The sequence below is a fragment of the Rhineura floridana genome, chromosome 4 (genome assembly GCF_030035675.1).
Source record: "Rhineura floridana isolate rRhiFlo1 chromosome 4, rRhiFlo1.hap2, whole genome shotgun sequence".
Lineage (NCBI taxonomy): Eukaryota > Metazoa > Chordata > Lepidosauria > Squamata > Rhineuridae > Rhineura > Rhineura floridana.
In genome coordinates this window covers 39,566,995-39,623,768 of record NC_084483.1, presented here as the reverse complement: position 1 = coordinate 39,623,768, position 56,774 = coordinate 39,566,995, and the positions used below count along the sequence as shown (strand labels likewise).

The following is a 56,774-nucleotide window of genomic DNA, read 5'->3' as shown; positions in this document are numbered from 1 at the left end:
GCAGAGTTTGGGGTGGGCACCCCGAGTTACTCAATTTGTTCTGCATGTATTCGTCTATTTTGGTTGTGTATAGATGCACTTACTCGTGCCCTGCTCCCAACAGAAGCTATGGTCCAGGCGGGACGCACTGGCATCTCGTAGAGGACACCCTCCCCTTTTTCCTGGGGTGTATGATTTGTCCTGGCCCAGAGCATATTGTAGGGTGGGTACCCCGTTACTTATTTTTTTTCTGCCTGTTTTTGTCTATTTTGTTTGTGTGTAGATGCCCTCATGCCTGCCCTGCACCACAGCAGATTGTGGGATGGGCACCCCAGTTACCTATTTTTTTCTGCATGCTTTTTTCTATTTTGGCTTTGCGTAGATGCCGTTATTCATGCCCTGCCCTGCACCCAACAGAAACTGTGGGCCAGACGGGACACCCTCCCCTTTCCTGGAGCGTATGATTTGTCCTGGCCGAGAGCAGTTTGGGGTGGGCACCTCAGTTACTTGTTTTTTATGATTTTATGTCATCATTATACATATATAACCATTTCAGAAACCTGATGGTTTTGATTGAATTATTGTATTGTTATTCTTGACGGGGAGTCCCCCAATCACAGCGATATGTATCCCAAATCAAATGTATTCAGAGACAAGTTAACTTTGGCTTGATGTTGCTGTAGCTGTCAACTTTTCTTTTGTAGTGTTTCGAACTTTCAAGCAAATAAAGAACTGGGAACCAACTCCAGCGTCGTCATTGCTCACTATTTCGTTGGTCTTAAGAAAAAGTATGTTCCTGCTGCTTTTCAAACCCAACAACACCTAAAGCGCTGTTTTAAAACTAATTACACGCTTGCTTTTATCGAGTCAGAAAGCGCATTGCGAGAAATACGTGGGCTCAAATAAGCTACTCCGACCGGACGTAAATGCGTGCACGTTTGTTTCCTTAGCGGATGTACAGTTGCGTTGTGTTTTATTTCTGGCCCAACATTTGGAAGAAATCTAATAAAAGGATACTTGTATTTTTATAGTTAGTACAACTCTATACGCAAATATGATTTCAAGCTAAAGGTGGTCGCAGTCTTTCTGTTTTGTGCAAGCAAGAGGCAAACTCTTCTTGCATTCTCCTCATCGAGCTTTCACATTCTAAAGCGTTACTCTCTGCCAGGAGTTCACTCCCACTACAAAGCTTCAGTGGGGCGGAAGTATTCTTTCTTTAAGGCTTCCCGATGCGGCTTCAAAGCGATAACTGGGCGGAGTCCCGGCTGTTCCTGGTAGGGAATCTGTAGTGTTCTCGCGAGAACTCTTTCTCTTCCTTAGGCCGGCGCTGAAAGAGGTAGGTTTGAACAGCCTGGGCCTGCACGACTCTGTGGGGGTTTTTCTATGGGGGCTCCGGTGATATTGTGTCGAGTTGATGTAAAATTGAATATCTGGACAGAGTGCCTCGAGATGCGTCCGATTCGCCGTCCCTTAATGCTCGATGGGTGCCCAAGACGGGAAAGGAGCCGTATTGTGATGATGGGGACAGGGGATCCTATGAAGGGGCCGGGGGGCAGTGGAGGAGGGGGCAAAGAGCATTAAAATGTGTTATTTTCTTCCCGGGCAGCGGTGGAGTTTTCGTGATCCTGGCATGCGTGTTTGGTTATTGTGGAGTCTTGCACTCAGTGCCCTGCTTGGTCTTGCCTCCTTTTTGTGCTTCGTTCATGTTGAGGTTCTTACCTCCCGTTGGTCTATTAGCAGCAGTAACCAATAGAACTGCCTTCTTTACCTTAGTTTTCCTGGAGGACTTGGAGATCAGCTCTGTCTCCCTTTCCCGGTAAACTTCACAGAGTAGCAAATGGTTCCTTTCGCAACAGCGGTAGCACATGGTCAGTAAAGTTGCCAGCTTCAGTGTGCCTGTTCTAATAAGATGAATGTAAAACAGGAGGCCTTTGCTACAGGTCTTTGCGTTTGGTGTGGCGTCAATGGCTGCTCAGACTTAAACGTTCTGCAGTTGTCAAATATCCAATATACTGCGAAGGCACTTGTAAGATCCCTGGAGTTTGTTTAGTTCTATACTGCTTTCTGTTATTTGAGGCTCTATTATAGAGATGGGGAGCTTGGATTATAACTTCCTCGTTACTGACCTTTGGCCATATTGCCTAGGGCTGATGGGAGTTGAAGTCGCAACAGCATTTGGAGGGCCACAGATTCCCCCAATCCTTACTTCATATAGTAGCTTTACTTCTCAACCTTCTGTGACTCTTCATAAAGCTGTAATAAGATGTTAAGGCTGGGGTTCTCATGTATTGCTCTAGAGTCCTTTTGTAGATATTTTGTGAAATTGGAAATATGTATGTAACTGGTTGGCCTACTTGTGTCTATGGGCTGTTCTGGGTAATAGGAAGCCCTGTTGTGCTTGTGCTTCTAGTAAGATGTTGTATTTATCTAGCACCTTGTCTAAGTGCTTAATATCTTAGTAATTGTTAAAACAGTTTTGTAAACTTACTGTTACTGTCCCCATATTATAGGTATAGGGTCTGCCAGTAAGATTATTATTATTATTATTTATTTAGTTTGTATCCCACCCTTCCTCCCAGCAGGACATCCTGGCATAACAGAAACAGGAGCTTCATGTTGCTCCATACTATACATTCTTAACCACTTAACTCCTATTTATGGTACTTCTGTTAAGAGTATATAATCAATTTTTAATATATATTCAAGCTAAAGTTAGTAGGATTTTCTGTTATATGGCTTTGAACTAGTCTTTGGAATTGGCTTTTCTTCAGCAGCCATCAAGGTTTTTCCCTGTTTGTTTCCATTGTGATAGGTGCAAATAATTCTTTTAAATAGTACACTGAGATGTTGTTTCCTTTGAAATGCAGAAAGGCCATGTTCAGTTCGAGCGCAAAGATTGTGAAGCCCAATGGCGAAAAGCCAGATGAATTTGAATCTGGCATCTCCCAGGTATGTGCGCCTTTCAGTTGGTAATATTTACAATATTGCTTATAATTCATGTGAGGAATGAAGTCTTTACTCCAATTTAAAGTAACAGCCCTATATTTTATTATAGATGTTGTGCTATGCTAATTAACATTAAGCTAAAGTGATAACGTCAGTCAAAGTGTTTACTTATCTATATGTATTTAAAATGTAGTAGGGGTGGTAGTTCTAGATTCTGCTAGATCAGCCTGAATATGTAATCGTTTTAACAGAAGCGTACTGGGCAAAATAACATGGATTTTCAGTGACTTTCCCCTTAAAGCATTTTTATGGCAAAGAAAAATTACAGTTATTTGCTTTTAGAACTGGCCTGTTAAAAATACTTGTTAAATGTTTTCTTTAACTTTCTTTCCTCAAGGCTCTCCTGGAGTTGGAGATGAATTCCGACTTAAAGGCTCAGCTGAGAGAATTGAACATCACAGCAGCAAAGGTAGCTTAAAATGTGTTTCTCAGTGATGTAGGTTGCAGTTGCATTCATAGGATGGTTCATTGGCATTTTAAATTATTTATTGTACAGTATATGTTAAATTTTATAGAGGTTTTCCACTTTTTCTGTTCATTAGTTACATCAGCAGAGAGATGCATAAATTATTGTAATCTCAAACAGAGTCCAACATGGGCATTCATTGTGGTGGTTCTTGCATGGCTCTGTCCAAGTGGTGTATGGGAGCCTAGCTCCATAAGGGGCAATGACGTATAGTCCCATTCTATAATGTTGGACAGAAAGTCCCCCCTCCCCGACTGAAAAACCTGGTAGGGGAAGAGTCCTGTATATTCCTACAACTTCTCAGTATTTATAGTTGCTGAGAAGAGAAACCATGCAGGATACGTGATAAAATTGTCGCTGTACTCATGGTTGATTGTATTCCTGAATGTATTTGTTTTTTAAAGTTTCATGACATGGAAACCAGGAATGTTGGTATACATAAGATAATTGTAGTAGTTGTGCTCAAGGTTCTGAAGACATTAACAAAGCTTAAAGTGGTGTGTTGCTTACAGAAAACATAGGTATGGAAAATCATCAGGCCACTTTGCTCAGTGTTAGAAATTTGAAGTTCCTTACAGAAGCCTGATTGTGTGTGATATAAGTTTTATCAGCTGTCTCTCATCCAGTGAGGCATTTGAAATTCAGACTTCTTGTGAGTTGCAAATTCTGTTCTGTCTTCTGTGTATTGTTTTTCCATCCATTGGATGTATTGCACTGCACTATTTTCTTTCAGTGACATATACCCAAAATGCACACACGGCACAAAACAATCAGTTCTATTCCAGATTTGAAAATCATTGGAGCCTATATCTGAAAGCGAGCAATGGTTTTTTTAAAAGAGGTGACTGGCTGCAGTCCCATTTTGTTTACTAGGATGTAAATACCTTTGAATAAAAGTAAAGATGCATATGGTTGTGGTAAACTCTGTCTTAATGAACTCTGGAATAGGCTACTCTGGGTTCATACTTGCATGTCCTGTGGCTTCCTCTGACACTTGCCACTGTTAGTGACTACCAGGCTAAGTGGATGTTGGTTTTAACTTATTATTAGAGTTTGTAGTTCTTTGTTAAACACCTCAAATACTTAAAGGTTTTCAGGAGCATATACCCAGTTAAATAGTTTTTAAAATGTAATGTATTAAATAAGATATTAATACATTTAATATGAAATGATAAATTGCCTTTTCTCCACAAAACTAAGTTATGCTTGTTTCTGTTTGTCTGTCCCTAAGTCTACTATAAAAGGGTGATATTCAGAAGTACTGGATGTTTCCCTAAGAGCCTATTCACAAAATACAAGCTCATGTTTGGTATTCATTGCTTTAGCCAAGATGTGGAAAGTCCATAGATCAGTGGTAGAGCCCGTGCCTTGCATGAAGAAAATCCAAGGTTCAGTGGTCCAATGATCAGGTAGCAAGCACAGCTACCTGTGTGTTTCATGGCAATAGAAATAATACTGCAAACTCTAGATGACAACTAAAAAGTAAACAGTGTTGATTCCCAGTTCTGTTCTTGCTTAGGAAATTGAAGTGGGTGGTGGTAGAAAAGCAATCATCATATTCGTTCCAGTCCCTCAGCTGAAATCTTTTCAGAAGATTCAAGTGCGGCTAGTTCGTGAGTTGGAGAAAAAATTCAGTGGAAAGCATGTGGTGTTCATTGCTCAGGTAGGTGGCAACTTGTCATAAATTTCTGCAAAGCACTGGATTGTGGAAAAAATGATTTTGTGTTAATAGAGGTAGAATATTTATCTGTGAAAGCTGTGCTAAATTTATTCAAAAGGCTGTATAGCATTCATTCTTAGATGCAAGTCTTATTGAAATTGCTCCAATTTCCAGCTGTGTATCTGTTGCATAGCATCACACTGGAACTCTATTTTAGGATCACAAGAACCATATTTGTATGTTCTTCATGAGGATAATTCTATCCGTGGTTACTAGCCATGATGTCTTTGTACTACCACGGCTGTTGGAGGAGGTATTCTTCCAAATACCAGGTGCTGGAGAGAGTGTTATTGTGCTCGTGTTCTGCTTGTGGGCTTTCCACAGGCATCTGGTTGGCCACTGTAGGAACAGGATGCTGGACTACATGAGCCTTCGGTCTCATCCATCAGGGCTCTAATGTTCTTATGTTAAATGTATGTTAATTATAACAGTGTGACTCCATTCCTAAACATGAGATGGAAATGGACTGCCTTCAAGTCAGTTCTGACTTATGGTGACCTTATATATAGGGTTTTCATGGTAATGGGGTATTCAGAGCGGGAGTTGACCATCGCCTTCCTCTGAGGCTGAGAGGCAGTGACTGGCCCAAGGTCACCCAGTGAGCTTCATGGCTGTGTGGGGATTTGAACCCTAGTCTCCCAGGTCATAGTACTGATATGTCATGCTCTCTTCTTTTGACAGAGAAGAATTTTGCCAAAGCCAACGAGAAAAAGCCGCACAAAAAACAAGCAAAAGCGTCCCAGGAGGTAATTATTGAAATTTATATTTATCATTGATATGATACAAAAATGCTTAAATGTATGTGTTAAAATAATCTATTTATCCATTCCCTTCCATTGGCATGGACATGTATTGTAAAGCTTGAAGGCTCAAGGTAGAAGATTATGATAATCTGACCATTGGACTCTCCTAATATTGGTCAGGCATTGATCATGGATGGATCCATAGCTCAGTGGTAGAACACATGTTTTTTATGTGTAGGAATTCCCAGTTTGAATTTGCAACATCTCCTGTTTAAAGGACCTTGGATAGCCGTACCGGTACAGGCATCTGCGTGAGACTGTGGAAATCTGCTGAGAGTCAAAGTAAATACTACTAGACAAGATTGACCAGTGGTCAGCCTTACTATAAGGCAGCTCCATATTTGTTTATTTTATATACCCAAAACTACTAGATGCTATATCATTTTACCCCTGGGATCGGGAGAGAGTGGCAGAAACTATGGATGTTTATACCCTATAGGCTTTTTCTCCTTTTGATTTTTATATAGTACCTGTGGGTCTTATGTATACTGTGACATGCATGCCACAATATGAATGCCAGTAAGCAGTTCTGTCTATTGGGAATCATGAGCTGGTTAGCGGAACCCCTACTACCATTTCACCCTTAGGCCCTTTACCTGTGCTGGGCAGCAGTGCAAGGCTACAATCTGCTTTCACAGCAGTCAATTATGGGAAATTCCTTAAGCAGCTGTGTGTCCAAATGCAAGAGGGACACGCTAGGATTCCGGTCCTAGAGCTTAGCTTTGATTGCATGGTGGATGGGAGGACAGTATTTCTCGCATTCTTCAGGCGAGACTGGCTTACACTGCTATAGTTATTAAGGAGCAGTTAGCAGAAATAATATGTGATATTACTTCTAGCTGTAGCTGAATTGCCTGAATTTTATACTTGGCATATTTTGTTTTGTTACAGTAGTTCTGACTACCACAAATGAACAGCCAAAATTTCTGCTGAAATGTTATATGGTGGCTTAGATATACAAGTCACCTATGAATAGTTTTCTTCTGACTGTGTAACATGTCCTAAACAGCCTATGTTGACATCAGCAAATTGCCTAGTTTCGACTGTATGTCTGTCAGAATGGGTAGCACAGCATCAATACAGAAAGTTAGAGCTCAACCTGAAATTAGTTCCACATGTATCCAATCTTTCTACTCTTATTAGTCTAATGGTTCTCTTCAATAGAAAATGGGTAGAGTTGGCATTACAGGCATACCCCGCTTTAACGTTCACAATGGGACCGGAGAGTATACTTTAAGTGAAAATCTACTTTTAAGTGAAGCAATTGTCTTCACTTGTACTGCACGCAATCACCACTAGATGGCAGCGGCGTCATGCCAATAAAATGTACGTTATTGCGAAGCGTGCGAACGTTAAGTGGGGTATGGGGACGTATGGAGCATGTACGTTATAGTGAGGCAACGTTAAGTGAAGCAACGTTAAGCGGGATATGCCTGTACTAAAGTATTTCAATTGTATATAATGTTTCTGTTTAGCCGTACACTTACTGCAGTGCACGATGCCATTCTTGAAGATCTGGTTTTTCCAAGTGAAATAGTGGGCAAGAGAATCCGCGTAAAACTGGATGGCAGCCGGCTCATAAAGGTTCACTTAGACAAAGCGCAACAGAACAATGTTGAACATAAGGTAAGAAGTGGTGGGGGGGATTTACCCTTTATGCAGAGAAGCTATAGAGATGTGATCAGTTTAACAAAGGCTGCAATCACTTCACTGTGCAGGCAGAAATGAAACTGAATGGCTGAGATTAGTGCATACTGTCGGCTGAGGTGGATCTGTGTTGCAGCTGTTTGACAGTCATCTCCTTGGGGTGCTTGAAAGAGCCAGCTTTCCCACCAGCAGTAATCAACAAACAGGAAGCAGGACTTGGGAAAGTGTACAGGTTTTCTTGGGTTTTTGAAGCTATCATTGTTGTCTCTATGCTGACCCTGTAGTACATTTGGCATGGCAGCCATCAGTATGTGGATTACCAGTTTTAACAACTAGTAAGCTGATATATTCGTACTGCCTGATTGTTACTATAAGTATTAGTGTTGGTATGTGCTCTCTGGGTAGCACAAGATGGAGCCATTTACAGGTATTACTATGTATGCCGGAAGTCAAATAGTAAACTGAAACTGGTTAGTTCATTTATCAGCATTGACATTGTTCAGGGTTACTCATAATTCTGTCTGAATTTTTTACAGTATTGTAAAGGGACTTCATCTTAACCTCTAAAATATTATGATGCAGTGCCCTATATATTTGAATAGCTTCATAATTGCAGACATTTTCTAAGGAGTTAAGCCATGTAAAGCACAGTTCTGAAAGTCATTGTATATTTGTATAAGATGAACTATTTGTCTCTAGAAAATGATAGTTTTGAATTTACCAGTTTGCTGATTTCTTTTATTTCTCTTTGCAGGTAGAAACATTTTCTGGGGTCTACAAGAAACTCACAGGCAAAGATGTTGTCTTTGAGTTTCCAGAATTTCAGCTGTAAAAGTGCAAGAAATGACTGAATAAAACAGTTAATTGTTCATATATCTTAAAAGTAATGTCTTTTTATTAAAACGTTTTGAGAGAATGGAGTTCTCTGGTAGCGTTTGGTTATCGAAGGTAGAGGTCCCACATAACAAGGTTAGTGCTGCCCAAGATAGGTAAATGAAAAAGAGCTCTGATACAAGCCTTAACTTCCTTGACCCTGAAAATGAAACTCCTAGGTTTTTCTGTTGGAAAAGGGGAGAAGAAAGGCTTCAGGCTCAATATTCTGTAGAAGCTAGCACATTCATCGTGGCTTGGTCTAAAGCCATTGGGATTGGCTTGATAGTATTTATGAAAGAAATATAGCCACTAATACTTATTTACCAGAATTGCAATGTAGTCTTAAGTGTTTACTGGTGTTCAGTCATTTCAGCAAAGTTGCAGGAAGTGAACTGCTCAGTAGCACTAACAAGATTGCAGGATTGGTGGGTTGGATATATATATATATCTTTCTTCTGCAGTACATTTGACATACAATGTGCTTTAACGGCCAGAGTTCTTCAGAAATGATGCTATATGGTGAACTGCAAGAATGAGTGGGGAGTTGGGCTGTTTTCTCCCCATACCTTACTGGCAGCATCACTTTGGTGCCAATAAACTTTGATATTGAGCTAAGTAGCCACTTTTGCAGGCAAACTTTCCAAAAGAATGAGCAAAATTTCTATGGGTATTAAGTACTTTATGAGTACTTTATAAGTCATAAATGTTTACTAGTTTAAGGCTGCAGTCCTGTACCCATTTACCTGAGAAAAAGCCTTGTTAGACTCCTTAGTAAAATATATATAAGATTGTGCTCTAAGAGGCTTGAGGTTATTGTTCCCGTAGATGTCATGTAGAGAACTGTTTCTTACGGGGAAAAAATATTAAAATATGAAGCTTGTAGCTGATTCATATAGATATAGATATATATTGCATCTTATAAATGTGTAAAACAATAGCACAGATCTCATTTATGGCTAGCTCCACCTCTTCTGTAGTAGAATGGGAGGAGATCGGTGTGCTGCTGCTCTACGCAGTTTTTGAAATTGGCGGGTATCCAAAGAACTACTTAAGGTTGGTGCAAGGATATAAGCATACCAATGAGATTTTTTATTTTATTTTAGCATTTGACTGCTTTGTCATATCACAAACTGCTTTTGAAAGTTAACTTAGATTGAAAAGCTACTTTATATGTGGCATTGGGGGAGGGGGTAACTATTGAAGAAACACAAGCACAAAGAAAACTCTGGCACATAGAATTTTGGAGGCCACAATCCTGTTATGGCTAACTCCTCTGTGTTTGATGTATGTCTGAAGTTTTGGTTTATGTTAGCAGTCACCAGTCTCTTAAATCTTCAGACTTGCACAAAATTCATGTGGGACTGTGATTTCTGAAAATTGCCTCAATGTGTGGTCATCACTATTAACTGGTTTGTCCTTGGTGAGTGGGAAAGACTTTGGACACTCGGATTTGTGTGGGCTTGCCTTGCATCTGTCTCAGGAAAACTTGCATGCACAAGTTAATGGTAGTGTGCCTTCACCCTTTTTGTGTATAGGATCTTGCTGCAAACTGTCAGCACTAATTAACCTTAACACACTTTCTTCAGGCCTTTCCTAAGTGTTATCTTCGTCATGAATTTGGTTACAAGGAAACTACCATAGATCTATCCAAAATTGGCCAATCTACTGTTTTTGCTGTTCTGCTATATACTTTCTAGGAATGTTCTCTCTTTTAAGAATGTGAAAGGACCTTGAACTTTTACTTGGGTTCTGCTAATCATTATTATAGGGTATTTGGCCCTGTTTTTTCTCCTGATCTCTACAGTGGGTGAGCAAAGAACCTCATATTTTGGGTTTCTGAATTGGAAAAGAAAAGATGCATGCAAGATGAACTTGTCATCTTTCCCAGAATCGCTGCCAAAAGAAACTTTTCAAACCCAGCTGGCTGATGTGTATTTAGACTTCTTCAGTGGGAACAGGCAAGAGACATTTTTCAGTAAAAACAAAAACAAAAAAACCAAACGTTATAAAAGAATATCCCATGGACAGTGTCTCCTGCTGTAAAGCTGATTGTTTTGCAATACCTCTACTATAAAATGGGTTATCTTCCTAGTTGAATTGTTAGTGTTACCAGCCTAGAATATTCATAGTCTAAAATCCAACATGAAAAGTTCATAGTGGCATTTTGGGAAGTCTTATTAGAGTCTGCTGGGAATGCTACAGTTTGCAGAACTTTAGGGTAATAGGAACATGGAATGTGAGATAAGATATTCACTAGAAAAGACAATGCTGAGAAAAACAGAAGGCAGTAGAAAAAGAGGAAGGCCAGACGAGATGGATTGATTCAATAAAGGAAGCCACAGACCTGAACTTAAAAGAACTGAACAGGGTGGATTATAGCAAAGGGTGTTGGAGGTCGCTAATTCATAGGGTCGCCATAAGTCAGAAAATTGACTTGGAGGCACATAACAACAAGAGTATTTGCCCCTTGACCTTACCCTTCTTATATAATCTTTAGGCACAGAATCAATAATCGGCAGGAAGTAATTGGATTCTTGGCAAGTGGGTGGTTTGGGTAATTTTATAGTAACATTCATGGCTCTGTGGTCCATTCTGCATTTATAAATCTTCAGGGATTGTACTGTTCTGGTAGTATACATTATGAAGAGTTATTGAAGTATACAGGATTGTGAAACGCAGAACTGCCCCCAAATCCTGACTTATATCAGTATAGGTTCAACTGACTTGAATGCACCCTCCCTCCAGCTACCTCTGTTTTCACATGAAGGGCTACTATTCCCTTCTGATGATTTTTAAGGAGATAGTTGTGTCAAAAGGTGTAAAAGTAAAACATGTAAAAGTTTAATTTCAACTTGCTGAGCTTTAATCATGGAGGCATCAACTCTGTTCTGAACAACAAAAATTAGTCTGTCAGGAAAGAACTACCCCTCCAAACCGTGGGTGATACCCAGCAATTTTCATGAGTTTGACTTAGTTGGGTATCACCTAGTGATGCTCTTCTTAAGCTTTTTAAAAACTTTCCAAAAAATATATTTCAATAATATTTCAATAATATTTTTAATCCATTGAAGCTGTCTAATTTCCCACTTGCATTTATATCTCCAATATGTTTATTTGCCACCCCCATCTCTACATTTTTCTCTGAAGATTTTTCATTGTGGGTGGTGATACCATGCCCCAGGAGGGATTTAATACCGGGAACGATCTATCGTCCCCCTGATCAAAATGCTCAGGGAGACCTTGAGATGAGAGATGAAATTGTGAAAGCATCCAAACTAGGAAATGTGGTAGTAATGGGTGACTTCAACTATGCGGACATAGACTGGCCACATATGTGTTCCAGTCATGACAAAGAAGCAAAATTTCTAGCTATTCTAAATGACTATGCCCTAAACCAGTTGGTCATGGAACCGACCAGAGGGACAGCAACCCTGGACTTAATCCTCAGTGGGGACTGGGACCTGGTGCGAGATTTATTTATTTTATTTATTTTATTACACTTTTAAACCACCCTATAGCAACAGGCTCTCAGGGCGGTGTACAATAAGATGTAAGTGTTGTCGAACCAATTGGGAGCAGTGACCATTGTGCTATTAAACTAAACATACATGTAAATGGCCAATTGCAAAGAAAATCCAACACGGTCACATTTGACTTCAAAAGAGGAAACTTCACAAAAAGGAGGGGATTGGTAAAAAGAAAGCTGAAAAACAAAGTCTAGAGGGTCACATCACTCAAAAATGCTTGGAAGTTGTTTAAAAACACTATATTAGAAGCTCAACTGGAGTGCATACCACAGATCAGAAAAGGTACCTCTACTGCCAAGAAGATGCCAGCATGGTTAACGAGCAAAGTCAAGGAAGCTCTTAGAGGCAAAAAGTCTTCCTTCAGAAAATGGAAGTCTTGTCCGAATGAAGAAAATAGAAAAGAACACAAACTCTGGCAAAAGAAATGCAAGAAGACAATAAGGGATGCTAAAAAAGAATTTGAGGAGCACATTGCTAAGAACATAAAAACCAACCACAAAAAATTCTATAAATATATTCAAAGCAGGAGACCATCTAGGGAGGTGATTGGACCCTTGGATGATAAGGGAGTCAAAGGTGTACTAAAGAACGATAAGGAGATTGCAGAGAAGCTAAATGAATTTTTTGCATCTGTCTTCACAGTGGAAGTTATAGGGCAGATCCCTGAACCTGAACTAACATTTGCAGGAAGGGATTCTGAGGAACTGAGACAAATAGTGGTAATGAGAGAGGAAGTTCTAGGCTTAATGGACAATATAAAAACTGACAAATCACCGGGCCCGGATGGCATCCACCTGAGAGTTCTCAAAGAACTCAAATGTGAAATTGCTGATTTGCTAACTAAAATACGTAACTTGTCCCTCAGGTCCTTCTCTGTGCCTGAGGACTGGAAAGTGGCAAATGTAACGCCAATCTTCAAAAAGGGATCCAGAGGGGATCCTGGAAATTACAGACCAGTTAGCTTAACTTCTGTCCCTGGAAAACTGGTAGAAAGTATTATTAAAGCTAGATTAACTAAGCACATAGAAGAACAAGCCTTGCTGAAGCAGAGCCAGCATGGCTTCTGCAAGGGAAAGTCCTGTCTCAGTAACCTATTAGAATTCTTTGAGAGTGTCAACAAGCATATAGATAGAGGTGATCCAGTGGACATAGTGTACTTAGACTTTCAAAAAGCGTTTGACAAGGTACCTCACCAAAGACTTCTGAGGAAGCTTAGTCATGGAATAAGAGGAGAGATCCTCTTCTGGATAAGGAATTGGTTAAGAAGCAGAAAGCAGACAGTAGGAACAAATGGACAGTTCTCCCAATGGAGGGCTGTAGAAAGTGGAGTCCCTCAAGGATCGGTATTGGGACCTGTACTTTTCAACTTGTACATTAATGACCTAGAATTAGGAGTGAGCAGTGAAGTGGCCAAGTTTGCTGACGACACTAAATTGTTCAGGGTTGTTAAAACAAAAAGGGGTTGCAAAGAGCTCCAAAAAGACCTCTCTAAACAGTGAATGAGTGGGAAAATGGCAAATGTAATTCAGTATAAACAAGTGTAAAATTATGCATATTGGAGCAAAAAATCTTAATTTCATATATACGCTCATGGGGTCTGAACTGGCGGTGACCGACCAGGAGAGAGACCTCGGGGTTGTAGTGGACAGCACGATGAAAATGTCGACCCAGTGTGCGGCAGCTGTGAAAAAGGCAAATTTCATGCTAGGGATAATTAGGAAAGGTATTGAAAATAAAACAGCCGATATCATAATGCCGTTGTATAAATCTATGGTGTGGCCGCATTTGGAATACTGTGTACAGTTCTGGTCGCCTCATCTCAAAGGATATTATAGAGTTGGGAAAGGTTCAGAAGAGGGCAACCAGAATGATCAAGGGGATGGAGCGACTCCCTTACGAGGAAAGGTTGCAGCATTTGGGGCTTTTTAGTTTAGAGAAAAGGCGGGTCAGAGGAGACATGATAGAAGTGTATAAAATTATGCATGGCATTGAGAAAGTGGATAGAGAAAAGTTCTTCTCCCTCTCTCATAATACTAGAACTTGTGGACATTCAAAGAAGCTGAATGTTGGAAGATTCAGGACAGACAAAAGGAAGTACTTCTTTACTTAGCGCATAGTTAAACTATGGAATTTGCTCCCACAAGATGCAGTAATGGCCACCAGCTTGGACGGCTTTAAAAGAAGATTAGACAAATTCATGGAGGACAGGGCTATCAATGGCTACTAGCCGTGATGGCTGTGCTGTGCCACCCTACTCAGAGGCAGCATGCTTCTGAAAACCAGTTGCCGGAAGCCTCAGGAGGGGAGAGTGTTCTTGCACTCGGGTCCTGCTTGCGGGCTTCCCCCAGGCACCTGGTTGGCCACTGTGAGAACAGGATGCTGGCCTAGATGGGCCACTGGCCTGATCCAGCAGGCTCTTCTTATGTTCTTATGTCTCGCTGCTATGGTGGTGTGTTGTAACACAATCTTCAAAGGCAGGAGACTGCAATCTTGTCACATTCTGTAAGTCAAAATATGTTTGTTGGCCATTCCTGGTTCTGAATGTCTTATGATTGTCTATGAAATGCTTATACGTGTAAAGCAAAACTGTTGCTTTGCAGCTTGGCTGAGGGAGTTCCTGTGTACCTGAAACTTAGAGCAATGCCAGAAAATGCACGTCCTCCTGTGGATTCACAGTTAATACTTCCATTAAAATGATGCAAATGGTTCACAAGTGTGCACACAGTTTGACTCCTAACATGTGTTTGACCGCACTTGCAGCCACCAAACAAATAACGAAAGAGGTTTTGCATGCTTTTCTTTTAGAACCTTTCCCCATTTATTACATTAGCCTTTGTCTAATTCCACATAGCTCTTGTAGATATGATTCAATAGTGCATGTAATGGCCCCAGTATTATCTGCTCAGGTAGGTGTGAAGTTTTTTGGGCCAATGGACATGACCTGTTTCAAAGATTTCCTCGGGTAGTGAGAAGTAAGGTAAGAATACAGAGATGTATGCCTCTCTTCCATTCCCACTAGCAGCTCTCTTTTTGAAATTGCTCTGCACTGATTTATTTTATTACATTTATATCCCACATTTGCTCCAAAAAGCTCAATGTGGTATACAAACATGGTTCTCCTGATTTTATCAACCCTGTGAGGCAGGTTAGGCCGAGAGACAGTTGGCCAAGCTCCCCCAGTGAGCTTCATGGTTGAGCAGGGGCCCTGGTCTCCCAGGTCCCGGTACAGCACTCTAACCACTACACCACATTGGCTCTATGTCTTAAGTATGGTTCATTTCTCTTTGAGTCTGTGTCCTCAGATCAAAAGACACCTCATTTTTACTTTAGCAGTTCAAAGCCTATTACTATTAATCCACCTCTTTACCAGAGATGCCGGAAACCTTGTTCATACTCAAAATGTCTCAAGGCCCCTTTGCTTATATATGTCTCTAGTATGGGTCAGTTAAAGAATGCCATTCAGCACGAGGCTCCAAACAGCAGCTGCTAATAGGACAGTAGCGTTACAATTAATATCCTACTACAATTTGGCTGTACTCATTATAGTGGGATGCAATTATTAAGAGCTACTGTAATCAGTTGTTTCAGGGAGTTTCTTGATGTAGAAGGGAGTTTTTTTCTGTGCTCCTTCAAGATAAGGATGAAATAGTTGGAGCTGTATCTTAATGGAATGGTGTGGTAGTTGGTTGAACACACTGATCCATGGTTTTACTAATAGTGTAAGGTCAAACAGTGGTTTTCAACAAATATTTTGCCTTTATTTTTAGATGGCTGTAGCAAGAGCCTTAGGCTCCAACACGGAAATCTCAGAGCAGTTCATGCTAGAAATATTTAAATAAATTGGGAACTGTTGTAAAGGTTTTCTCCCAGCAACAGCTCTTGTAGTGGTACCTACATTTTCCCATGTGCAGAGTATAAAAAGAGGGTTAGTTACTTCAAAAAAACCCACGATGAGTCCTTGTGAAGACATGTGGCTCCTGCATTGCTTATAGATTTCCCATCCCATGCTAACTGCATTGAGGATCATGGATTATTACAGTATAGAAAGAAGGTGAACTTGTGCTAGAGTGGAAAAAAAATCTTGGGGCAGGCAGCTTGCTGAATAGATTTGGTTCAGGGTCTTAACGGATCACTTCCCACATACTAAGCATTTGGATTCTGCTGTCCAGTGACCATGTCAACTTTTTATCTCTGGCCTCTTTAAAATTGTTTGTATCTAGCATAACTAATACAATCCATTTGCTTTGGGTATGTAATGAAAATATAGTAATATATATTAGTTGCCCTATTATTTGTGTTTATTCTTTTTATTTAATAAGTACCCAAAACATGCCATCCCTGCACCTTGCCTTCACTGCCTGTAGTGACAGCATAGCCTCCATAGACATGGTCTTGAGGGCACATGATAGCTGCTTTGCTGAAGCTAAGCAAGACTGGGTGTGATTAATGCCTGAAGGAAGAGTGGCTGGGAACTCCGAGTACGCTACCTCTAGTACCATAATGGATGAAAAATGGGATTTAATGTACTTAAATGATTAGAACCTGTCCCCAATACATATGACTGGTAACATGTCAGTACTCTTCTCTCTTGGAGGAAGAGACTGATTGGGACAGAGGCTTTCGCCTTGAAATGGTGAAGACTAGCCTTGGGACGATGTTGCTATGCAAGGTGTTTGCATGTGATGCTCACAGAACTGATGCAAGATAATCCCACAGTATTTGCCTTCTCTTAGAAGCCACAACAAACTACACTGCTGATCAGTTCTTGCACTTGACTATCATTTATCTCTGATGCTGTCTGCCCGGGCTCTTCCTGGGAGATGGCAGCCTGGATACCATTTCAATGTGCTACAGACAAGCATGAGATATCAGGAGTGCCTTTTCTCTTTGGCCAGGTAGCAGTGGTGGTGGTATGGAGCAGTGGATGAAGGAGAGAGTACAACGCAGCACTCCCATTCAGTAATTTCTAATTTCTGTCAGGTGTCTTTTTTTTAATATAGGGGAGCAGAACACACCTATAGTCTGAAGTGGTACAGTCCAGAATTCTACCACCTCATAGTGTGCAATGTGTAGAATGTGACTTAGTCATGTGCCAGAATTAGATGAGAACTGGCCACAATGTATTTCTAAACATCCAAGCTGAAAACTAAAATGAGACAGCAGAACCTATGCTCTAGTGGGATTCTGTTTACATTACTGTAATAGGCCAGACCTAAACGGTTAACCGAGGATTTCTCTTCATGGGAAGGAGAGTTGTGAACAGAGAGGCATTCTACATTCCCAAAAAACTGCATTGCCAAAAGAAGCAGCTTACATCATGGGTTGCTGTAGCGTTCCCACACATTTTGCTCCTAATTACTGTCCTGCTGGACAGCTGAGCTGTTTCAAACAGGAAGCTGTTTATAGATAACGCTTGCAACTGTTAGGTCTGATTTGCTGAATGTCGAAGACCAGGAGACGATTTTGCTTCAAATTAAAAATGATCAGGCTTTTGTAAATAGTAGCAATGAGGTTCATCTCTACAGTGTCCCTCCAGACAGAGGCTGTGCTACCGTGCCTGTTTTCTCTGCAATCATAAGGTAGGCAAAGCGTCAACAGCCTGAGACCAGCAGATAGATAGTGGGATCTCAAGCACTTGCTCAGTGGAGGAATGAATGGCAACCTTTAGGCCTGATTAACAACTTTTTTTTAAATGGAAGCTAAATGGAAGAATATGTTCAATAGAGGACTGAGGATTTTGGTACTGCTGTCTGAAGCCATTGCAATCTAGCTCATTTAAAGTCGCCAAATACCAAAGAATGAATTCATATTTTAAATCTATGAACTGAAATGGATTTACAGATTTTGTTCTTCTAATGTAGCATTAGCCTATACTTCCTGGCTTTAGTTTTAACACTATTAAAATAGCATGCATGCTGCAGTTTGTTTTTACAGATGGTGCAATAGTAATTTGAATATTTACTGCTGTCTGTAGAGAATGTAAAGTGAGCACATAATGTGTGTGTGGGAGGGGGAGAGACCAAATGTGGGCTGTCATTCTTCATAGCAGCTACCTAATCAATCTAAGGGGAAAATTACATAGACATGGTAAGCGTACCATTCCCAGCTCGTAATACTTCGTTCTAACATTGCAAAGATGGCAGCTGCGTTCCCCACACTGCTGAGCCACACACAAAAAAACTCTGGATTGTGGGGGAGGGGGGAGACTAAGTAAGGCATATAGAATACGCTCAGCTTAATTTCTGTCGGCTATGCCTCTGTTAAAGACACCGAGTTTTGCCAGGAAAAAAAGGTGGCAATAATTAAATGGTATTGGCCAAGTTCTTGGAGGAAGGGGTGAAGTGATGTGTATGGGTGCAAAGACTTTGGAAAACGCTGGAATTTGTGGGATTTCCTAAGAGCCAGGTTGAAGACAGAGAGAGATGGAAAAGGTAGCAGTGAGAGGTAGAATGCTGTTCCCATTGGTATGTTCCTCTCCTGATCCTCCATGCACACAACTGCAGGCAGTACTTAATTAAGAAGTGGCAAGCCTCAAGCCTGCCTGTAAATTATAGCCTCTGACTGGGAAACTCTTCAAATAATGGTTGCTTGGTTATGAATATCTGGTACCGAGCAACAAACATTTTCTGACAGCTGCGTTTCTTGCTGCTGCCGCTGCTCATTTTCCAGAGTGGAGCCCAACCCTCAAAAGAGGTTCTAGAGTTGTGGTCCAAGAAGTCCTTATTCAAATTAAGCTCTACTTCTAATAAATCCTGTTGAAAGGGGGGGGGAGTGAAAGTCCCAAAAGTCCAAAATGCTAGATGCAAGAAATAAGGAGAAAATGGTGGGGACAGGTTGAGTCAAAGGCTGTGCACACATTGTACACTTAAAGCACATCCTGCCCCACCCTAAAGAATCAAGGGAACTGTAGTTCAACCCTCGCAGAGCTACAGTTCCCAGGCTTCTTTGGTGTATGTGGGGGAATGTGGTTTAACGGTATGGTGTATTTATGCAGCCAAAGAAAATAACAGGGGAGTTCTTGTGGAGAACTGAAAAGTGTGGAAGGAGAAGACAAGGGAGAGAATGATGTGAGGAAAGGATGGCAGATACGGAAAGGATGAAAATAGGAAAATTGAGTGGGAAAGCAGTGCAAACAAATTGTGAGATGAAGAAAAGAGAAGGGTGGATTTTTGAAGAACTTGTGTTGGGCCTTGGGAAGTATCTGGCTGTTTTCTTTTAAAAACAGTTACTACACTTGGAATCTCCCCCGCCCTCTGAGTTAAAAAAACATGTATGGCTAGCCCAGAAATACAGAAAAAAAATACTCCATATCTAAAATGTTTTTGGAAGGGAGAGATGGAAGGGAAGATGACACACTTAAATCAGAAACCATGGTTGTCATATTGGTACCAACCCCCCCAACCGTCACCATATTTAATGGTCTCTGGTGCACTGAGGTGCTTTTTAGATGTTTCTCCAACCATGAGAAGCAGGTATCTGTGAACAGCTCACATGTGGCTGTGAGAATCATTTAAACAACTCAGTAATGGGGGGTAGTTGTGCACTTTTATGGGAAAGCCTGTGACTAGGCCCCCTCCATGCGCTTGGGTCAATTAAATGATCTCCCAGTCCTGTAAGAGGTGCTCACCGAAAAGTTGCTACTATATAAGGTTGCCAGGTCAGAAGCATCCCAACCCCTGAAATATCAGGGGTGGGCCCTAGTGATGTCATGGGGCAGACCCTAATGATATCATGGGGTGGGCCTAATGATGTCATTAAGCATGACACATTAAGCATAACCAGTTACTTGGAACATACAATTCAAAGAAAAATATATCTGATTGGAAATTAAGACAGAACATAGCCAAGGTCACAGAAATCCCCATGCACCATAACCTGATCCAGGGGCTACTGTAAGTGCAGAATACTGTGGCACAATTGCTGACATGAGTGAGACCCTGTCAGCACGTAATAACTTTGCTCTGAAATCTGCATTGGTTGCCAATTTGCTACCAGGCCAAGTTCAAGGTGTGCTTTCCATGTTATTGGTACCATATAGTACTTGTTTTGCTCTTATAAGAAATTGATTGTTTAGTGTGGCAGCACCTACACTTTGGAACTCCCTGCCTATTGATATTAGACAGGAACCTTCATTGCATTCTTTTTGGAACCTGCTAAACACATTTTGTTTAGCCAAGCCTATCCAGGCATGCAGAAGCCATCTGTTTTTAACTAATGGTTGGTTTTATTATTTTGAATGTTTTTAAATACTTGTCTTCAAATGTTTTTGCCAATAATTTTATTGTTTTAATTCCTTCTGTAAACCGCTTTGAGGGTTTTTTTTTACAATAAAGCGGTATATAAATGTTGTAAATAAAATACATAAATAAAGTTTGGAATCATGGTGGTCCTTTGGTCTCTTTTCTCTTTTAGGAACAAAGGAATCTGCCTTATACCGACTCAGGCCACTTGGTACTATCTAGCTCAGAACTGATGACACGAATTAGCATTGGCTCTCCAAGATTCCAGGCAAAAGTCTTTTCCAGAGATTGAATTTTGGACCTTTGCATGCAAAGCATGTGCCCTATCACTGAGCTAGAGCCCTTCCCGTTTTTAAAAAAAACTTTTTAAATTGTTCTTTTCAATTCACTAATTGATTCCATAAAGGAAGCCACAGACCTGAACTTAAAAGATCTGAACAGGGTCATTCATGAGAAATGCTATTGGAGGTCACTGATTCATAGGGTTGCCATAAGTTGTAATCGACTTGAAGGCACATAACAAAAAAATCACTAATGAATGCACCGCATACCTAGGGCAGATCCACACCATTCATTTAAAGCACATTCAACACACATTTTAAGCACATGAACCATACCACAGAATCATTGGAACTAGTTTGTTAAGGATGGTGGGAACTATAACTGAGGGGAAAACTACACTTCCCAGGATTCTTTGCGGGATGTCATGTGCTTTAAATGTGAGTTGGATGTGATTTAAATGTATTGTGTTGATCTACTTAATAAAGTTTGCCTGCATGTAAATTGTTTTAATTATTTTTAAAAAATGGAAATGAGCTATAACGTTTACTGGGTGACCATGGGCTACTCACCATCTGAAAGTCTAATCTGCTCCTCAGGATGAAAACAACAGAGGGGAACCATTACTGCCTCAAGGAAGAAGAGCACACTTAAAATGTAGAGGAAATCATGTGCAACCATAGTGTGAAATTAGATACTTATTGGGACATAGTGTGAAGAAATATTTATAGAAGCATGACAGTCAAAGATGTTTATTATTTACACAACCTGTAAAGGTATTTATAGTGCAATCCTATGCATGTTTACTCAGAAGCAAGTTCCAATGTATTCAATGGGGCTTATTTAACAGGGAAGCGTGCACAGGACTGCAACCTCAAGTGATAAGGAACTTCACTTACCCAACCCAAAATTCAGAATCATGTCACTTTAAGCTGTTTTGCAATTGTATTATAATTGTTTTATGGGTATGGGATTTTAAGTGGATTTATTTCTTGTTGTGAGCCGCTTTGATTTCCAGTTGGCAACCCTACCTCACAGGGATATTGGAAAGACTCCATATATACACACACTGGAGATGTAAATACCTACACCCCATATAATAATTTATTGTCAAAACCAGTTGGTCATTGCAGAACATTTTTGTTTTAAAAAATTAGATTCCTACCCAATAAAAGCAGTGACACCTAAGTAAGCTCTGCCTAATTGCTAAAAAAATAGGATTGGAGGGAGAAAGATTTACAACACAAACACAAGAGAAAGACTTTTGCTGCTGCTGAAAGCTAACTCAGTTTATGAGATTTTTAGACAAGCAGGGGGGAAAACAGTTTTCTGGCCTTGCAATGGGTTCTAGCTATTGTCTGAAGGTCAACAAAGCCCTTGCCAATCACCACCCTGATTTCACTTATTGGCTACAAACCTGAAAAGGTGGGGTTAGAGCAGCTAGTTAGGAGCTCATTTAACAGAGGTTGCAGCGGGGTGACTGAAGTTTTGGTGTATATCTCTTGAACCAGACTACCTAGAAACTTGCTTCTTCTTCTTTTAAAGCTGAGAGTTTAGACTATTTCTATACTGCTTAATATATATAAAAATATCTAAGCAGTGTACAAGAAAAAAATAACACAACCAGTATTATAAAAAGTACACAATGAAGCCATAATACAAATAAACTCATACTTAATACAAATTATTAGCATATAAATATACTAACACAGCAAATTCCATCACACTTCCCCACTTATCCCCTGCCATGCTCTGTTCCAACAACTTGGAAGAGAGTCCTGTTGTAAACCATGATGCATTCAACGAGAGTGAGATGACTCACTTGGTGACCCAGGGCAGACCCCAAAAATCTGGAGTCCCCAGGCAAAATATTTAAGAGGAAACCAAATTACCTCAGGAGGGGAGAGTTCTGCACTCAGGTTCTGCTTGCGGGTTTCCCATGGGCAACTGGTTGGCCACTGTGAGGACAGCATGCTGAACTAGATGGGCCATTGGCCTGATCAAGCAGGCTATTCTAATGTTCTTACTAATCTCCCAGTTCTGGGCCATCTCTTGTAGCCGTTGTTGCTGGGAACTACCTGGACTAGGAGAGGTTATACAGAAAAGGAGGCAGGGTCTAGGTCTCTCCTGCTAGCCATTTCTCCCGCAGCTTGTGTTTGCAGAAAGCATAATAAGCCAAGTTCTGCTGGAGGTGCAATGGGGCCGAGGGAAATAACAAACCTGGGAAAGGAACGAAATAGAGATTAAGCTAGTTCTCTCTAGCCTGGTGGTCTCCAGATGTTTGCACTACAACTCCTACCAGTCCAATCAGCATATCGGTGCTAGCTGGGGCTGATGGGAGTTGTAGTCCAAACCATCTAGACAGCACCAGGCTGAGGAAAGATGGATTAAGTGGAGGCTGTGGCCTGCTCCTACAAATTGTAACACATATGGGGAAAAGAGGAAGTTGCTTCTTGTCCTTTTCAGCCATCCTGTTGCAAGGCCCAATAGTTTAGGCATTACTGGTTACTGGACATTTGGAGCCCTGCACCCAGGGTAATGAGTCAGTAGAGCTATTGTTCAACAGCCTGCTCAATCTGTATTGTTGTGGAAAGTCTAGTCAGCCTGGAAGGGAAGAAGCAGGACTCTGTGTACTGCTGCTCCGCATAATCTTTCAGTCTCATCCAAACAATATTTTAAACCAGTGCTCTTCAACCTTGGGTCCCCAGATGTTGTTGGACTGCAATTCTCATCGTCTCCCGTCATTTTATCCAGTGATCAGAGATGATGGGAGGTGTAATCCAATAACATTTTTGGACCCAGGTTGAAGACCAATATTTTAAGCAATGTAGTATATTACATAGATTTAATATGAAATAAAGTTTATCAAGATTCAGTCCTCAAACCTTTTTCATTGTCAAGGTTCAGGCCTTAAAACAGGTTTAGCAAGAAGCTATCACTCCCACAGTACTGAATAACTGCTCTCAGTCCCTGCAGATCTGGGATTAGTGAGCCTCTTTCTATAATAAAAGGCTGTGGCTTTGACACATTCTAGAAAAGCAATCTTTAGGAATATCTACTAAATGAAACACATAACTTTTGACAGGAGGAGACAGAAAGGTGAGTTCCAGTTCTTTCCTCCACCCCTACGCCACCTGCATTTCCCTGCCATTGCTGAAGTCGGTGTCTCATCAAGGAAGAGCGTTCTTTTGTCCCACAGGATTCAGTGGAGGCCACCAAGAACCAAATCAGCCCCAATCCATATATGCATGTGTATTGTCATACTTGCTCATGCAAAACCAGGAAGAAATAAAGAAAAGCAGTGGAGAAACAATTGTAGGCAGTTTTTCATTAGTTTTCCCTCCCTGCACCCCCCCCTTGCATTTGTACTTGGAATCTGTTCCAAAGCTGCTTTCTTTTCCCTCGACTGAACTCTCACAGTGGTTTTGAAAATTGAAGTTGGGCCTCCCTAGGGGAACCATGAGCTGACCTCTCCCACTGTATGCATTGATTGGTCTCAGCGACTGGCTGCCAGCCTTTTCCTCCCAATCAGTGCAGTATAGCAGTCTGTGTGCCTGTTCTATTGGTTGTGTGTAGTGTGCAAGTTCCCTTCTCTCTCTCCCTTTCTTTTTCTTCCCTGGGGACCTTAACATCTCCAGCCTTTCCCTTCCATTTCTTTTGATCTGTTTGAACTTATTCCTGGGTTGAGGACAAGATTGAGTTTTGCTAGGAAAGGCTTTTTTCTCTTAGTTGGGCTCAGGAGGTTTCAAGTATTATTTTTTTTGCCTTGCAAAGACTCTCATGGAGTTTGAGAATCCGGCCTAGAATAACTTTTCTGCACAATTTACCAAATGACATGCTATGGAACCCTACTATATATATCTTTCACGTACAGAAGCTTCACATTTTTTATATGTTGCAAAGGTAGGAGGTACTTGACGGTTGCATTTGTAGACGAGGGTAAACCATGTGGAACTATGGGAAGTTTTTGGAATTCCTATTAACTGTTTATTCATTCTTTCCTTTTAGGAGTAAGGGACAAGCTCATTATGAAGAGTGATCTGGTTTTCTTTGTCTCTGTAATTAGCCTTGCCTTCCTGTCTCTGCCAGGATCTGGATATACTCAGCATATCGCAGAAGAGTCCTGCTCTGTTCAGATTCTGGTTCCCGGCCTCAAAGGTAACTGGTAGATCTTTCTCCATGACCAATGAAATCATTTCCCCACCCTTTCTTCTCTGTAGATGTTTTTGGAATTGTTAGGTGTTATTATCTAAATAGCATATGTAAACTTGTTTTTCCAAGCTGCTCGCTCTCTCTCCCTTTCTCTCTCCCTCTCTTTCTGTAGTTTCTTGGCTTATGTTAGAGAGGTGAAGAAATAAAAATTAGGAATTTGTAGGGAAGACTATGGAGGACTTTGAATGATGATGAAACATCACTGCACATGTGTGTGCGCATAGCCTTTCATCTATCCCTTTAACCTAGGGTTGAGGAAGCTGTAGCCCTCAAGATGTTCTTGGGCTCCCAACTCCCATCAGCACCAACCAGCAGGGCCAATGGTCAGGGATGATGGAAGCTGTAATCCAACAGTATCTGGCTATATGTTCCCCACCTCTGCTCTAACCTGTCTGTTGTTGGCCCAGTTACTAGACTTTTTCCTCCTCCTGTAACCCTAGTACTGGCCATAATTCCAAGTTCTACCCCCCCCCCGGCTCAGATTGTAATGGGAAAACTAACATTATGAAATGTGAATAATTTACAGATGGCAAAATATTGAGGGGGCTTGTACAGAGGCCTTCTTCCCTATGTTCATCTAGGGCTATCATTCCTGAATTATACATAATTGTACTTAATTCAATTTGTTGCGAGTCACCTAGAGATCACTGGGTATAAGGCAACTAACAAATTAATTAATTAATTAAAAATAATAATAATCTGTGATTGCATTACAAGATAACTTAAATGTTTATAATTTTTTTAGACCTGCATTGTCTTTGAGATGGATTTTTCACTTTGATCACTGCTGATCAGCTATTAAATTCTCTAATCTCACCAAATCCTTAAGTATGTTTCTGGTGATTTAGAGTTACCCACCAACTATGACAAATTAGATGCCTCTTACCTGGCTGCTCCAGTACCTTTAACAAGGCTTGATTGGCATAAATAGCAGGTACAGCATGGAGACAAACATCTTCTAAAGTCTATGCATTAAACTGTTGTTAAAGGCATAGCTACAGTCATCAGTAGAAAAGTTGATGGCAAAAAGCAAAAAATGAGACTCTCTGAAGCATCCTGTTGGATCAACAATTCTGGTGTGTTTGTGGAATATGTTTTTGTTTTGTTTTGTTTTTTTGAGAAACTACTTGGCACGTCTCGACTTGATACTTATTTCTGGCCTACAATCCATCCATGGATTGCTTTTGCCCCCCTTCACATTTCAAAAACATTTTCTGGGAACTGTCATGCCTGAACATATCTGTCTCTGACCTTAAGACTGCTGTATTTCAAATAGGGGAAAAGTAAATAAAGGGACAACTGGAATTAATTGGAATTAATTAACAAATGTGAGACCAGATCTCATGCTTTGAAGTAAGCATTATGGCTGAGTGGTTTTGTTACTACAAAAAATAATTACCCCTAGTTGGTGTTACAGCAGTCATTAAAAATTCATGCTTTGGTAGTTTAGCAAATGAAGGAAATTTACATTTTGGTTGTTTAATGTATTCATATTTCATTCTCAAACTATCAGGATGTCATTTTTGCATTACTGTTCTTGTTAGTGGTCACCTTGATAAATTTGTCATTCCCCTGTACTTCAGCACCACCTCCTTCTCATGTATATGATGAAATACTTTCAAGCCAATAAAAGTCCATACTACATTAAAGCAGCTTATATTTAAGGTGGTACTGGTGTGTACTCATTGGGCAAATCTGTACCATAAGCTTATATAGCTGTTGTGCCACCATTACAGATTTGCCTCAAAGGATCTTTAGAATTGTAGTTTGATGTAAAGAGTTTTGCTTGAGATACTCCACTCCTTACAGAGCTACAATTGAAGAGGGGAATTTTTATTAAACTGAGTTTAAGCCTATAGTGTAGATGCGCTGCATCTGTTTCTACCAAAATAGATGCCTGCTGTGGTCCACATGAGGAAGTTGCATGTGTGGAACTCTGCTCACATTCGCCGTTGATTGTTGGCGTGATGGTACCAACCTGTGCATAAGTATATGAGAGGCCCTAAAAGCAGTATGCAATGGAGGACAAATGTATTTTACAGTGAAGACGGGAAGGCGGAGGAATATATTGTGGCTGCTGCTTTTGCAGGAGAGAAAGCAGGAATGCTCAGTCCCTCCCTGTCTACTGTGTGTAAACTGGACTGGGATGAGTCTTGGTGAAGGAAGCAGGCACTGTTTCCCCCTTTAATCTCCACTGCTATGTATTAAAAGTGTATGTGTGACCTTCCTCATTCTGCCTTTGTGTTCTGAAATGCCACTGCCCAATACAAAGTGGTGATTTCTACCCCTTGGGGATGACACTCTAAATGCAAAGTGTGAATTTAGTAGGATGTTCTTCGTCAATCAGGTAGTATGACACTTTAGAATAGAAAATGGAGAGCAGTGTTAAATTGGGGCCTAGTACCTTTTAACTAGATTTAATACATTACAGCTCATGTTTATAGAAAGGAATTACCTGTTGGTGAGAGCATAATTTAGGCAGATGGGGGCATTAATCTTGATCCATTAATGCCTTGTTTGACCTTTGGAGAGCATCTTAATTTCTCTACCTTAGTCTCCCCATTTTTAAAATTGAAGCATTACAGCAAGATAAACTACACTACCTCACAGAGTATGGTTAGCTTATGTTTTGGAAAAAAAGCCTTTCAACAGAATATGTTGCATAAATGCTAAGAATGATGCTTGTAACTACAAGTTTTACTATTTAATGAATTCCAACAATAATCTAATTGTTATCAAATAATCAGAATCACATGTATATAAAGAAAGCCTGAAAAAATGTGCGTGTAACATCCCAAATTGTTCATGTTTCTGCATATCCTTTTTAATTAGAAGCAATTATCATAATGGTGAAGGAGATTGATGAGGAAATTCAGTGAAGCACAAAATGGCCTGCAAAGGCCGCAGCTAATATAAAATCTCTAAAAAGCCACCAGTGCCTGATCTAAACTGTCAGGAGGGTAGCTGGCTAGCTTAGATGAGTGCTAATGAGATATGGAGCCTTTAATCTGTTGGCTGAAATCCAGTTCATGTCCTCAGCTTCTTGGCAAATTTTAAGCAATCATATTTCTTCTTCTGGGGGATCCCAGTGAAGTGCCTTTAACACTACAGCAGAGTTCAAAAAAGGTCCCACTTTTACATCTGGAATGGTATTGTGGCCGAGGCTGCATTCATGCAAATGCAAAAGGTATCAGGTATTCTTGTCGGGACGATTGCTATGGGCATGACTTATTTCTGTAGTTATATTATACAGCCATGAGAGTGGCTGTATACTATAGCCAGCATGGATTTTTCACATTCCGCAATGTTAAATTGAAAATATCCCCCATGCCATTCTGATGCTTCCCATAAGCTCATTTCAAAATAAAACCTTACAAAACTTATAGTCCTGAACTCAGAAACGCTTGCTTAACAACCCTCTAAATTTTCATTGCGATACACAAAACAGCCAGAGAGAACAGAGAGTTCAAAGTCTAAAAAAAAAAAAAACAGAGCCCTTTGGTCTTTTTTTGTCAGAGTTATCATAATCTGTTGAAATTCATTAAAAATCAGCCATGTTCATAGAGTACCTGTAATCCTAATACTGACCTTGTCCCATACTCTGACCTTCATCTTCTGCAGTTTAAAAGTTAAAAAAATGCCTGGCTGATTTTTAAGTAATTTAATATAATTTGGCTGGAACCCTATGATAACGAGGGGCATGCTCAGTAAGAACCAACTGTCAGCATTCTAAAAGCCATACAGCTGCTTGGCTTGGCTAATCAGGGGGCCACACCCACACCAGACTTTGATTTCAGTTGAGACAGTCATGGCTTATCTCAGAGAATCCTGGGAAGTGTAGTTTGCGAAGAGTGCTGAGAGGAGACTCCTATTCCTCTGAGAGAGCTCCAGTGGCCAGATTGGTTAAACAGCCACTCTGATTGAAGGTGAGTGGTGGCAACACCTGCAATCAGCACAAATAATAGAAAGAAGATGTGCTATGCTGATTTTGTTTTAGCAGGGAGGAAGCAACATTATTAAGACAACAGTTGATATAGTTCAGATGGTCACTTTAAATATGTGTGATTTACTTAGCAATTTTAGTGAAGTTTCCTATAGGAAATCATTTTCTTTTGTTTCTATTTCTGTGAATATGTGAAGTACCGCAACACTTTGCAAAATTTACACTAAAAAACCTCCAAACATAATTGTGGAATAATGGCACAGACTTCTGCAGAATACTCTCCAGTGGACCTCAGGAGTGTCTCAATTTGCACAAGATAAAACAGTGGGAGGTGAAATATATTCTAGCAAAATTCTAGGTGTGCTCTATGTTTTTAGTTGACCGTGCCCACCTTGCTTAAATAACGTGGTTTAAGCATAGCAGGCAGAAAACATGCATCTTCTTTTTTTGAACAGCTAGAGTCATTGCTGAAGTAGCAACATATTGTAATCAGTCTGATTTTATATCAAACTGCAGTTACAGATTCAACTGTTAATGCACCCAAAATAGAAATAGATCATAATCTCCAATTTGAAACACAAAAGGCTCTCTTCACTATCATATGACATTGACCAATAAAAAGGCGTTGAGATTAATAAAAATAAATTTGACACAGATTTCTAGGATGAATAATGAGGGAAGTAAAATTTTCTAGTTTAGATTCTTTGTAGAAACAGGAAAGAAGCAAAGTAAGAAGAACACCAACAAACATACAAAAATATAATTCTTCATCTTTGGAGATGGCAGGTGTTGCCACCTCTCACCATATGCTCAGTGGCACATGTTACCAAATTCTTCCAAGCTACACAGCAAGTGGATTGGACTGTGAAAGACCAACCCAAATTGTGTTTGCATTTTGACCAATTCGTAGGGCAGTACAATATCTCAGAGGTCAGGTCTCATGCTCCCCTGGTGCATTCACTATAGCTGCCCAGTTTCCCTGCTTTTTAAAATTTGATAGAAATATCTGTGGGCTATAGGTACATTCTTAAACTGCAAGTTTTTTTGCCTGTTAGTGAATACACATTATGTACAGCAGTACATTCCCCATATTTTCCCTCATAAAAGGAAGGTTATGTCCAGAGCTTGGAAAAGTTATTTTTTTGAACTACAACTCCCATCAGCCCAATCTAGTGGCCATGCTGGCTGGGGCTGGTGGGAATTGTAGTTCAAAAAGTAGCTTTTTCAAGCTCTGGTTATGACTAGTGAATGAATCTGAGATCATCCCAGAGTTTTCCACTGCCACACTTTCTAGTGAGTTATGGTGTGTTTTAAATGTTAACTTTGTCTAAGGTTCATGTGTCTGAATGCCTTACAGTCATGTAGTGGCAAATTCAGAAGCGCAGGGTCCCTTCATGTTAGTCATAACCATGCCTCCTCCCCCTTTTTGTTGCAGGATTGAGAATGAGATTCTTGTTAATGCCTTCTCCCACAATAGATATCCCTATGAGCCAATAACCATGAAAGGGGAGATTTGCTCCAATCACCAGGAAAGGTCAAGGAAACATGTTAGAAGACTCTTCTCAGTGGCTAAGACACTCCCCTTTCATGCTAATTGGCTCATAGGATGCTGGAGACGCTGGGACCCTGCTCCCAAAAAAGTAAAGGGTCTAAGACCCTGGATGACTACACTCCTGATGCCTTATGTGTGTTTTAAAAAGTTGATAATAGAATGGCTAGATTCAAATAGAATGGCTAAATGCAGATATTCTGTTCCAAGTTTTACTAATTACATGCTCATTGAATGGGTGATGGGTATCTGAATGTTGTGTGATCACATGGTGTAATGATGCTGCCGACCTCCAGAAAGACAACTAAGATAGAAAGAGTTGCTTGTTTTCTGAAACTGAACATTTTACATCCCCTTTTCTGTTCTCTCCTGCCCTTCTGAAGAGCTCATCAGGTTCTAGGAAGCTGCTTGCTCTCAACGTGCACTTCCTCCTCATTGATAATCTGTTTTTTTTTAAATTCCTACAGGTTATGAGCTGGCACAACAAACTTGTGTGAAATTAAATGTTACTAATTTCCAATAGCTTCAATGTTCTTCCTCCTGTTGACTCCCACAATGGTTTAAAATGCCATGATTATGCTGTATTGAGGTATTTGCATGTGCTAATCGTAGTGTAATCAGCACAATATACAGTACAAGTTCAAACAATCTGTCAGTTTTCAGAAAAAGATTTTTTCCCCACAGAAAACAATAGTGCAGATGTACCATTAAAATAGCTAGAAGTAATGCATATGTACATCTGGATGGGCATCCTCTTCTTTGTAGAGATGCTGAGAGCACTTATTCAACTAGCTCCATAGGTCTTATGAGATGAAACTTCAGGAGCCTAACCCTAAGCCAATTGTTATCTACGTTGGTTCTAGGGATGTGCTAGAATTCTGCTCAATTCGGATTTGGTACAGAATTTTCCATTAATTTGCGTATTCTCAGTTGTGGAGGATCAGATTTTAATACAGTGAATTCCGCAACTATTTTTGAAAGCAGACTTTTTGTGTGTGTGAATAGTGTTTTATTGAGATTTCTAGTAAATGTAACAACCAACAATCAAAGCACAATAAACATGTCACTCTATATGAAATAGAAAAAGAGTACATTCAGCAACAAGCTTTATATATAAAATAGAAAGATACCAGAAAGCAGAATAATAGAATTAAAAAGCAGGGTACACATCCCACCAAAAGGAAGTTAATGATGAGGGTGGTCTCAAAAAAAATCAGACTTTTTTTTTTTAAATCCACCTTTAAAATATTGATTGTAAGAAAGCTAATTTAAATACATTTGAAAATATCAATATTTCCTTCAAAACCTGTATTTGCTTAAAAAAATCAATATTAATATTGATATTCTTTCCAAGTGGAAATAAATGGATTGGTAAAAGCAGTGGCTAGCAGATAGAGAATGAACTCAAATTGATGCCAGCGTGTTAGGTCAACGGAATGCTTTCGAACTGGCTAACAGATCCTATCCCTAATTTGTTCACTATTCTTCTTTTACACCTACCTTGGCAATCTCTCCTTTTATCTGTGTCCTCTTCCCATTGTCAAACTACAGTGTAAGTACCTTAGGGCAGAGACCTAAGTTTCTTTATATCTGTTTAACGCCTCTCTTTCTATGGAAAATCCTTCTCCAGTTTCTGAAAGCTTAAAAGATGGAAGAGTTCAAAAGCTGAGGTTGCTGATCAAACACAAGCAACGGTCACCTGTGAGCAAGGTTCCTCTTATGTCTACATACATGGAGATACTGCCTCCCAAATTACATTGGGTGATATCTACCAGTAGTCATACTCAGAGTAGACCCACTGATATCAATAGACAAAATGTGGATCTGTACTATGACTAGCTGTCACCCGCTGGTATTATCTGTTGTAATTTTCACTACAAATCAGAATGCTTGCTCATATTAAAAATTTAGCATGTTGTTTTTTATTTTATTTTACTTTCACTACAAAATAGGGGAAGTTGGAGAAAAGGGGGAGAAAGGTGCTCCAGGCCGCCCAGGACGAGTTGGACCTCCAGGAGAAAAAGGTCAGTCTTTTAAAGAGGGAGATTAAAGGGGTTACTCTTCACCAAACTGTATATTCCCGAGAGATGAGTAGTAGCTAATATTTTACATCAAGCTTTCTGGTCGTATTTTTCTGCATGGATCTTGATGCTATAGCTGCACATATAGGTGTGTAGGCCAATGAAATCCTAGCAGCTTCTTGACTTTTTAACCCATACCTCAGGTGCAGAGCTTGTTTCAGATAGCTTTATTGGACCTTCTGGCATGCTGGTTGAGATTTGCAATGAAGAGTGTTAGAATACTGATATATTTTAATTTACTGATCTCTAGTGGCTAAAAATAGGAAACAGGCTGCTTCACAGCATAGTATCTGTTCTGTGACAATTCTTTCTTTTTTCTCCTAGTGATTCACTTACAGCACTCATTTGGAATGATGCTACATTAGGGGTGACTAATGTGGTGCCCTCCAGATGTTTTGGGCTACAACTCGCATCAGCCCAAAGCAGTATGACCAACAGCTAGGAAAGATGGGAGTTGTAGTCCAAAACATCTGGAGAGCACCATGTTGGCTTCTGCTGTTGTAAACAAAGGACTTTGGTATTGTGAGTTATACTGAATCAACATAAATGACACTTTCAGGTTGCCAAAGGAGGGTGGTAATCTCTGTGCTGCTTTTTTCTAGTGCCAACGCACTGGCAAAATCACCACAGGCGGCCTAGTTAAACCATCTGTTTTCTGTTGGGGCCTAAGCCAGTTCTTGCAGTATTAAGAACAAGTGTGCCCTGTTTTGTGATCTTCCAAGGGACAGCTGGGCTGGACACTATTGGAAACAGAATGCTAAGCTAGGTGGACCCTTGGTCTGCTTGAACAGGGCTCTTATATTTTTAAGGGAATTGTGTACCCAGCTATTAGAAGGGAGATAATTATAAAGCATCTTGCAGTGGCAGCCATTAGTATGCTCAGGAAACAAACAGGAAACTTATTTGGCAAAGACGGAAAACTTTAAAAGGAATAAGGAGGAGAGGCAAAGTGAGGAGACATGGGCAGGGTGAGCTTTGGGGAAATGAGGGAGAATCAGAAGTGGGTAAAGGCAGCTGGGGTATGAGGGCAGAGGGCAGTTGAGGCAACATAGGCTGAGAGAGACAAAGGCAGAGCAAAGCCAGCTGGCTGAGATGAGGGAAAGGACCATATTTCCATTTTGCTAATAGGAAATGAAATAAATGAAGAAAGATAACAAGGTAAGGACATCAGAAAGCAGAAGGGAGGAATACCACACAAAGGAAAGGGGTGCAGAGATAAAAAGTTGTAGTCCTTTACTGCATCATATTAGAGCCACCACACCTCTGTATCTGTGCCTTTAAATGCAGGGTTTTATACACACATTGCCAGCATGGGATTTGGGTAGGTGGGTAGGACATCTGGATTTGGAACATAGAGTGAGCGGGGTATAGAGGGGTTTTCAACCCCTTTGTTCTTTGCTATGATCCCAATTCAGAAATGGCTCCTTGTGCTGGCAATTTGCAGAGAAGACAATCCCCCCCTTCACTTCAGCTCACTAATATTGGGAACAGTCTTCTGCAAAAGAGAAGGAAAGATTCATAGCAGCAGGAAATGAAAGAACTGAGAGCCAGGAACTTAACAGTTCCCTTGTCTAAGTTTTCTTGGCATTATAACTCCATACTCTGTGATGTAATCAAAACCGCGCAGTTCCATGCCCGTTTTCCATTCCTAATGGGAGTGCTGCTAGCTATACCTATAGAAGCCATAAGATAATGTGAAAATGATGTCAATTTCTCTTGGAAGGAATCTTTGTTCCTTTGGATACAATTAAATTCCATCTCCATTTTTTTTCATGGAGCATATGAAAATAATGTCTGTTTGTCATGATAGCTAAATACAAGGCTGATGGTGAAAGGCAGTCTGTATACCGGTTGCTAAGAACAAACAACAGGAGGCAGCCCTGCTTGTCGATTTCTTGGAAGCATTTGCTTTGCCACTGTTGGGAACAGGATTCTGGGCTAGATGAACTCTTGGGCAGGTCCAGCAAGACCCTGCTTTCTTGTAATACCACATTTCGCTAAGGAATGGTATTTTCCACATTCAGGAAGCAGCCAAAGTGAACTGTCTGTATTTTGGGGTAGAAATGGTTTGAGCCCATGATGTTAAGTATCGTGTGACAAGGGCTGAGCTGTGTGAAAGCAATTCCTCTGCTGTTTTGGCAACATTTTATGTTTATACTGATGCTTTGGGATTTACAAGCATTTCTGTAATTGCTTTTGTGCCAGGCCTGTAAGTTCTAACATCCTTTGGCTCTTTGTTGTATTATAAAAAAGACATATAAGAGGTTATTTTCATTGTAAAGAAATGTTATGAGGGAATTATTATACACTAGAAACTTTTTTTTAAAACCACTTTTAATTGACCTTTGTTCTGGACTTAGAGCACTGGGAGCTCTTATTTGAGAGAGGCCTGGAAAGAGCTATTAAAAAACAAAACACTAAACAGGGCATTTGGTTTCAGAGAAGCTACGACAATTTTTCCCCCCAACCAAAACATATACTAACAAGTAGCTCACCATGGCAACAGCAAATACTTTTGCAGGAACTGAGACAGAAATAGTTGACTCTGCCTCTGACTATCTTACCTATTAATGTTATACTTACCTGTCAAATCTATTTGTTGATTTTGTTGCACATGAAAAATGCTTTTTAAACATGAATACATGTAAAGCAATCTTGTTTTTTTAAAAAGCAAATAAAACATTAAATAGCAGCAATTTTAAAACAGAGAACTTCTGGTTCCCTCATTGTTGCATAGTACAGGGGTAGGAAAACTCAGTCCTAGAGGACAAATTTGGCCCTCCAGGTCTCTTTATCTGGCCCTTAGGACTCTCACCAGGCCACACCCCGCATTGGTTCTCCCTCACACTCTGGGTGTTTTTGCTAGACTGGAATGTGTCCTTGAACTTTTGCTTGTCTGGATGGTGGATAGAGAGGTGCATGCGCTTGAAAACTATCCTGTGCAAAGATGAAATTTATATTGGTCGCTCTGACTACATTTTTCTCTGTCCCTGCTTACCACTGGCATACAAGGAAGGATGTTTAGAAGAGAATGTGGCCCTCAAGCTAAAATGGTTCCCCATCCCTTATAGCATAATTAACCATCCATAAATGCCTAAGAAAAAAGCCAGGCCTGAACCAGGTACCAAAACTAAGTTATGAGGAGAAGGTATTCTGCACTTGGGGTGCCACTATGGCGGGGGTTGCCAACCTTTTTAGACCAGAGGGTACCCCAGAATGCTTGGGGCAGCAGTCACAAAATGGCTGCCATTGGGTTGTGGCATAACATGAGTAGTCATGCTGAAGCTTTTTCCCATTCCATACTAGAAAAGGCTTGAGCTGTTAAATTTCTGCCTGCCACACACCTGTTAAAGTCACAAAAACCCTGTTTTCCCCCAATGACAACCTTAAACCAAAGCTCAGGCTGCCATCCTGTACCCACTTACCTGGAAGTAAGCACCATTAAATAAAAAGAGACTTGTCTGCCTTCTACTGTAAGTTACCTATATAGTGAATTCTTAATGAGTCCCTGGTCTTTAGCTCCACATTTGTCTTTTGGGGGCAGGGGGAGTTTTTAACATTCACCCACACTTTTTGTGTAGTAGTATTTGCAGAAAATAATTTCTAGGCACTACCTGGTCTCAGGTGAACCCATGACAGGAAAGATGCATCCTGGTTGCTAGGAAAAAGAAAGGGCAAACTATGGAGATTTGAAGGACTAGAAAAAAAGACAGAAGCAGAAAAAGTGCACTAAAAGGATGAGCAAAACAGCAGCTTTTTTAGGACCCAAGAGATTCCTATTGCATGGCATCCAAACAACTCACTTATCAATCATAGCTCTGACTTCAGTCATTGGCTAATAAAACTGACAGGCAGGAACACTCAGGCCAGTTCATTTCACAGAAATTGCTTACAAAGGTACCATAACTTTCTTTTTAGGAGAGCCAGAGGCTTTAAAAAAAATGGCTTAGCTTGCCACCCCATCCCCAGATACACACTCCCAGACATCCCCAAGCACACTCACAAATGCGCCCCCAGGCACTCGCAAACACCCCCCAGGCACCCCACTCTGTTTGCCAACCCCCATTCACAATTCCTCCATTTCCTCCAGGCGTTGGTGCACGCCAGTCACCATGGAGCTCCTAACACTCCTCGCCTGTTCCTGCATTGCATTGCTGCCCCGCACTGCCACATCCCCTGAACAAAAGTGCCGTCAGGGTGCCTCCCCACCTAGGGCTTTTGCCTGCCTTCTGCCCAGGTTGCTGCCATGCCCACTTGCCCCCTGGCTGCTTGCCCTCCCCTAGCTGCTTGCCCGCTGGGCCACCTCACAACCACCCACTCACCTCAGTCACCCTACAACCCAGCCATCCTGCTCGTTTGGTCACCCAATGCCCCGCCAGCCATCCTTGCTTCCCTCACACCCTTGCCTTGCTTGCTGCTCTGTTGCCCTGCCCCACCCCCTATGTGATGCTGTGTTGCAGCTTAGGAAAGTATTATATAGTTAGAAAGTTTAGATTCTGGACTACCTGCTGGGGGCATGACAGAAGGCCTTCACATGCTCCATGGTGCCCCCTGCACTATGAAGGAGACCTTCTCCTTTGTCCATATTGTATGGTTCCTAAAGGTGGGACACTAGGAACTCCCCTCCCTAGAAGATCTTAATGCCTGGGCAGAACAATATTGAGAGAGGTGCTCCATCAAATATCTAGGTCCTAAGCTGTTTAGGGCTTTATAGGCGATGCTGTGTGACGGCTTAGGAAACTTTTATCTAGTTCGAAACCTCAGATTCTGGACTACCTGCTGGGGGCATGACAGAAGGCCTTTGTGGGTGCCATGGTGCCCCCTTCACTATGGAGAAGACCCTCTCCTTTGTCACCACATATTGGAACAGAGATTTACTAAAAGGCTGACTAGATCCAGGCACCTGCTGCTGCTTGGAGTGCTGGGCCAGGGGAAAAAAGGAGGCCTCTAGGGCAGGCATAATCTGTGCACCTTGTGAGGGTGTTGGTATCCTGGCAGCGGTCCAAAAATGCCAGGTGCTGATGCCACTCCTACCTCAAAAGCATCCAACTGGTCTAATAGTCTGCAGTAGCCAAAAAGATGCTAGCTAGCAAAAAAATTGTGTGCCTCTTTGCCATCCAGATATTTGTTTATTTTCCAACAAAAGGCTGTCTGCTCAACTGCCTATCCTGTTGTATTGTAATACTTTGCAGTCTATTTCCTTAGACCCAGAGAAGCACAAATATTCTCTAGTATTCTGCTTGACATTGGAGTTCTAAATAATATCTAGTAACATGGGAGGGCAGGAGAAAACATGCTGAATGCATATATATTAACCTATCAGTGAGAGTACAAATTCACACAGCTTGTTATACTGCAAATAATTTGATGGTCATAAACAATGTGTCTCATTCTGCAATGAATCACACTTGTAATAACCCACATAGAAAACATAGCATACTGTTTTGCTTGACAATGTCCATGCTGAAGATTTTAATCAAAACATATTGGGCTGAATAAGTATAAGTTCAGTGCACCTTTAGGGGTTCTCTCTTCTGGTTCTTCTGTTTTGCAAAGTACCAACAGATGTGAATCTCAGTTTATTACATACCAAATTGGGTTTTGGTCATGAGGTGCCATGAATCCAGATCTTAGACTGTGTAATGTTCAACTGTGATGATGTTATATCATCGTTGTAATTAACAGGGTGCTCTAGCATGTACATGGCATATTGACATATTGAAGGTATTGATAATGACTATTATTACCAAGTTAATATAATCTCACAACATCAATATTATTTTCTTACATGTGGCTCTTTTTCTTGCTATTTCTTTTACAGCCCAAAAGTTTGCCACTAAGTAATATATGTCAAAACAAAGAAGCATACTTTTTAAGACTTCCTCTATATCAGTGGTTCCCAACCTTTATGAGTACAGGAGCCCCTTTGTAAGCTCAAAAAATTTCATGATTCCCCTCCCCCCCTGCTAATTGTAATTTTTAGTCTCTATTAATTGAAAAAGTGGTGCATGGCAAAATCACATTTCCAAATATCTCTTTCCATAAAAAGCTCCCTGCAGACAGGGAGGTGTTGCTTTCTTTTCTTAATGCAAAGGTCCAATCAAATTGGGATCCCCCCCCCTCCCCGGCACTCTGAAAACGTACAGTCCTGTCTCCCAATACCAGTGGGTTACAGTGTTAGGCTAAAATCTAGGTTCAAATCCCCACCCAGCCATGAAGCCCATTGGGTGACCTTGGACCAGACACAGTCTCTCAGCCTGATCTATCGCACAGGTTGGTGTAAGGATAAAATGGAAAGGGGGGGGGACCATATGCACCATCTTGAGCAACTTGGAGGAAAGGTGGTATATAAATGCAATAATAATTAAATAAATACATTTCAGCTGCAGAATGTGGTCTCCAGCCTCAGCCAACCTGCTGAGCTTTTTAAAAATCATCATCATCAAGAAGCAGCAATGTGGTAGTAGTGGTGGGGATGCTAGATTGTGAGGACAAAAGGGTGGATAGGTTGAGGGAGGGGGGTTAGTGCTTTTAAGTCTTGAGATGATCATCCAAACGGATAACTTGGTTAGTGTGCACTTGGGGAATGAGAGTGGAGCAGAAGACAGATCAGCGCACACTCACACAAACACACCTGCCCCTCCTGCAAGCATCTGCAGGCATGCATGTGTTTGGGCATGTGGAAAGGGGGAAACCCTCAACTGCTACAGCTTCCTGGAGAGAGAGGTTGGGGGCGCAGAATGTAGGTGGAAGAAAGGGGAGACACTGGCACACATGCTTAGCAGAGATAGGGAGCAAGCAAGTCCTGAGCTTCCTCACTGCTCCTTGGCTCCATCTGGGCCAAAGGCAAGATCTAGGTGGCCTTACAAATAAGAATAATTTTTAAAAGGAGGTGGCAGCTAAGAAGGAGTCAAGAAAGGTAGGCAGGCTGGCTGTCAGGAAGGAAGGGGGAAATCAGCCTTTCCTTGCAGCCTTGCTTTTTTGCTTCATGAAAAGCCCTCTCCTCTCGTTCTGAGTCAGGGCGTCATCAGCAGCGGCAGTACAAGGAGATGGGAGTTGGGATAGTAATTCCTCTTCCTGGTAGTTCCACCCTCAGTGTCCTTTGGCATCTGCCATGTGTAGTATAGGCAGATGCCTGCCCTCAGCATGCCTGAAAGACGTTCTGGCACTTCAGCAAAGTCCTCCCCTCTCATTTGGAGCACGGGGGAGGTGTCATTAGCAGTGGCAATGGCAAGCAGGCAGCATACAGATCGTGAAGACTGTTAACAATTTTTAATAAATAATTCATTTCTTTACTGTTCGCAGCCCCCTCTGGATTACTTCACAGCCCCCCTGGAGGTCATGGCCCCCAAGTTGGGAACCACTCTGTATGTCTCTTTATGCATGATTCAATACACAGTGAAGTCACGCCTTACAAAGTTCCTGCAGTGTGGCAGGAAATCACACGAAATCTGTGTGTAGAGATAGTCAAATGAGAACTACACATTTCAGTTTCTCGCCAGAAGTAAACTACCTTTGGAGGCCACAGTTGGGAGGCTTTCTAGTATGTGCACTGCACATGTATGTAAAGAAAAAGTCCATTGTGTGTGATCAGCACCTCTGACAACCTACAGCAGGGGTGGGGAACCTGTGGCCTTCCAGGCCTTGTGGAGACTCCAACTCTGGCCAGCATGACCAATGGCCAGGGAACATGGGTGTTGTAGTCCAGCATTATCTAGAGAGCCACAGATTCCCTGTTCCTGATCTAAAGTAACATTTTAACAAGTGAAGTAGCCCTACCTTTGGCTATGCTTTAATGTTTATTCCATCTGCAGCGTTATTGCCAGTCAGTGGTGGCTGGTGCTCACTGGAAATGGTAGGGCAGAAGGCAGGGAGACCAACAGTAGGCAGAGACAGAGCCAACAACAGGCAGAGCCAATCAATTATAGTTTTGTCCCCATCCTCCTTCCTGCTGAGTTCTACAAGGGGCACTGATGCTAAGGAGGAGGAAGCTGAATGGCAGTGCCTCTCCTGGATTGGTTGTAAGCAAGAAGACAAGCAGCTGGGGGCAGACTGAGGTTGGTGGGGCAGTTCCCTTAGCCCTTATGTGCCAGCCTCCACTGTTACCAGTGGACTTTTCCTTTACATAGATGTGCAGTGCACATACTAGAAAGCTATGGCCAATTGTGCCCTCCCAAACGGGTGTACCCACAAGAAACCCAAATGTGTTACTGTCTCATTTGACCATCTACATAGGAGTTCTATGTGGTTTCCTATAAAGAAATGGTCTTGGTGTCGGAATTTTGTAAGGTGCATTAAATCATATGCAAAGAGTCAGAGAGAGAAACCAAGTATGGCCCTTTACTTTGTCATACGTTACTTGGTCCTTTTGACAGGAATGGAATTTAAGAATGCTCCTTGGAGTGGGAGGTCCAATGTGTGAGAAAATCAAAGCCAAAGAGTTTCTTGGGTTTTGAGATAAGTGAAAATGTCATGTCTGAGTAGGGCACACAGACTTCCTTTTCCTGCCTACCACTGATGAATGTCCTGTACTGTATGGTGTTTACAAGAAAGGGCATTAAGTCACAGAGAGCAAATTAATTGTGTTTATATATCATGTTATATTTATGGGCTAGATACATGCCTGTTTAATTTCAGCCTGAAACAGCTTATTAAAGACCCGCTAAGAGAAGTCCAGGGGTTCAGGCTTGTGATGTACTGCTTCTCTTCTAATCTCTTAGTTTCCAATTTCTCTTTAATTTATACTGCTCTTGACCTGGCAATCTATTCCTCTCTTCTCCTTCCAAAACCTTCTATGGATAGCAAATACTTTTCTGATTCGACATGGTTTCACATTTTTCTGTTTTCTTCTGGTACCAATCAAAACAACTATTTTGTGACTGTATCCTTCCTACTACACAAGAACGTGCATGCTACATTGCAGCCAATCCTGTGATAGCCAGATATTGGAGAACTGATAACAATCAGTATATTAATCTCTGGCTTGTTTTGGTGATGGTGGAAAAGTTTACTGACCAGGTTAGAATGGGCAGAGGCCAAGCTTGTCCAGCTGATTTCTTAATGTCTTGATCATCTTTGCTGGAGTATACTGAGGTTCCTAACAGTAGATTAGTATCTCCTAAGCCTGGTAAGTAGTCCTCAATTTACATTTATTGAGGAATTACGACCACTTTCATGTGGCTCTGATCTGAATTTCTTGTATGCTTTATATACGTGATTTGATCTCAAAGGTGATAGTGGCAGGTTATATTTTATTTTTCTTCTTTTAAAATTTGTCTACCTTAAGAAATTTCTTACTTGAAAATAAAAAAACAACAGTTTGCTTTTTAAGTGGACAAGCCAAAGATGTTTCTAGAATTGTGAGGAGCAGAAGCAGGAGTTTTGAAAAACAGTGAGCAGACTTCCAGTGTTGACCAGAAATTTGGTTCTGTCGACCAGTAGTGAAAGCCTCCATTATATTCTGCCACAGGTGTAGCATTAAAAAACCCACAAACCACTGAGTGAAACACAGATAGATCCTTTCAAAAAATGGCACTGTTTAAAATGCAGCATCTATTTCATGATTGGAGACAGGGCTGACATCAGGGGTTGTCATCTCTAGGCACCTGCCAAAGCCCATGCCCCAGTAGGAGGCCCACTGCCGCTCCCTGTAGCTTCTTAGCTCTTCTGCTTACCTTCCATTCCTTCCTATAAAATCCTCTTGGGTGGGAAGTAGGAAGCGAGAAAGTTAGGGTGGTGGATTCCAAGGTCTCTTCCAACTCTAAAATACTATGATGCTCTAACAAAGTTCACCCACAATTCCATGCTCCATGTCCTGCCATCAGGACCCTCTGGAGTTTGCTATCCATTTGTAGTGTACCATCTTCAGATCTTTGCCCTTGATATGCCTGTAGGAACCTGTTGGCTACTACTCCTGAGAGTGAAGGTTGTTTCTTCATGAAGTTCCAATGTAGAAGCTGTTAGGTGGCCCTCTGAGAGGCAAAGCTTATAAGGACAGGAGATCTCTCTTTCAATTTCTATTGCACACTTCAGCTTGCCAGTAGAGCTATCTAGGGTTAAATTCCTCTATTGCAAAGTGATACTGATTTAAAGTGCTTTATTTTGAGACCAAAGACTTCAGTGAACCTCAAGGATCAGAAAACACAGGACCAGTAAAAAAAACAACAGGTCCTTTACTAGGGCCAAACAAAGTTCAGAATACAGGATGCAAACTCTCAGGTTGAACAGAACTTTTATTCAAGCAAGATTTTCCTATATGTGTTTTTTTTTTTTAGAAAGTGAAGGGGGGGGAATGTTTCTAAGCAAAGGTCTTGCAAGGATCATGTTAGCTGCAAATATATTGGCTTATGGTCCAATGCACCAAGCCCTTTCCATAGCCTAATATTGTGTTGAATGAAGTGATTACTTCGTTGCATCGGTTGTAAGAGCTCCCATTTTCCTACATGTAACTCATCCTGTAATATGTTTTATATGGTAGAAGATCATTCAAATTTTTCCATTTGTGGCCAAGAGCTTCATGCTATGTTCAGAAAAGATGGCTGATGAGTCTGTTGCTTCTGTTATCTAGCCACAGAAGACTGTTGTGTGTAGTTTCTGTGTTAATGTGGAATGTACAACAGCCTCCAATGTGCCCTCATGATGATGCCACAAAATGAATATTGGTACCTCACAGCAAGGAACCATGATGGTTTTACAGTTTTAATGACAAATGCTATATATCACTTTACACAAAATGAGCCACTTAAAAATTAGCTCTGTCAGCCATTGATCGTGAAATAGAGACATATAATATGGTACAAACTGGTCAGCAATGCCTGAGCATTTGTTAGATGTCCTTTTCACTATTTTATCAGGCTGAACCAGGGCCTAAGGCTGCAATCCTGTACATGCTTATTTGGGAATAAGTCCCATACATCTGAGTAGATGTGTACAGGATTGCACTGTAAAACAGCTGGAGACTGCAAAAGAGCGTCAACATATTCAGAAGCCTCCAGATCACTGTAGTAGCTATCGGGTCTGACAGGTGTTACTGTCAAGTGGAAAATCCCATTCCTGCCCTCTATTTGTACTTTCCACTTATCAGTTACATTCTGCCACTACTAGTGTTCTCCCTGAAGCACTGGAGAGAAAATGCATGATTGAAATGGCAGTTCCTGGAATCTGGCTCACCAGGTGCCTGTAGAACTGTCAGAATAGATGCTATAGCCTGCTGGAAGCTTCTGACCATGCGGAGACTCTTCTTAGGCTACTTGTGTAAACTAAGTCCAGCTATGCAGTTGACAAGAGATTCCCAAAGCTTCCCACCAGTGCTCCACAAGCTTCATTCAGGTGGTCCAAGACATGTCTGCATTAAGGATTCTTGTTGATTTTTAATTGTATTTTTATTGCTTCTTTCTTTTATCGTATCCTGTATTACAATCTGAATTCTATGAAATGCAAATTGTAATACAATAAAATAGAACATAATAAAGAAAAGCAGCAATAAAAATACAATTAAAATCATACAGCATCTAGCACAACACATTACAATGGCTACAACAGGCAGAAAAATCATTAAGTAGTCCACAAATACCCTCAGCAATCTTCAAGTGGTCTGGGGCGGAAGAGTTTAGGAACCAAACAGTGACCTAGTCTCTGGCTACTTGTATAGTAGTGCATGCTTTTTAAAAAATGGAACCTACACAAAACAATCAGTGGTTTTCCTTTTTCTACTCATTTTGGGTGCTGTGGAATAATATATCTTAAAGGCACGCACGCAAGGAATGAATTTCTGTTGCATACATAATAGAAAGCCTGGGCCAATAACAAAACAGAGAGCCAGATGCTGAAGTGTTGTTGATAATATTTATATCTGATTTGTGCTGTAATGTGCATATTTATCTCTTACTGATTAGAATTTGCTGAGGCAGCCAATTTTTAAGGGGCTGATTTTGCCGCAACTCTGTTGTAAAGTGCTATATAGCATTGCCATTAAAATGGAAAAACCTTCTTGTTCCTCGCTCTGAGGTTCCAATAGTCATTTTGTGGCATCTACTTGAGGGCATATCCGTGGCTGTCACGCACACATTAACAAAGGCTTTAAATGCATAGAGAAAATGTTGAGCCATGCAGTAGTCTGTATAGCACAGATGAAATGCAAAGGATGCAGTCTCAGACCTGCTATTGTGAGGGTATATCCTATTCATTCCAGTGGGGCTTGAGCTTATTTTAGTAGGCAATTGTGCCTTAGGTCTACATAATGCCTTGGGGTATTGTTGATAGATTACAACTCCTGCTGCAACAGCATATGGTGAATTTAGTTTGTCACATCTCAGGCTTAAATGTTTTACCTAAACTTTGGTTAAATTGATGTTGCCCCACTATAAAGACTGCTTCATTTTGTCTGGAGCAGTTATATAAATATCCATAGTGTGCTCTTTTTAAATTTGGGTCACCATTCCCTCCCCCCTTTCCTAAAGGTTTTCTTATTTTTAATCTGAACAGTCCAATGCATATGTAATGTTTCTGCAAACTATAGTTTGCAAATTGGTAGTCATTCCCTCAGAATGCACACTTCCCTCCTTCTGGGGTAGAACCCTCCATCTACCCTTTTTAACTTTAAATAGGGTTCAATATTACATCTGTGCTAGTACCTAATAGAGTGGCCAGGTGGGTTAATGGGTCTATCAGGTGCCCATCAACTGGTGAATGAGCCAGGGAGATCCTTTTGTCATTAAAATTCTTCAGGAGAGCCTCCCCCCACCTCTCCTGGGGACGAGGAGAGGCTTGTGTTTTTAGCTGTGTCTGAAAAAAGGCTGGGGACTGGAGGCAGGCAGAGAGACTGGCTCTCTGCACCATGGCTTTGGGGTGCCTCCTGTAACCCTGATGGAAAAGCTGGATATTGGACTGCTGATGCCTTGAACGCCTCCATCTTACGCTCAGGTTGGGAATGTGTGTAAATAAATAAACCATATTTCATAAAGACACCACAGTCTCCACTGACCTTCTTCCCAATGAAACCAAACCCTGGGCAACCACAGGGACCCCTGGGTATCTCACCACTCGGAGATTGGGGTGGCACACAACAATATGAAAAACTAAAACCTATGGATTGCTCTATACCTGATATATTATGTAACCCAAAAGCATTATCACTGCAACTAGGGTTGCCAGGTCAGAAGCAACCCAAAACCTGAGATTTGAGGGGCGGGCCCAAGTGATGTCATGGGGCGGGCCCAAGTGATGTCATTAAGCATGATACATTAAGCATCAATCACAGTTGCTTGGAGCATACAATTAAAAAAAATCTGATTGGAAATTAAGATAGAAATCTTAGCTAAAAGATGGAGCCTGGGTAGCGAACATTTAATCTAGTTTACTTGCTTTCAGCAATATGGGTTGCCTTCAGGCCAGTCCAGTCACCAGAAGGCTACTGTAGGGACAAAGGAGCTTAGTGTTGTGGAGATGTTAGATGGGAGCTTTGGGGAGTAAAGATGGATGCTCCTGAAGGCTGCAATTCTAAACATACTTACTAAGGGATTAAGCCCCATAGAACTCAATAAAACTGACTTCTAGTAGATATAGTTTGGATTGTGCTGTTGGTAAACCTTGACTAGGGTTCCTCTGCAAAGACATCCATATCCAAGCAGGGTTGGCAACCCCCTGCCTGGAATGCCCTGCCCTTATCTTTTAACATGGCTGCTCCAAACCTCTTTACAGATTTGACCCTTCACTTCAGAATAGGGTTGCCAGGTCCATGGCCTGAGACTGATCCTGTATCTTTAGGAGAAGAGAAAGTCAGCCAAGTGCAGGTGTGCTTGCAACTCTGTAATGGGAAAAACCACAAGGTGGAATTCTCCCTTCCCCCTCTACAACTTTTAAAGATATAGAAGACCTATTGGAGGCCAGGATCAGTCTCAGGCCAAGAACCTGGCAACCCTACTACAGAAAGAGGTCTGAGAAATGAGTAAGAGTAAGAGGTATCTTTTAAAATGGTTCTTTTCAATTCACTCTTGAATGCACATCATACCTAGGGCAGATCCACACCATTCATTCAAAGCACATTCAACACCCATTTGAAGCACATGAATCCCACCACAGAATCATGGGAACTGCAGTTTGTTAAGAGCGGTGAGAACTATAACTGTGAGGGGGAAGCAACACTTCCCAGGATTCTTTAGGGGATGTTGTGCGCTTTAAATACAAGTTGGATATGCTGTAAACGTATTGTGTGAATCCACTTAATAAATTTTGCCTGCATGTAAATTGTTTTAATTAATTTTTCAAAATGAAAATGAGCTATAAACTGTAGTGGGTGACCATGGACTACTCACCATTTCTCAGCCTATCTGCCCCTCGGGATGAAAACAATGGAGACCATGACCACCCCAAGGCATACTTAAAATGTAAAGGAAGTATTGTACAACCATAGCGAGAAATCGGATACTTATTGGGACACAATATGACAAAATGTTTATATAAGTATTATCAAATATGTTTATTATTTATACAACCTGTAAAGATATTTATAGTGCAATCCTATGTGTTACTCAGAAGCAAGTCCTAATGTATTCAATGGGGCTTACTTAACCAGGGAAAACTGTACCTTGAAGTGATAAGGAACTTGTTCTTTTAACAAGCCTTTTAAGTTAAGACCTTATCCCAGTCTGTGTCTGCGTTAGAATTGCTTTTTAATATGTTTTTAAACCTTTTCTTTTAAAAAAAATGTTTTTAAAGCTTTAAAAAATGTTTTTAAAGATGTTTTGTTTTAATATATTTTAAAGTCTGTTTTTATGATTTTTAAAGTGTTTTTAGTGCATTTGTTTGCCGCCCTGAGCTCCTACTGGGAGGAAGGGCGGGATATAAATCAAATAATAAATAAATAAACTTCATTCACTCAACCCAAAATTTGGAATCATGCCACTTTAAGCTGTTTTGCAACTGTTTATACTTGTTTGATGGTTATTGGTTTTTAAAGTGATTTATTTCTTATTGTGAGCTGCCTTGGTTTCCAGTCACCAACCCTACCTCACAGCGTTGTTGGAAAGGACACACACACACACAGAGGTCTAAAAATACACCCCATATAATCCTAACCATGTCTACTCAAAAGTAAGTCCTAATGGAGTATTGGATTAAATACTTTCATCTTTCATAGCCTAGGGTCTGACTCTTGCACAGAAGAGAAAAAAAACCTTTAAGCCATATTACTTACACAAACTGTAAAATCTGAAAGCCTCCATTTTCTGACATTGAAATTAAGCTTAGGCATGCCTGGATCAAGAAGTCACAACCTGGCTTCATTTATTGGCTACAATCCTGAAAGGGCGGGGTTAGAACTAGAGCTTGAACAAGTTACTTTTTTTAAACTACAACTCCCATAAGCCCCAGCCAGCATGGCCACTGGATTGGGCTGATGGGAGTTGTAGTTACAGCTAGGAGCTGTTCTAAACATCTGTAAAACAGATTTAACAGTCGCACGGGGTGGTGGTTCACGTTTTGGTGTATATCTCGGGAACCAGACCACCTAGAAACTTAATTTTTTTTTTTAAATTGAAGCTGAGAGTCTGGAGATTAAGGGGTGCTAGCTGGAGACAGAGCATGGAAAAGTTACTTTTTTGAACTACAACTCCCATCAGCCCAATCCAGTGGCCATGCTGCCTGGGGCTTATGGGAATTGTAGTTCAAAAAAGTAACTTTTCCAAGCTCTGGCCTGGAGAGCCAGAGGGGCCCCCCAAAAACCAGAGACTCCAGCCAAAGACCGACCTGGTAACCCTAACTGCAACTGACAACCAGTTATTTCTTTAATATTTACTTGATTTCCTCCACAATATTATTTAATTAAGCAATGATCTTACCATTTAGTGTACTCATAGTATGAGGAAAGGGCCTTTGGCCTTCCTGATGTCTGATACTGCTAAGTATATTTCAGCTATACAAAACCATTTTGATAGGCATTTCTTAAAGCTAGGGAAGTTGACTATCTGCTTAGGGCTATCTACTCTTGGGATCTTGCCCAATTTTGCTTGAAAGCATTAGTTTTAATGCAAAAGATTAGTAATTTATATCTGAAATATTGCCAAGCATCTTTTACATGAAAATTAATAAAATTTTGAATTTTGCTAAAAATTCATTTCATGGGGTGGTATCCAACAAGGTAGTTCTATTAGCACAAAGACTTCTGGTTGTGCAAAGGAACTTCTCCCAGTCCTTTCCCCTCATGTCCCCTAAATCTGTTCTGGGTTTCCCCCTAACCTTCTGAAGCAGATTTGGGGAAGGTGTGGGGGGGCATACGAGGAGAAGATAGGGAGGGGAAGTTCTATTTCACAAATGGAAATCCTTCCAGTAATGGAATGGCTATGTTGGATGCTGCCCTTAGTTCTGCACAGTACAATACTTTTGGTTGCTATGTCATTTATGAAAGAAATAGGTCCCTCAGGACTGAAGTTCTGCATGTTTGGCTACTGGACAGAAATATTTAGGCTATATAAAGGCAGAAGAGCTACTGAGGGTATGTAAAAAGACTGCATGCTTTTAAATTGTCTTTAATTTTCTTTTTGCATTTTTCTTCCTAGGAGAAATGGGGGAGAAAGGACAAAAAGGTAGCATAGGGCGACATGGAAAAATTGGTCCCATTGGTTCAAAAGGTATATTTTCTTCCAATATATGTTAAGTTTTAAATCTGATGGGCTTGATTTGTTCTTTCTGAAAAGTTGTTTAAATTATTTTAAGGTTCATTCTTCAAAACAGAGGAGAAAACTAACTGTTACTATCATTAAACCGTACCATGATGACTGAAGTGACAAATAAATATGAATTTCCCTCACATTTGTCAGGGTCCAGAAGACTGGAAAAAACTATAACTTGCAGCTAAATAAAATACATGTGAACTATTTTAACCATTACATATTAAAACAGTATCTAGAAAGAGATTGTATATTGGTTAAGCCAGGCATAAGTCAAGGGGTTACGCCCTTAAGCTGTTTAGTTTTAGCTTTGTCAGGGGCTCCAGGTGTCAGCACTTGGCATACTCAGGCATTTCCCGGGGCCCACACATGCAAGCAGCGTCCACTGGGACTGATGCCTTGCCTCCCAGCCCCAGCTACCACTTGGCCTTCCCAGTGGTTGTGCTGCTGAAACTGCCATCTTCCCCCTCATAGGGTTGCTACTTGCAGCTTGCCTGGTCAGCAGCTTTTCATCTCTGAGCCCATTACAACTCTATTACTAGATAAACTTGTGAGCCAGCCTCAAAGGAGGATCCTGGGAGCTGCTCTACTCCTGTGTCTTACGCTCATTTGTTGGCTTACCCAGCAACAGCAACTCTGTAATGGGACAGGAACTGATCAGCTCCCTGCCCATTACAGCGCTGCTGTCACCAGGTAAGCCTGTGAGCAAGCAGGAGGCTGGTAGCTACTGCAGGAGCATCACTGCTGGGGAGCCTGCTTAATTCTGGGGGAGCCCACTGAGGGCAGGCTTCCTCCCCCCCCCCCAAATCTGGAATGGGGCTGCTGAAGTGCCTCTGATATTATACATTTTTGCATCATATGATTTTTAGGTATAGACTGATTTTGCAGACATACCTATTCTGTTAAAGTAGCTGATATCTCCCATGTCATCGCTATACACCCATTCATGCACATATGTGCTCCTTCTAATGACTGATAATTCTAGGAATGGTATAGATTGGCCATGGTGTGTTGATCTGGATCTGCGTTATGCAGCTTGGAGGCTCCTTTTGGAAGAAATAGTGGGATATAAATTTAATAAATAAATAAAATAAAAATGATACAACAAATGTTCCACAACTGAAAGCCTGCGTTTGCTTTATGCATTTGAAATGTTATATCTCAACAGTATTGTTGTTAATTAATAAGTTATGTTAAGAAAGCTAGCACCTGTAACAAAGAGTCTTGTAAAACTTTCAAGACAGAACAAATTGATTATGGCAAACACTTTTGTGGACTAGAGCAGCTTTTCCAACCTTTGGGTCCCCAGATGTCACTGGACTACAGTTCCCGTAATTCCTGGCTATTAGCCATGCTGGCTGGAGCTGATGGGAGTTGTAGTCCAGTGGTATCTGGGGACCCAAAAGTTGGGAAAGCCTAGAGTGCACCTCATCAGATGCATGAAATCCTCAATTGGCAGGAAAATATTTTCTTCACGAGACTGATCGATTTTCATGCCATACAACTAAATTTGGTGTATTCTGCTCCTGAAACACTTTTATGTGGGAGTTACATTGATTTCAATAGTATTACTGGAATCCCCCTTAAAGTATACTTAAGATAGTATGCTAGTATTCTGGTGGCAGAATGTTAGACCAAGGCTACTGTTTCTATTGGACATTATCTGCTCAGAAGCTTAATTTTATTTTCCGTTGCACAGGAGAAAAAGGAGATAACGGGGATATAGGCCCACCTGGTCCTAATGGAGATCCAGGTAAACCAACCATATTAGTACTGACTTGAATGTCCTACATTATTTAATAACTGTGAAAGTATGTAAATGGTATACGTTTCTTATATGTATAAGAAGGTGTTGCAAGATAAGTGTTTAAGCAACGTTGTATGTGCCATAATATGGCTTAACCGCTGAACTTGAGAGAGTGATGTACATGCCTGTGTGAATCAGCCTTTAGTGGTCTAAGTTACCTCTATTTATTATTGTTATTATTATTGTAAGTTAATGTCTACCAATAAAAAAGTAGCTGGGACTGCTACAACATTCTCTCAAGTTCAGTTAATGCATATGAACCAGCCATTTTTCTTCTCCTCACCATGTATGGGATTACATTGTGGAATCTCAGTTTGAACCCAGTTGTGCATGGATATAAATTGCAGCAGGTATTTCTGTGATTATCATAAATGGTTGCAAGACACTCTGGGCTCTGTCTGAGTACTGCCAAGAATTTCATAGCTTGCTGCTCATGGTTGTTTGGGAAAAGTAAGCCACAACCCCTGGTTTGCATGCAATGCTAAGCCAAGCCTTGTGGTTGGTTGGTTCTGGCTCCAGGCAAGGCAGAACAAAGTGGGAATGATTAAGCAGCATATGCTAGCATTCAGCTTGTTCACAGTAAACGATGGTTTCTTACTTACTGTGGCTTACTGTGATGTACAAGCCAGCCCCCTGAGATCCCTTTGAGAGAACATAAGTAACTGGCTTGCATGTATGTGTGAGCCTTCAGGCAGGTCTGGGGGTTCAGTACCTACAGTGGAGCTTCATTGGTATTCTCCAGAGGGTTGGAGCAAGAGGGTAGTAAGTTAATGGATAAAAGTTGTGAAATGTGCACTGTTTTGAGTGGCCAGCAAGCAACACAAGACTGTCATGCAAATACCCATATGTAACTTGCACATGGATTTCTGCAGGCATTCCTTGTGAATGTGGCCAGCTACGAACAGCCATTGGTAAAATGGATAACCAAGTGACCTTGCTGACAACTGAGTTAAAGTTCATTAAAAAAGGTAAGAACGTCCATATGAAAATTCTTCCCTTCTTTATAAAGAGTTGCATGCAAAAAGAATGTTGCTTGCTTTATAATTGATTGATTGTGCCTGTTCTATATGCTGTGCAAAAAGTTGGTTTATAGAAATGCGAGTGCTCACTTTTCAGCACTGCCCTCCCCCGCAGCTGTTGCTGGTGTGCGTGAGACAGATAATAAGACATACTTGCTGGTGAAAGAAGACAAGAGGTATATGGATGCCCAGCTCTATTGCCAAGGAAGAGGAGGAACACTGAGCATGCCGAAGGATGAAAACACCAATAGCCTAATCGCTTCATACATCAATCAAGCTGGTCTCAGCAGAGTTTTCATTGGCATTAACGACCTAGAGAAGGAAGGCAATTTTGTGTACTCCGACCGATCCCCAATGCAGACCTTCAACAAATGGAGCACTGGCGAACCAAATAATGCTTACGATGATGAGGACTGTGTAGAAATGATAGCCTCCGGGGGCTGGAATGATGTTGCCTGTCATATTACAATGAATTTTGTTTGTGAATTTGACAAAGAGAATGTGTAGAAATACTCAGATCCCCCCCCCCCCGCTCCATTTTTGAATACTACCTTGTGTGAAAGTTAGGCTATGTGTCTGCATTATATGTTTTTATGTACCTGAATAACTGGTACAGTCCAAATATCATCCTCATCTGCTGTTTATGCATTTTTTGTCTGTGTTTGCACATAATGCTAAGCCTTGGTTTGTTTTAACCATGATTTATTCAATAAACCACAAATCACCTCACAGAAGCTTTTGTTTCTCCAAAGATTGACTTTCTTCCCAGCTGCTCTTGCTTTGTGCATTTGTAGCTTGATAAGCGTTAGGGGTAGGGTGATAAAAAAAACACCCCATGCTTATGTAAGGATGTTGGGGTTGGACATAATGCAAATGATAGTTAAAATAAAACATGGTTCGCAACCCAGCAAAGAAAACATGGGTTCACATTGTGGTTTGTTGGCAGAAAACAAACGATGGTTAGTCTGCTGGGTTGGGTTCACATGTTCAAACAAACCAAAGTTAAGTTAAACCGTGGCTTAGCAGTATATGTGAACCATACCTTTGTATGAAAGTTAGTACCTTGTTTATGAGGTACTAATCTTTCAGGAATCTTCATAGCAGTCTGGACAAATATCCCAGAATATCCTCATCTCTGTCAGTGTTCCAAAGTTCTTCAGTCACCAAAAATGTACCACAACATTTATTTTTATGCATTTAGTTCTGATTATGTGCATATCTATCGTGCAGAAAACCTCAAAGCTGCTGTATGTGTGTGTGTGTGTACATGCGTGAAACCTTACAAGATCCAGGCATGGTGTGTGCCAAGCGTCCCCATTCCATTTTTGTGTGCACACATAGCACAGCTGTGTTTGTTTTGTTTTGAAATTAAAGCACCGTCCCATGTGTTATTCTGGCACTGCTGCTCTTTCCATGGTGGAGCAGGAGCACTCCTTCCCATTGGTCATGCATGTGACCTCATATATAAAGTACACACCCCATGTTGACACCCAGGCACATGGATGTTCACAGTACATGCAGTTTTTCTTCCACAAAAAAGGGGAGGGGAACGCCCATTCAGTTGTGTTGCTTCATACATAAAGATATGTTCCTTGTGGAGAAAAAAGGGGCATGCTCAGTCCTCTGCAATGCAGTGAGGAATGCCTCCAAGACTCATTCATTTCAACAAGGCTTGCACTGAAGACCTTCCCAGTTGATTAAAGAACAGCACACAGTCCTGGATGGTAGTAAGCAGATGTGAACATCAAATATGTTAAGAATAGCAATGAGGAATTAATGGACAAACTTAGTAATTAAGATCTATAACAAGGACTGCTGATGTCAATCTTCTCCAAAACCTACCTTAATTACTTTTGTTGATAAAGTTTTTATAGTGGCATTTTTAGAAATATTAGCATTGTACAGCTGTAAATATAATCTAGGTATTTCAAATATCAATAGTTACCCTTCAGAAGGGAAGAACAGAGTTAATAGAGACATGGTTTAAAGAAATGTGGCCATAATCCAACACAAAATTAGGCATACCTAAACCACTTGAAATCAGTGGACTTAAACTCAGTTTTGCGATAGATTGTGGCCTATAGGTCTTTAGGCAGAAAATATAAATTGAGTTGTTTGTTGAGATTAATGAAGATGTACAACTACAGTGGAATGTAGATTTTACATTTATGTTGTTTTTTGAAGACATATATCCATGATTTCTATGTTTTTTAAACCACCCTTTTATTGTTCACATTAAGTCCTGTGTTGGTCCATAATTATAAAAGGTAAATTTCTTACAACAAATCTTTATCAGTTTCTGAATCTTAACAAGCTAGTTCCTTAGGTCTTCTGTTACACATTTGCTATAGTGGGTATACTGCACTGAACTAAAGCAGTTCAACTGTCTAGGCAGAGTTTAATCGATTAAAACTTAAATATTGGAAACAAAATGAAATGCAAGATTACTTACTGAAAACATGAAGATATTTTTCTTATGTACTCTTTGGCATAGAGTGGATCTGACCATTGAGGACTGATGGCCATAATAATATAGCAAAGTTAATCAAGTTCCAGCCTTTTATGGCTTAAAGCAACCCCAGTGGCAATAATCCTAGTTTGAATTCCACATGAATCAGGTCCATTAAAATCAGGGGGATATTTTGCATGGAATAGTCTCCTTGATAGCTGTCATAATTTTGTTTAGATATATGTTTGCTGTAAAAAATTTTAAAAATCCAGGCATGTCTCTGTAAGTTATCATGCAATTCACAAAAAATGTTGCCATTCTTAGTCTAAACAATGTTTTAAAACTCATTTATCCATCCTTGTTACTGTAGGCATATTGCTAAATGAAAGCTAAGATTTTGTGGAAGCAAAATGACTCTATGAACTTAATGAATGTTACTCATTTACATCAGCAAGAGGATGAGGCTGATTATACCTGATGGGTTGGCCCTTCATGAAGTTCTATAGCTTTAATTATTTTTACTGAGGCCTTAATCCCATGATAGATTCAATCCAATTGAATTTCTTCTAGCCTGGCTACAAATCAAGGAAGGTGCACATGAAACAGGTGAAATTAAAATTAAATTTGCATTTTATTTCCAAGTTCATCTACACAAACAAATCCACCTGGAGTCAGATACAAAAGTCCTAGACTTAAAGTTTTATTAATTCAGCTGGCTTCTCAAGATTGCTGGTGTTGGAATGAAACAGAGATAAATTTGTTAATATGGGTGAATTACAAGATTGAGTCCAATATGTCTTTTTGACTTTTGAGTCACTGGCATAAAACTTTACTGCAGCACAGGGCAGCAGTTCACTTAATATGTTTCCAATCTTGCCTATGCAAAAACAAGTGTGTTTACTTATTTAGTAGATACCAAACTTTGGGGTACTTGCTGTGACCAATTATCCTTCTGTTTTAGGCTTGCTTTGCTTTGTTCTCATGGACATTTGTTGCATTTAAAATTGGGATAGGAAACATTTTCTCATTCAGATTTTGTTGGACTCTAGGTCCCATCAGCCCCAGCCAGCATGGCCAGACATCAGGAATGATGGGAGTTGTAGTCCAACAATATCTGGAAGGCCACAAATTCCCCATCTGTACTTTAAAGCTTTCTGCTGTTCTGCTTATTAGAAATAATTGAGATATAAAAATGAATGCACAAAACAGTGACTGTTGGCCCTTGATAGCCTGAACAACTGCAGTCTTACACATAGCTGGTAGTAAGTTCCATTGAAGAAAGCAGGAGCTGCTTCTAAGTACATACATAGAGGATCAGACTGCGGCACTAATCTTGCCAACATTGATTGTGTTTCTTCTATGTAAGCAAAAATACAGGATTAGCTATAACATAGGTGTTTTGATACTAAAACATTCCAATAACTACATCCACACCATACATTTAAAGCACTCTTACACCTCTTTGACAGTCATGGAGAATTCTGGGAACTGCAGTTTGTTAAGAGTTCTGGGAATTGTACCTCTGTGAGGTCAGCACCTTTAACAAACTGCAGTTCCCAGGATTCATGATGGTTAAAGTGGTGTAAGAGTGCTTTAAATGTATGCTGTGGAATACAAAAACTGAGTGGATATCTGTAACTTGAAACTAACTCTTGATTTAGTTCCCTACATTTCAAGTTTGAGGACATACATTTTCTGTTGCCTTTTCAATATTTACGTTTAATCTAGCACCATAAAGTCCTCCTCAATGAAAGTGACCCAGGTAAGAGCAAGCACATGTGTTTCCAATAAGCTTCCTAGTACCACACAGATGCAGGTGCATAACTAATTTATAGTGAATGGATAAAGAAGAGATTTTGTTTGTAGTAATTTTGCTCTAAAAAAAAAAGTATTGGCCTTTGAAATTACGGCATCATTTTATACTTAAGGAAATAAATAATTTTATTTGGACATGACTGTTGTGAGCCTAATTTCTTTTGTCTTGTTCCTAACGTCTTGCTACAAGAGGTAAAATCCCTGTAATTTAATGTTACTATTTTTTTAAAAAAAAACAAGGCGAATCCTGGTAATTTATCTCTGCTGCATACAAAGGTTGATTCTACATAGCCTGCCTTTCTCCATTATAGTGTTGAGTGGCTGCAGATGTACAATTACCCTGGCTTCGAGCATCAGAAAAGTTAAGGCTGTAATCCAATACATGTCTACTCAGAAGTAAGCTCCATTGGGTTCAATGGGACTTGCTCCCAGGTAAGTGTGTATTGGATTGCAGCCTAAATTGAAGACGTTTGTGGAAGCAAGTTCCCCTCCTGGCCCTGAAAAGCCTCTATGGACTGCCACCCCATTTGGGGGGATTCTTTCCTCCCCTTGCAGTCATGCTGTGCCCCATCCTAATCCACCAGAGAGGCTTTTTGTGGGGGCCCAGCTGGCTGCAAGGGATGGAGGAGAACAGGATGGGAAACCTTCCTTCTGTCAACTTCCTCAAGTTAAATGATCTTAGGATTCAAGTTAGA

The 56,774-nt window shown here is 40.7% G+C and overlaps 2 protein-coding genes and 1 non-coding gene across 6 annotated transcripts; all 3 read left to right on the top strand.

The window, feature by feature from the left end:
- Nucleotides 1–1,232: 1,232 nt before the first annotated feature.
- Nucleotides 1,233–8,496, top strand: RPS7 (ribosomal protein S7). Its single transcript, XM_061622848.1, has 7 exons — nt 1,233–1,315; nt 2,847–2,928; nt 3,323–3,394; nt 4,971–5,114; nt 5,853–5,917; nt 7,450–7,600; nt 8,376–8,496. Exons 2-7 carry the CDS (start codon nt 2,854–2,856, stop codon nt 8,451–8,453), a joined length of 585 nt encoding a protein of 194 aa, XP_061478832.1. The 5' UTR covers nt 1,233–1,315; nt 2,847–2,853; the 3' UTR covers nt 8,454–8,496.
- LOC133384740 (small nucleolar RNA SNORA73 family) lies at nt 3,575–3,797 on the top strand. Its single transcript, XR_009762670.1, has one exon. It is a non-coding gene; the product is annotated as a small nucleolar RNA SNORA73 family (small nucleolar RNA).
- Nucleotides 8,497–16,256: 7,760 nt separating the features above from the next.
- Nucleotides 16,257–56,214, top strand: COLEC11 (collectin subfamily member 11). 4 transcript variants are annotated; one of them, XM_061622847.1, is made up of 8 exons: nt 16,257–17,600; nt 20,434–20,529; nt 24,549–24,698; nt 32,197–32,268; nt 48,879–48,950; nt 50,689–50,742; nt 51,669–51,764; nt 51,913–56,214. In XM_061622847.1, the coding sequence occupies exons 3-8, from the start codon at nt 24,569–24,571 to the stop codon at nt 52,320–52,322; spliced, it is 834 nt and encodes a 277-aa protein (XP_061478831.1). In that variant the 5' UTR covers nt 16,257–17,600; nt 20,434–20,529; nt 24,549–24,568; the 3' UTR covers nt 52,323–56,214. The 4 variants fall into 4 exon arrangements, with proteins under 4 accessions (XP_061478831.1, XP_061478830.1, XP_061478826.1 ...); XM_061622846.1 differs by lacking the exon at nt 20,434–20,529 and having other exon boundaries at nt 16,259–17,600; XM_061622842.1 differs by lacking the exons at nt 16,257–17,600; nt 20,434–20,529 and adding an exon at nt 24,041–24,443.
- The last annotated feature ends 560 nt before the right edge of the window (nt 56,215–56,774 follow it).

What these genes read in the sequence shown, in the direction of transcription:
- COLEC11 (XM_061622842.1), top strand. Translation starts at nt 24,371, where the DNA reads ATGACATGCTATGGAACCCTACTATATATATCTTTCACGTACAGAAGC. An exon ending in ATTTTTTATATGTTGCAAAG is followed by an intron (nt 24,444 to 24,548) that starts GTAGGAGGTACT and finishes CTTTCCTTTTAG; the next exon opens with GAGTAAGGGACAAGCTCATT. An exon ending in TGGTCCTAATGGAGATCCAG is followed by an intron (nt 50,743 to 51,668) that starts GTAAACCAACCA and finishes GGATTTCTGCAG; the next exon opens with GCATTCCTTGTGAATGTGGC.
- RPS7 (XM_061622848.1), top strand. Translation starts at nt 2,854, where the DNA reads ATGTTCAGTTCGAGCGCAAAGATTGTGAAGCCCAATGGCGAAAAGCCA. An exon ending in TGAACATCACAGCAGCAAAG is followed by an intron (nt 3,395 to 4,970) that starts GTAGCTTAAAAT and finishes GTTCTTGCTTAG; the next exon opens with GAAATTGAAGTGGGTGGTGG. An exon ending in AGAACAATGTTGAACATAAG is followed by an intron (nt 7,601 to 8,375) that starts GTAAGAAGTGGT and finishes TTCTCTTTGCAG; the next exon opens with GTAGAAACATTTTCTGGGGT.